At 35.4% G+C, this 72,089-nt stretch overlaps 5 protein-coding genes and 1 pseudogene across 5 annotated transcripts; all 6 read left to right on the top strand.

Annotated features, from left to right (window-relative positions):
* Window positions 1-8,100: 8,100 nt before the first annotated feature.
* Window positions 8,101-9,270, top strand: LOC141561944 (putative E3 ubiquitin-protein ligase TRIML1 pseudogene; annotated as a pseudogene).
* Window positions 9,271-15,855: 6,585 nt separating this feature from the next.
* On the top strand, window positions 15,856-17,016 carry LOC141561945 (putative E3 ubiquitin-protein ligase TRIML1). The gene has a single exon (XM_074301989.1). It carries the CDS (start codon window positions 15,856-15,858, stop codon window positions 17,014-17,016), a length of 1,161 nt encoding a protein of 386 aa, XP_074158090.1.
* A 2,012-nt stretch (window positions 17,017-19,028) lies between these two features.
* On the top strand, window positions 19,029-20,120 carry LOC141561946 (putative E3 ubiquitin-protein ligase TRIML1). Its single transcript, XM_074301990.1, has one exon. The coding sequence runs from the start codon at window positions 19,029-19,031 to the stop codon at window positions 20,118-20,120; it is 1,092 nt and encodes a 363-aa protein (XP_074158091.1).
* A 5,047-nt stretch (window positions 20,121-25,167) lies between these two features.
* LOC141561947 (putative E3 ubiquitin-protein ligase TRIML1) lies at window positions 25,168-26,328 on the top strand. The gene has a single exon (XM_074301991.1). The coding sequence runs from the start codon at window positions 25,168-25,170 to the stop codon at window positions 26,326-26,328; it is 1,161 nt and encodes a 386-aa protein (XP_074158092.1).
* Window positions 26,329-28,273: 1,945 nt separating this feature from the next.
* Window positions 28,274-29,434, top strand: LOC141561948 (putative E3 ubiquitin-protein ligase TRIML1). Its single transcript, XM_074301993.1, has one exon. It carries the CDS (start codon window positions 28,274-28,276, stop codon window positions 29,432-29,434), a length of 1,161 nt encoding a protein of 386 aa, XP_074158094.1.
* A 1,941-nt stretch (window positions 29,435-31,375) lies between these two features.
* On the top strand, window positions 31,376-32,536 carry LOC141561949 (putative E3 ubiquitin-protein ligase TRIML1). The gene has a single exon (XM_074301994.1). The coding sequence runs from the start codon at window positions 31,376-31,378 to the stop codon at window positions 32,534-32,536; it is 1,161 nt and encodes a 386-aa protein (XP_074158095.1).
* Window positions 32,537-72,089: the final 39,553 nt, after the last annotated feature.

The raw sequence follows: 72,089 nt of genomic DNA on the forward strand, positions 1-72,089 counted from the left end.
TTTCATATGAGTGGAAAATTGTCTGTTTATATCCTTTGTCCATTTATCAATTGGAGAATGGCTTGATTTCTTACAAATTAGCAACAGTTCTTATATATTTTGGAAAGAAGGCCTTTCTCAGAACCTTTAACTGTAAAAATATTTTTCCAGTGTGTTATTTCCCTTTTAATCTTGCTTGCATTAATTTTGTTTGTACAAAAGCTTTTTAATTTGATGTAATCAAAATTTTCTATTTTGTGATCAATAATGATTTCTAGTTCTCCCTTGGTATCAAATTCCTTCCTCATCCACAAGTCTGAGAGGTAAACTATCCTGTGTTCCTCCGATTTATTTATGATCTTGTTCTTTATGCCTAAATCATTTTGATCTTATCTTGGTATGGGTTGTTAAATGTGGGTCGATGCCTTTTTTCTGCTATACTAATTTCCAGTTTTCTCAGCAGTTTTTCTCAAATAATGAATTCTTATCCCAAAAGTTGGAATCTTTGGGTTTGTCAAACACTAGATTGCTACAGTTGTTCCTTATTTTGTCCTGTGAACCTAACTATTCCACTGATCAACTAGTTTATTTCATAGCCAATACCAAATGATTTTAGTGACTGCTGCTTTGTAATATAGTTTTAGAACAGATACAGCTAGGCCACCTTTTTTTGTTTTTTGTTTTTTGTTTTTTTCATTAATTCTTTTGAAATTATCAACCTTTTGTCCTTCCATATGAATTTTGTTGTTATTTTCTCTAGGTCATTAAAATAGTTTCTTGGAAGTCTGATAGCACTGAATAAATAGATTAGTTTAGGGAGTATTGCCATCTTTATTATATTTGGTGGGCCTAACCAAGAGCACTTAATGTCTTTCCAATTATTTAAATCTGACTTTATTTTTGTGGCAAATGTTCTGTAATTTTGCTCATGTACTTCCTGACTTTCCTTTGGTAGATAGATCCCCAAATATTTTATACTATCGACAGTTATTTTGAATGAAATTTCTCTTTTTTATCTCTTGCTGTTGGATTTTGTTGGTGATGTATAAAAATGGTGAGGATTTGTACATATTTATTTACTTATTTATTTGTCCCTGAGGCTGGGGTTAAGTGACTTGCCCAGGGTCACACAACTAGGAAGTGTTAAATGTCTGAGAAGACATTTGAACTCGGGTCCTCCTGAATTCTAGGCTGGTGCTCTATCCACTGTACCACCTAGCTGCCCTGAGTATTTATTTTGTATCCTGCAACTTTGTTAAATTTGTGGATTATTTCTAATAGCTTTTTATTAGAAAATCTGGAGTTCTCTAAGTATACCATCATATCATCTTCAAAGAGTAATAGTTTGCTTTCTTCCTTACCTACTCTAATTCCTTTAATCTCTTTTTTTTTTTTTTTTTTTTTTTTGTTTTTGTTTTTGCTTGACAGATTCTTGATGTCTCAGGGAATCACTCACTTCTATTTGTTCAGTTCTGATTGTTAATGGGTAATTTTCTTCATTACCTTTTTTTAACTTCTTTTTTGTATATTTCCAATTGAGTTTTTAAATGAGTTATTTTGCTCTGTGGAATTTTTGCCATTTCACTAATTTTTTTTTTAGTGAGTTATTTTCTTTTTTTGTAATTCACAAATCCTACTTTTCTGATTGAATGTAAACTGTTAGCACTACTGTCTCTTTACCCAGGTTACTTATACCTTGGGAATCCAATACTTAACATGCAACAAGAAAATTGGATTTACACACATATATTGTGTCTAGGTTATACTGTAACACAGGTAAAATGTACAGGATTGCCTGTCATCTAGGGGAGGGAGGGAGGGGAAATTTTGGAAAAATGAATACAAGGGATAATGTTATAAAAAATTACTTATGCATATATACTGTCAAAAATTTATAATTATAAAATTAATAAAAAAAAAGAAAAGAAAAGAAATTCTAGTTTCCTGGGAGTTCTTTATCTTTTCCAATTCACAAATTCTATTTCCCTGCACTTTCTGTAATTTTTTTACCTTTTCCAGTTCACCTTTCAGGAAGTTGTTATTCTCTTGCATAGCTTCTCTTTCCTTTCCCTGTTTTTCTTCTAGATCCCTTTTAAGATTTTTAATAGTCTCTTCTAGGAGAGCCTTTTGTGTTGGGTACCAACAATTGTCTGGTGACTGTTTTCTATTAGTCTCCTTTGGGTTGTAAACCTGCTCTCTTTCTATATAGAAGCTATCCTTTTAATTTTTTTACTCATTTTTTAAAGCCTGTATGGTCTGCTTTCAGGGCCTGGGAGGTGTATGGCCGGCCTGTCAACCAGTTACAAGGAGTGGCCAGGTATGGGAGTGCTCTGGGAAATAGTTCCCCAATGGAAATGTCTCAGGTCTGCACAGCCTGGTAGGTGGGGGATTGCCCTGCTAAGAATGCCACTGTGTGGGTTAAGACTGTCTTGAGGCAAGAGTGCAAGCAGTGAAAGTGTCACTATCCCAATCTGAAGCTGCTGTGGGGCTGTGGGTATTTACAGCTGACCAACTGAATAGCCCTGCTGGGACTTGAAGTTTCTCTGGTGCAGAAGCACAGTCTTACTGTGGAGGTTCTGTTGCCCAGGCTGAGCACCACACTGTGCAGATTAGAGGCTGTCCCAGGCTGCACCCCCCTGCAGTGTAGATTTGCTGCTACCCTGACAGTGGGTCAGCATGTGGCTGCACAGTTGCACTGGTCTATGGTGAGTCACTTCCAAACTGGGGGGGGGGGCCTACTGTTCTGTCGTTTTTTAAGAGTACCCTGTACCTCCGGCTCCAACCTACATCTGTGCTGGTCCCCTGCTTTACAATCAAGGTAAAGCAGTCAGCCTATGGCAGGGGCATTTCCACTGTTCTTCTAGTCACAGAGGCTACCCTAGTCCCTGGTCCTCTCAGGATGCCAAACTTTCCTATTTCCCTGTCTGCCCCTCAGACAAACCTGTTCTGGTGGTCTTCCAGATTATCTTCAGCTGGTAAGTATTTGCACCTTTAATTTTCATGAACTTCACCAGTCAAGCACTATTTTTGAGGCTATATTCAAAGATTGGTAGTAAGGGCAAAAGAGAGGAGCAGAAAGAGAGTGTGCCTTCTCCACTATATTCTTGGCTCTGCCTCCTCACTATATTCTTGTTACAAAACCATGGAAACATTTCATTTCCCCCCCCCCCTTTTGTTAGATTTCTGAAAAGGTCAAAGGAACATAAGTTTTATAGTTGAAATAGAGCCTAATCTAATCCCTTCTTTTCACAAAGAAAATGGAAACTAAGTAGCTTGCTCAGAGTTGCATAAGTGACTTTTCTCCAAATTTTCATTTATGTTGCTTTGATTACTGGTTGCAATGATGATTATGATGTCATAACATGCTAGTTTCCTTTTTTTGATATCATGTTAAGACATATTATTTAGGTGAAGATCATCTCAGAGGTACAATAGAGTGCTAGGTTTGTAGTAAGACATGTTTAAATCTAGGCTAAGACACTTAATAGGTAGGTGCTGCTGGGCAAAGCACTGAACCCTGTTGCCTGAGCTTCCTTAACCATAGACTGAACAGAAGAAGGAAATGGCAAACTACTTTAGGAATTTTGCTAAGAAAACTCCAAATGGGGTCACCTGAAGTCTAAAAGACTGGAAGTGATGTGGTTAAGATTCCTTTCTGATTCCCAACCCCCATGAATTCCAAGGGTCCATATGTGGGCTCTCCCAGCCCCCATTGGATCTGAGCCAACTTGGGCTGTCCCAGCCCCCATTCTAATTACCTGCTCAGGATTCCCAATTCTCACCCCAAGCACAAACAGTCCCTTATCTAAAAAACCCATTGAATTCTATTCAAATTCTAACCTTGGCTGAACCCCAAGTCAGAGGCCAATCTGGGACTCCACCCAGGAGCCCCTTCAATTTACCAAAAGTCCCCCATTATAAAAGGGGCAGAATTGGAGTTCACTCTTGGCAGAAGACCCAAACATGGCATCCTTATGCCGGCATGTCAAGGGTTTCTGCCCACCGGTGCCAGCCCTGGCCCTGGAGCCTTTCTACCTTTCAACCTTACTTCCAGACCCCACAATGAACCTCTTTTATCAATCTAGGTTTTCATGTCTATAAATTCCTTTACAGAGGATTCTTGGCCGCTACTAGACCTCATTTAACTCTATATCCTTGAGCTGAATCCAAAGGGGTTGCAGAGGAGCTCTATTTGATTCCCTGTACCCCAGAGCTACCACTAGACCTCTATGAAAACCTAATTTCATTTAGATACTCCTTACCTAATTCTCATCATAAGGACCAAACAGCTGAAGTTATTAATGTGATATGTGTGCATGTATGTCTGTGTGTGGGTGTGGGTGTGGGTATTGTGTGTGTGTGTGTGTGTGTGTGTTGTGTGTGTGTATGAAAGCAAGAGAGAAGAGCCAGGAGAGAGAAAAAAGAGAGAAAGGAGAGAAGAGGAGAGAGAGAAAAATTTTTTTTTCCATTATCAAGATGAGCAAAACCTTAAAAGTATTACAGAGTAAAAGTATGCTTTTTTCTCCCATTATTAGATATGACTCTAAAAAGAGTGTAAGTAATTTTTAAAATTTTGAATTCTACTTTCACTTCAATTAGCAGTAACAGTTTGGAGCTGCTTATTTAATTTGTGAGCTTTAATTGCCATTGAATCTTAACTACATCCCATAAATTTGCATATTCTTGGCCACCCTATGAACTAGGAAACAAACCCTTAAATGGATTAGGGGTGGAAGGAAAGGAAATTCTTTCTAAAAAGTCTCCAGGCAGGCCTTTTGGTGATTATGAATCCTTTGGTAATGCAAAAGAATTCTTTCAATTCCAAGATCCAAAGACACTTTCTCTACTTGCTCTTAGCCTCAACTTCACTAGGAGAGATGAGGTTGATCTGGTTCAGGGGAGGACTTCAGGGATAACTGAGTACAACCCTTTTGCTTTATAGACTAAGAAATGGAGTTTAAGGAAATTAAGGTCTAGAGGTAGTGTCAGAGATTAGAGTTGAAGCTAGTTTCTCAGACTCCATTACTGTAATGTTTTTTCCCCTCTTCCACACTGTCCTCCTCCCTTGCCATAAATCTTGAAGTTTCTTAAGTCCTCAGAAGCCATCTGTGAACCCCCTATCCAGTACTGGTAGAATACTGTAGTAGACCACTATGCTACAGCATACCAGTATACTACAGTATATATACTTTGGATAAACCAGTATATTGCAACATATCAGTATACTGTAGTATACAATTGATATAGTAAAAAACTGGTGTAGTATAGTAGTTTATTGTAGTGTGGCAGTAAACTATAATATATTACTATAGTACACCAATACACTATAATATACTATTAAATCATGCCAATGTACTCTAATATACTAGACAATACATGTAATAAATATGTACATACATATATGATATAGATAGTATATAATCTGCATATAGATTACATTATCGACTACATAATATCCTATATGTAAGATAGGACACCAATAGTGTGCTTTATTACTGGTGTACTATGGTATACTTCTAATGCTAGATTTGTCATCTGTAAAATGAGTTGGAGAAGGAAATGGAAAACCACTCCAGTACCTTTGTCAAGAAAATGCTAAATGGGATCATGAAGAGTCAGACATGACTTGAAATTGATGGGGGTTGAGGTCCCTTTAAGATTCCTCTCTGACTGCCCAACCCCCATGGCTGACCTTGATTCACAAATCCTGGTCAAAAGCACCCTTTTGAATATCCAGGCCTAACCCCACCATCTGCTCAGCTTCCCCTAGCTCCCACTGGATCTGAGCTAACTGAAAAGCCTGCCAAGGACTTGGGGGTACCACCCACAATCTTTTAGGTATCAAATAGCCAGGCAGAGGTTTCTCTTGACAGGAGCCCTCCCCTCCAACACATGGTATCATTCTGACCATGTAAGGGTTCCTGCCCGCCCAGTGGCCACCTCTGGCCCTGGCATCTTTCTAACTGAACTTTACTTCCAAATTCCTACAATAAACCTTTTTTATCAATCAGGTTTTCAGGCCTGTAAATTCATTTACAGGGGACACTGGGCCTCATGGGATTATCTGACTATCTATGCACCCACAAACGGGGTTCCCCCTTTCTTTTCCCTCATTAAAATGACTGAACAATAAAATAGTAAATAAAGCATATAAACATTGTAAGTACATACCCATTTGTGGCAAAGGGATTGGCGTTATTCTGAGCACCCAGAATCTGGGGCTTGCTTCTTGCTCTGTTCTTCAGCAGTATGAATTTAGAATTAAGAGTGCTAACTTTTCAGGAGGACTACAAATCTGAGAGCCTTTTATTTAAACCAAGAAAAATCTGGCTACATTGTTAATCCTTCTTACCATAAAAAGGAGAAGTCATGTTTTTTTTTTCCTTTGGTGGCTGATCTTCCAGCACCTAATTTGGAAGAGGAGACTGTTGGAAGAATGGGAGAAAAAAATCTAAGAAAAATTAAAGAGAAGGAAAAAACCTTCCAAGTACAAAAGGAGGAAGAACAAAATTTGGAATGCTAAATTGCAGTAGGAATATCTAAACAACCAAGCAGATAATGAAGCAAAGAAATGAATAAAGAAAAGGGAGAAAACTTCTCTTGGTTGAAGGTCTAGGCACATGGGTAGGGAAAGTCTATTGCTCTGAGTGAGAGAGATCTACTGGAGGATCATAGCAGACTCAAAGCTTTTGCAAGAAATAAGAAAATATAAGAGAGGTACAGGTAGAAAGGTGTTGTGAAGAATTGCAATAAATTAGTCCTCAATTGAGTAGGAAAATGAAGCAAGACATTTTGCCAAACATACTTTCATTTGGTCATGCTCTTTTTCTACCCTTCTCTTGTAGAACTTTTTGTGCCTCTTCTCAGAGCTATCCCATTATGGAACACAAGCTAGAACATGAGTATACTATCACCATATGTCTAGGTTAAAGTCCCATTTTTCAAGCCAATTAAACTCAAGTTGCAATGTTTTGAAAATCTGAAGAGCAAAATTACTGTGGTCTTAAGTGCATAGGTGTGAACAGCATTGTGTATCTGTAATTTCATTGGAGTATTTTTAAAAGGGGAGCCATGGTGACAACACAGCCCCAGTGAAGAGAGTTGCAGCACTTTGCAAAGTGGGAGTCCTCACCTTCTGAGCAGTAAATAAAAGAACCTTCATGGGGCAAAAAATAAAAAAAAAAAAATAATAATAGGAACTCCCTTTGTGGCAAGAAGCAAAAGGAGAAAGCAATCTTTTTTCTCAGTTGAATATCTAAAAAGAAAGGAATCAGAAACAAGGTCCTTCCAAAACATCTTTTATAAATATAAAGATATCTTAATCTGATGATTGAATCATAATTATGAAATGAGACAAAAAGGGGAAAATAAGGGGGAGAGATAGCAAAGGTTGATACTTGTTTTTTTCATGGGAGCCGTGGCTGGGAAGCAATTTTTGAAAAAAATATTTTGTTTGGGGTGAGGGCGGGTTGAGGGTGGGGGGTGTGGATAGGGGGTCTTTCCTTGCCATGTTTCTATATCAGCACATCAGAAAGATGATGTCTTGAGGTTTGGAAATGAGAACATTACTACTAAGTGAAGTGACCCAATAAGGAGATCTTTCTAAGTACTAAGAGGGAGGGAAGCAGTTTTCTTCTCAAGAGATGCTGACTCTGAAGGGTGGGATTAAAAGGAAGGTGAGAACTCAGCCCTAAATCAAAGAGTAGAAGTCCTCTCAAAAGGCAAGAGTTCTCACCTTTTTAAGGGTGGAGTTAAGAGAAGGGCTAAGCAGGGATAGACATATAAAAGGAATCACACAGCTCAGTGCCAAGATCTTTTGCTGTCAGAGCACAAGGGCTGGAGCTACCTCTCTCTCTACCTGAAAAGGAAGGAACCAGAAGCTTAGGAAACTACAAGCAAGAGTTTCATTGAAAGCCTCCAGCTAGGTCTCACTTGCTTTCATCTGCCTGAACTACTTCACTGACTGGGTGACTGAGAGTGCAGAGAGTGTCTTCTCCAGGGCAGTGAAGGAGTCACTGAAACCCCAATCTTTACAGAGTACAGGGGTGTCATTCATCAGACAGGTTGACTTGCTGCTGCGCAGGAATCTGCAGACTCAGTGTTGAGTGTTGATTGGCCAAGATGCTCCAACCTCACCTGCTGCAGAAAGAGCTTGGCCTCAGCACCTGTGATCAACATGGAGAACGAGTGATGTTCTTCTGTGAGGAAGACCAGAGAGCCCTCTGTGATTCCTGCTTATCAGCCCCAGAGCACAAGGACCACCAAGTCCTTCCCTTGGAGACAGCAGCTGACAAGTGCAAGAACACGCTTCTGGAGATGTGGAGGATCTTACACACCAAAGAAGAGAAATTTCAAACTGCACTGGACACAATAAGAAGAAGAGAAGTACAATTCACAGAGAATACCTACACTTTGAAAGAATCAGCTATTTCTGAATATGAAAAAATTCACCAGTTTTTATGGGATGAAGAATGTCAACGCCTGGAAAGACTGGAGGAGCGATCCAGAGGTAATGTGGTCTACCTGGAGGAGAAGGAGCACGGGCTGTCCCAACAAATCCAACATCTACAAGAAATGCTGTTCCAAGTAGAAGAGAATTTGGACAAGATGCCTTTGGCAATGATACAGGATATGCCAGGCACTTTCAAAAACAAGGAAGAGCTCCTACTTAACAAACCTGAGCTTTCTTACATTTCCTGGCCTACCTGCCCTGTCACAGGCATGAGAGAAATGCTCATGAGTTTCCACAGGGATATAACTTTTGATCCTCAATCAGCCCATCCTCATCTCATCCTGTCTCAAGATTTGAAGAGGGTCCAGTATGCAAGCACTTTTCAGGACCTGCCTGACAACAGAGGGAGATTTGACTCTTCTCATGTGGTTTTGGGAACCCAGAAATTCACCTCAGGAAAACACTATTGGGAAGTGGAGGTGGGAGATAAGACAGAGTGGGAATTGGGCATCTGTAAAGATTCAGTCAAGAGAACGGGGCTGATCTCCCCCTCATCTGAGGATATAAATACCCTCGTGGGCTTCATATCTGGAAATGAATTCTTCCTCTGGAATTCAGAAAAAGGCTGTCAATGCAGCTTACCTTTGCAAAAATTGGGCATTTTTCTGGATTGTGAAATGAGCTATATAGCATTTTATGATGTCATTGACAGATCCCTTATCTACAGTAACTCAGACATAGATTGTGAAGGACCTCTTTGCCCTTATTTCTCTCCTTGCCTTCACTATGACGAAAGTACCACTGGTTCACTCATCATTTGCCCCAAGAGTCCACAGTAGAGGGCTGTCCCAGATGCTAATTGCTATGGATGATCCTCTCTGACAAATGAGTAAATATGATACTGACAGTGACATTCTATTTCTTTGAATTCCTGTTTAAATGGTCAATAAAGTGATGTGTCATTTGTAAAACCAAATGAAATAAAATCTGCCTTCTTTTACTTCTACTGAAAAAAAAACACAGGTTATTTGTTTTTCCTCGTTGGCTAATCTTGTAGCACCTCAAGTAGAAGGAAAAGCAGAGAGAAAAAGAGGAGGAAAGGAATGGAAAAAAGGAAAATAGGAATCAAAAATTTCCAAATATTTTAGGAGGAAGATCAAAATCTCAAATGTTAAATTATCTTATGTAAGAAAAACAAATAAGCAACTCAGCTAAAAACAAAAAGCAGTCAAAAAAATGAATGAATGAATGAATAAGGAAAAGGGTGACATTTTCTCTTGTCCTAGGGAAGTGGGAATGGAAAGACTATTGTTCTGAGTGAGAAACAAGTTCAGCTTGAGGAACATAGGAACTCCAGGATCTTCAATTGAAGAAGGTGATATGACACTACAGACATAAAGGTCTTGTGAATGATTGCAATACATTAGTCTTCAGTATAATATATAGGTTGATCCTGCCAGTAGCATATGCTTGTCTCAAAGATTAAGCCATGCATGTCTAAGTACATAAAGTTGTACAGTGAAACTGCCAGTGGCTCATTAAATCAGTTATGGTTCCTTTGGTCTCTCGCTCCCTACTACTTGGATAACTGTGATAATTCTAGAGCCCAATGAGCACTACATTTCAATGAGCACTGATCCTGCCCCCTTTACTCCCGGGGGTGGGGGCCCCCGAGGATGCATGCATTTATCAGACCAAAACCAACCTGGCAGCAGTAAACTATAATATATTACTATAGTATACCAATGCACTTTAGTATACTATTAAACAATGCCAATGTACCCTGGATATCTTAGAATCAGCTGGAGTCAGGATAAGCAAAAGTTTTTATTCTTTGTGTTTTGGAATTGCTGTCAGGGGATTAGATATAGGAATCTCCACATCTCCTTTCTCTCTCTCTCCACCACCAAAGAATGATCCTGCTTGTCCTACTCCACCCTCTGATCTCTCTTCCCCTTCTTTGTCCACATCCAGAGATCCAGCCAGCAAAGAATTGAGTAAGGTCATCCTCCAAGCATATGTTAATAGAGAATTGTCCAAATGGTAATTAGCCTTAAGTGCTAGTTTACCTTTCCTTTAGTGCATCTGCTCAATTCTAGCCCTTTACAGTTTATGATCATAACAAACAACAAATTTGACTATTTTAATGTCCAAAGAAAATAAAAGGGGATTATATATATGAACCAGTGAACTTCTATTAGATATAGTTTTAAAGTATGTATTAAATTATACACTAAAACTTCTCCTCTAGTTTCCCTTCAAAGCTTCCCTCTGCCTATCTGTATATTTTCACTGATGTTCCTTTCTTGCTTTTTTTCCATCACTATCACTATCAGTTCTCCTAATAATTTTCTCTGGAGACAAATAAGCTTAACAAGACAAACAAACAAACAACAACAAAAAAATGCCTTGGGCAAATCTCCAAATAAATGTTTCATTCTGTACCTTTCTTTATCATTTGTGGGTTTCTTTCTTGTCTATTAAAAAGTGGCCCAGAAGGAGGATTGAGTGTACTTCTAATGTTCTATTGCCAAGTTCCAATCTTTTTTTGCCATTATTACTTAACAACTTCTCTTCCTTTGAACTTAATGACATACATTTCTATCATCTCAGTTTAGACTCTTGTTATGTATTATGTATTATATATTGACTTTTGGGTTAGCTTTTCCTTTCTCAAGTTCACCATCTGGTTGACGGTCTCCTTTTTCAACAATTCAACCTCTTTCCTACTAACATGGAAACTTCAAAAAATATATCACTGCCCCTCAAACATCCTGTCTTCTCAGTCTTTCAATCTATATAACTCTTATGATATTATAGCTTTAGTCATCTGCTGGAATGATCATCTGTGACGTTTGTCCTATTCTCTGTGATGATGCACCAGTCTGGTTGTGAACTCTTAAATTCCTTTCTCATCAATCGCTTGTCCTGCATTTTCTGCTTCTTACTACTCCTAAAGCTATGTATTTTGTCCTCATCACAACCTCCATTTCTTCTATCCCTCCCAATCATTGCTGCTCAGGTCTCAATATTTTCCCTTCAAAAATGATCCTCTAGTGATGCATTTCTGTTCTATACCATCATCCTTTACATTCCTGCTTTCTTGGATTAAAAGTAACTTGGACTAAGTAACAACATTCTGCCTCTACTTCAGAACCCTTCACATTATTCCTAGGGAAATCTATAGGTGTGTCTATCATTCACATGTTTCTCTCTCCTTTTCCCTTTCCCCTCCCCACCACTCTGCTCCTTTCTTTCCAGCAGCACATATCCAACATTAAACACATAGTAACACTTAGTGACACAGTTGTAGGGGCAAATGGAAACAAACCTTTCTGAAGGAATATACAAAGCAGGGGAAGTTTGATTGAATCAATGTTTTATTAGGTGATTCAGATATCACATTGGTATTCCAAAAAATCCGATTTTATAGTACTTTTGTCTTCCTTCCTCTAAGCAATTAATATCAATGCTTATATGTCACATCAAGGGATTGCTTGAAAATATTTTATTAGGTATTATCACGAACTGGGCATATTCTTGTTTATTAAATCTCATTTAATTCTTTATGGGAAAATGCCAAGAAATTTAGCTCCCAAGATTAGCTCATGTAACAAAACTATTTACATTTTAGATTCATAATGATGAGAAGTTATTCCTTTTTGATATAATACAAAGTATTTTCTATTATAGTGCAACAATTTAACCTTATTAAGTTTCTCATGATTTCCTTTTATTTCCCTTTTCATGCCACATTGGAGTCTTGTATTTGAAAGTTCAGTTCTCTATTAAGCTCTGGTCTGTTCATTAAGAATGCTTGAAAAGTCTTTATTTCATTGAATGCCCATTTCTTCCTGAATAGCCCAATTTTGCTGGGTAGATGATTCTTGGTTGCAACCCTAAATCTTTTGCCCTTTAATATTTTATATTCCAAGGCCTCTAATCCTTTAATGTCGAAACTTTTTGACCTAAGAATTCTGAAATTTGATTATAATATTCTCCCCTACTCCCAGGAGGGGGGAGGGGACAGTGGGAGAGGGCTGTAGGTGTGGGGAGAGAGTAGGGTCCATTTTGGGATCCCTTTCTGGAGGTGATTAGTGAATTCTGTCAATTTCTATTTACCCTCTAGCTCCAGAATATCAGGGCAGTTTTCCTTGAATTTCTTGAAAGATCATCTTGAGGCTCTTTTTTTCATCATAGCTTTCAGTAGTCCGATAACATTTACATGAAATCTTCTGGATCTATTTTGCAGCGCAGCTCTGCTTTAAAGGAGAAATTTCACATTATCTTCTTTTTTCCCAATGTTTTGTTTTTGTTTTGTTTTTCCTTGATTTCTCCTAAAGTCATTAATTTCCATTTACTCAATTCTAATTTGTAAGAAATTATTTTCTTCAGTGAGTTTTTATATTCCCTTTTCCATTTGTCAAATTCAACTTTTAAAGGAATTATTTGTTTTAAGCAATTTTTTCCCTTAATAGCCAATTTTGTTTTTTAAGGCATTCTCTTCTCCTCACTGGCTTTTTGTATTTTTTTTTCCTTTTCCTTTCTTTTTTTTTTTTTTTTTTTTTTTTTTTTTTTTTTAGTATTTGCTTTACTTTGTTTTTTAAGGTGTTATTTTTCTCAGTATTGCTTGTGTATGTGTGCATGTGTATGTGTGTTTAACAAGCTACTGACTTGTTTTTCATGATTTTCTTGGATCATTTGCCTTCCCAATTTTTATTCTACTTCTCTGACTTGATTTTGAAAATCTTTTTTGACTTTTTCCGTAAGCTGAAACCAATACCTATTTTTCTTGAAGGCTTTGGATGTAGGAGCTTTGACTTTGTTATTTTCTTCTGAGTTTCCATTTTGATTTTTCCTTGTCACTACTGTGCTTTTTATGGTGAAAATATTTTTTCTTGTTGTTTCCTTATTTTCACAAATTATTATTTAACTTTTCATTCTTTGTTAAAGTTGGGCTCTGTTTCCAGGGTAGAAAATGCACTGTCCTGAACTTTAGGCTTTTGTGCAGCTGTTTTCAGAGATCTTTCTGGGAATCAGCAACTTTTCTTACAAGGTAGTAGGATCTTAGCAGAGGTGTGTTTACTCCTCTTTTGACATGTGTTCTTGTCTGTGAATGACCACAGACACTCTTTTCTGTCCTGGAACTATGGCTGCAAACTCTAGTGTGCTAAATGCTCTTCCTCACTCTGGGACTGCTATCCAGGACTATGACCCAGAACCAAATATGGGCAAAACAGAGTCCTACCTCAGTGCTAGCAAAAAGACTCTGTGTGACCAAGTAACAGGTGTAGGTCATTATGCAGACAATTTAGCACAAATTAATTACTCTAGAGCAGCATATGAGCAAATTGCTGCTCCTGCTATCAAAGTATGGGGCATCCTCCCAGGAAGACAAGAGAGGGGAAGCCTTCATGAAAACAGCTCAAGGTCTGATTTTGTGGGATGTCTGCAGACAGCTGCCTACAAACTATTGGTGAAAATGCAGCAACAGAAATTATGATAAGACAACTTGTAAAGAAAATGCTAATGAAGTTTGTAGAAGAATCATACTAGGACTACACAAGGATCATATGAGATCATGAGATGCTGTGCCACAGTGGACACAAATACCTTTTATACTCAAGTTATGATGCAAAACATGGGAAGACTAGGTCCCTTTTAGCAAAGGACTTCCAAAGAGATTCGTCAATACTTTCAATGTGGTAAAGTAGGGCATCAGAACGTTCAGTGTTGGCATAGAGATAGAATGAGAAGACAAGGTGGGAGAACAAGATCCAAAACTCCAATGTCTAAAATACAACAGAAACTTCTATTGGGCATTAGAATGTAAATTGATTCATGGAAATGGGAAGTGGAGACCAACTGCTGAGCCCCAGGGAAAAAAAACACTTGGAGCATGATGGTAGCTAATGTAACAGCCAGAGAATCTTAAGAAGTTCAGTACTCAGATATGATGAATCAGTTAAGAAAAAACCTAATGGGAAAAAGGGATTACAATTGGGGAAAATAGAGTCATATGCAGCTGGGACCACTGAGATATACTCTGGAGAGGTGAAATCTGTCCCCAGCCATTTCACCTCCTGAGAGTGCTTTACAAAACTTTTTCCATACATACACTGATATAAGAAACTGGGAATATGTAGACACTATCCAGTCACTAATACAGGTAGACAATATGTGAGTTATCAACTAGGAGAAGTAGTAGCATCAGGTTTACTGATATGCTGATATTTGCCCAAACTTTGACTCCCAACAATAGAATCCAGGAATATTCTTGACTGACCATTCTATACTTACTATCAAATGTCATACCATTGGAAGGGTTGGTAGCTACAGGAACAGATTGTACAGTCATTAGAAGTTCAAATTGGCAAACCACAGTGGAAAGAGTGGAAGAACTTTGGGAAGTAGGAGTTCTCACCTTTTGAGGAGTAGATGAAAGGACCTTAAAGGGGCAAACAATAAAAAAAATGTAACAGCAACCTCCATTCTGAAATGTTTTGTGGCAGAACAAAAAAAAAAAAAAAAAGAAGACTAACTTCTTTCTGAGAAAATATCTAAGAAGAAAGGAATCAGAAATAAGGTCCTTCTAAAATAATATTTTTAAAATCTAAAAATCCAGTGATTGAATCAAAATTATGAAAAGAGACCAAAAGAAGAAACTAAGGGGGAGGGATAGCAAAGGTTGATACTTGTTTTCTTCATGAAAGCCATGGGTGGGAAGCAATTTCTGAAAAAAATATTTTGTTTGGGGTGGGGGAGGAAGGGTGGTATGGGGGGAGTATGTGGATCTTGTGTTTGTGGGCAGATTTTTCGTTGCCATGTTTCTATCTCAGCACATAAGAGAGGTGATGTCTTGAGGCTTGCAAATGAGAATGTTGTTACTAAGTGACCCAATAAGGAGATGTCTCCAAGTTCAAGGAGGGAGGGAAGGAGTTTTCTTCTCAAGAGTTGCTGTCTCCTAAGGGTGGGATTAGAAGGAAGGTGAGAACTCAGCTCTCAAGCAGAGAGTGGGAATCCTCTCAAAAGACAAGAGTTGTCACCTTTTTGGGGGTGGAGTTAAGAGAAGGGCTAAGCAGGGGAAAAGATATAAAAGGCTCACACAACTCAGTGCCAATACTTCTTGCTGCCAGAGCTCCAGGGCAGGAGCTAGCTCTCTCCCTACCTGAAAAGGAAGGAATCAGAAGCTTAGGAACATACAAGCAAGAGTTTCATTGAAAGCCTCCAACTAGGTCTCACTTGCTTGCATCTGCCTGAACTACTTCACTGACTGGGTGACTGAGAGTGCAGAGAGAGTCTTCTCCAGGGCAGTGAGGGAGTCACTGAAGCCTCAACCTGTACAGAGTGCAGGGGAGTCATTCATCAGACAGGCTGACTTGCCGCTGAGCAGGAACCTGTAGACTCAGTGCACCACCGGCAAGATGCTCCAACCTCACCTGCTGCAGAAAGAGCTGGGCCTCAGCACCCGTGATCAACGTGGAGAACGAGTGATGTTCTTCTGTGAGGAAGACCACAGAGCCCTCTGTGATTCCTGTTTATCAGACCCAGAGCACAAGGACCACCAAGTCCTTCCCTTGGAGACAGCAGCTGACAAGTGCAACAACAAACTCCGGGAGATATGGAGGATCTTTCACACAAAAGAAAAGAAGCTTCAAACTACATGGGACACATTGAGAAGAGGAGAGGCACAATTCACAGAGCATACCTGCACTTTGAAAGAGTCAGCTATTTCTGAATATGGGAAAATTCACGAGTTCTTGCGGGATGAAGAATGTCAACACCTTGAAGAGCTACAGCAGCAATACAGAGACAATGCAGTCCAACTGGAGGACAAGGAGCATGAGTTGTCCAAACATACCAAGAGTCTGCAACAAATGATGCTCCAAGTAGAAGAGAATTTGGACAAGATGCCCTTGGAAATGATCCAGAATATGCCAGGCACTTGGAAAAAGAAAGAAGAGCTCCTACTTAAAAAACCACAGCTTTCCTGCCTTTCCTGGCCTACCTGCCCTGTCACAGGCATGAGAGAAATGCTCATGAGTTTCTACAAGGATTTCACTTTTGATCCTGAATCAGCCCATCCTCATCTCCTCCTGTCTGAAGATCTGAAGAGGGTCCAGTATGGAAGTATCTGTCAAGACCTGCCTGACAACAAAGGGAGACTTGACTCTGCTCTTAGGGTTTTAGGAGCCCAGGAATTCACCTCAGGAAAACATTATTGGGAAGTGGAGGTGGGTGACAAGACCGAATGGGAATTGGGCATTTGTAAAGATCCAGCCAGGAAAAAGGGGCTGATCTTCTCTCCTAAGCACGGAAGAACCATCCTAGGCTCCACATCTGAAAATGAATCCATTGTCTGGAAATCAGAAAAGGGCTATCATTGCAGCACATCTGGACACATAGTGGGCATTTTTCTTGATTATGAAATGAGTTATATAGCATTTTATGATGCCATATATGGATACCTTAATGGCATAATAAACATAGATTTTGAAGGGCCTCTTCGCCCTTATTTTTGTGCTTTCCTTTCAAAAGATGAGAGCACCCCTGTTTCACTGATCATTTGCCCCAAGTGTCCATAGTAGAGGGCTTTCACAGATACTAATGACTAAGAATGACTATGAAAACTGAATGAAGATAACACTGCCAGTGGCACTCTATTTCTTTGTATTCCTGTTGAAATGGTCAATAAAGCATGATTATTTAAACCAAGAAAGCACTTTGTTTATCCTTCTTGTCATAAAAAAGGACAGGTCATATTTTTTTTTTTTTCCTTTCCCTTTAGTGGCTGATCTTCCAGCACCTAATGTGAAAGGGGAGGCTTTCAGAAGGATAGGAGAAAAAGCGGGAGGAAAGAAAATGGGAAGGGAAAAAGTTCCAGGTAGAAAAGGAGGAAGAGCAAAATTTGCAATGCTAAATAATTGGAGGAATAAAGAAACAACCAAAACAATAAGGAAGCAAACAAATAAATAAAGAAAAAAAAGACAAGCTCTCTTCTTGAAGGACTAGAGAGTGGAGTATGCAAAATCTGTTGCTCTGAGAAAGAGAGAGATCTACTTGAGGATAAGAGCAGACTCAAATATCTTTTATTAAATTAGAAAATATGAGATATGTACAGGCATCAAGGTGTTGTGGAGGACTGAAATAAATCAGTCCTCAACTGAGCAGGAAACTGAAGCAAGACATTTTGCCAAATTCACTTTCATTTCGTCCTTCTGTTTTTCTACCCTTCTCTTGTAGAACTTTTTGTGCCTCTTCTGAGAGTTATCCCATTATGGAATACAATCCAGAACATGAGTGATATTGTCACCATGTGTCCAGGTTAAAGAGCATTTTAATTTGAAGCCAATTAAACTCAATCTGCAATGTTCTGAGAAATTGAAGGGTAAAATGACTGTGGTCTAAAGTATATAGGTGTGAACAGCATTGTGTATCTGTCATTTCAATGGAGTATTTTTAAAGGGAGAGCACTAGCTCCAGTGAAGAGAGTGGAAGCTCTTTGCAAAGTGGGAGTTCTCACCTTCTGAGCAGTAAATAAAAGAACCTTCATGGGGCAAACAATGAAAAAAATAATAAAATTAGCAATTTAGTTCTCGGTTCTTCGTGGCAAGAACCAAAAGGAGAAACCAATGTTCTTTCCAAGTTGAATATCTAAAAAGAAAGGAATCAGAAATAAGGTCCTTTTAAAAAATCTTTTATACATATACAGATATCTTAATCTGATGATTGAATCATAATTAGGAAATGAGGCAAAAAGGGGAAAATAAGGGGGAGGGATAGCAAAGGTTGATCCTTGTTTTCTTCATGGGAGCCATGGGTGGGAAGCAATTTCTGAAAAAAAGATTTTGTCTGGGGTGGGGAAGGGTGGGGGGCATGCGGGGTGGGGGTGGGGGTGGAGGTGCTTGGGGGGGTGTCTTTCCTTGTCATGTTTCCATCTCAGAACATCAGAAAGGTGATATCTTGAGGTTTGCAAATGAGAATGTTACTGCTAAGTGACCCAATGGGAAGATCTTTCCAAATACTAAGAGGGAGGGAAGGAGTTTTCTTCTCAAGAGATGCTGACTCTGAAGGGTGGGATTAGAAGGAAGGTGAGAACTCAGCCCTGAAGCAGAGGGTGGAAGTCCTCTCAAAAGACAAGAGTTGTCACCTTTTTGGGGGTGGAGTTAAGAGAAGGGCTAAGCAGGGGAAAAGATATAAAAGGCTCACACAACTCAGTGCCAATACTTTTTGCTGCCAGAGCTCCAGGGCAGGAGCTAGCTCTCTCCCTACCTGAAAAGGAAGGAATCAGAAGCTTAGGAACATACAAGCAAGAGTTTCATTGAAAGCCTCCAGCTAGGTCTCACTTGCTTGCATCTGCCTGAACTACTTCACTGACTGGGTGACTGAGAGTGCAGAGAGAGTCTTCTCCAGGGCAGTGAGGGAGTCACTGAAGCCTCAACCTGTACAGAGTGCAGGGGAGTCATTCATCAGACAGGCTGACTTGCCGCTGAGCAGGAACCTGTAGACTCAGTGCACCACCGGCAAGATTCTCCAACCTCACCTGCTGCAGAAAGAGCTGGGCCTCAGCACCCGTGATCAACGTGGAGAACGAGTGATGTTCTTCTGTGAGGAAGACCACAGAGCCCTCTGTGATTCCTGTTTATCAGACCCAGAGCACAAGGACCACCAAGTCCTTCCCTTGGAGACAGCAGCTGACAAGTGCAACAACAAACTCCGGGAGATATGGAGGATCTTTCACACAAAAGAAAAGAAGCTTCAAACTACATGGGACACATTGAGAAGAGGAGAGGCACAATTCACAGAGCATACCTGCACTTTGAAAGAGTCAGCTATTTCTGAATATGGGAAAATTCACGAGTTCTTGCGGGATGAAGAATGTCAACACCTTGAAGAGCTACAGCAGCAATACAGAGACAATGCAGTCCAACTGGAGGACAAGGAGCATGAGTTGTCCAAACATACCAAGAGTCTGCAACAAATGATGCTCCAAGTAGAAGAGAATTTGGACAAGATGCCCTTGGAAATGATCCAGAATATGCCAGGCACTTGGAAAAAGAAAGAAGAGCTCCTACTTAAAAAACCACAGCTTTCCTGCCTTTCCTGGCCTACCTGCCCTGTCACAGGCATGAGAGAAATGCTCATGAGTTTCTACAAGGATTTCACTTTTGATCCTGAATCAGCCCATCCTCATCTCCTCCTGTCTGAAGATCTGAAGAGGGTCCAGTATGGAAGTATCTGTCAAGACCTGCCTGACAACAAAGGGAGACTTGACTCTGCTCTTAGGGTTTTAGGAGCCCAGGAATTCACCTCAGGAAAACATTATTGGGAAGTGGAGGTGGGTGACAAGACCGAATGGGAATTGGGCATCTGTAAAGATCCAGCCAGGAAAAAGGGGCTGATCTTCTCTCCTAAGCACGGAAGAACCATCCTAGGCTCCACATCTGAAAATGAATCCATTGTCTGGAAATCAGAAAAGGGCTATCATTGCAGCACATCTGGACACATAGTGGGCATGTTTCTTGATTATGAAATGAGTTATATAGCATTTTATGATGCCATATATGGATACCTTAATGGCATAATAAACATAGATTTTGAAGGGCCTCTTCGCCCTTATTTCTGTGCTTTCCTTTCAAAAGATGAGAGCACCCCTGTTTCACTGATCATTTGCCCCAAGTGTCCATAGTAGAGGGCTTTCACAGATACTAATGACTAAGAATGACTAGGAAAACTGAATGAAGATAACACTGCCAGTGGCACTCTATTTCTTTGTATTCCTGTTGAAATGGTCAATAAAGCATGATTATTAAAACCAAGAAAGCACTTTGTTTATCCTTCTCGTCATAAAAAAGGACAGGCCATTTTTTTTTTTTCCTTTCCCTTTAGTGGCTGATCTTCCAGCACCTAATGTGAAAGGGGAGGCTTTCAGAAGGATAGGAGAAAAAGCGGGAGGAAAGAAAATGGGAAGGGAAAAAGTTCCAGGTAGAAAAGGAGGAAGAGCAAAATTTGCAATGCTAAATAATTGGAGGAATAAAGAAACAACCAAAACAATAAGGAAGCAAACAAAGAAATAAAGAAAAAAAAGACAAGCTCTCTTCTTGAAGGACTAGAGAGTGGAGTATGCAAAATCTGTTGCTCTGAGAAAGAGAGAGATCTACTTGAGGATAAGAGCAGACTCAAATATCTTTTATTAAATTAGAAAATATGAGATATGTACAGGCATCAAGGTGTTGTGGAGGACTGAAATAAATCAGTCCTCAACTGAGCAGGAAACTGAAGCAAGACATTTTGCCAAATTCACTTTCATTTCGTCCTTCTGTTTTTCTACCCTTCTCTTGTAGAACTTTTTGTGCCTCTTCTGAGAGTTATCCCATTATGGAATACAATCCAGAACATGAGTGATATTGTCACCATGTGTCCAGGTTAAAGAGCATTTTAATTTGAAGCCAATTAAACTCAATCTGCAATGTTCTGAGAAATTGAAGGGTAAAATGACTGTGGTCTAAAGTATATAGGTGTGAACAGCATTGTGTATCTGTCATTTCAATGGAGTATTTTTAAAGGGAGAGCACTAGCCCCAGTGAAGAGAGTGGAAGCACTTTGCAAAGTGGGAGTTCTCACCTTCTGAGCAGTAAATAAAAGAACCTTCGTGGGGCAAACAATGAAAAAAATAATAAAATTAGCAATTTAGTTCTCGGCTCTTTGTGGCAAGAACCAAAAGGAGAAACCAATGTTCTTTCCAAGTTGAATATCTAAAAAGAAAGGAATCAGAAATAAGGTCCTTTTAAAAAATCTTTTATACATATACAGATATCTTAATCTGATGATTGAATCATAATTAGGAAATGAGGCAAAAAGGGGAAAATAAGGGGGAGGGATAGCAAAGGTTGATCCTTGTTTTCTTCATGGGAGCCATGGGTGGGAAGCAATTTCTGAAAAAAAGATTTTGTCTGGGGTGGGGAAGGGTGGGGGGCATGCGGGGTGGGGGTGGGGGTGGAGGTGCTTGGGGGGGTGTCTTTCCTTGTCATGTTTCCATCTCAGAACATCAGAAAGGTGATATCTTGAGGTTTGCAAATGAGAATGTTACTGCTAAGTGACCCAATGGGAAGATCTTTCCAAATACTAAGAGGGAGGGAAGGAGTTTTCTTCTCAAGAGATGCTGACTCTGAAGGGTGGGATTAGAAGGAAGGTGAGAACTCAGCCCTGAAGCAGAGGGTGGAAGTCCTCTCAAAAGACAAGAGTTGTCACCTTTTTGGGGGTGGAGTTAAGAGAAGGGCTAAGCAGGGGAAAAGATATAAAAGGCTCACACAACTCAGTGCCTATACTTTTTGCTGCCAGAGCTCCAGGGCAGGAGCTAGCTCTCTCCCTACCTGAAAAGGAAGGGATCAGAAGCTTAGGAACATACAAGCAAGAGTTTCATTGAAAGCCTCCAGCTAGGTCTCACTTGCTTGCATCTGCCTGAACTACTTCACTGACTGGGTGACTGAGAGTGCAGAGAGAGTCTTCTCCAGGGCAGTGAGGGAGTCACTGAAGCCTCAACCTGTACAGAGTGCAGGGGAGTCATTCATCAGACAGGCTGACTTGCCGCTGAGCAGGAACCTGTAGACTCAGTGCACCACCGGCAAGATGCTCCAACCTCACCTGCTGCAGAAAGAGATGGGCCTCAGCACCCGTGATCAACGTGGAGAACGAGTGATGTTCTTCTGTGAGGAAGACCACAGAGCCCTCTGTGATTCCTGTTTATCAGACCCAGAGCACAAGGACCACCAAGTCCTTCCCTTGGAGACAGCAGCTGACAAGTGCAACAACAAACTCCGGGAGATATGGAGGATCTTTCACACAAAAGAAAAGAAGCTTCAAACTGCATGGGACACATTGAGAAGAGGAGAGGCACAATTCACAGAGCATACCTGCACTTTGAAAGAGTCAGCTATTTCTGAATATGGGAAAATTCACGAGTTCTTGCGGGATGAAGAATGTCAACACCTTGAAGAGCTACAGCAGCAATACAGAGACAATGCAGTCCAACTGGAGGACAAGGAGCATGAGTTGTCCAAACATACCAAGAGTCTGCAACAAATGATGCTCCAAGTAGAAGAGGATTTGGACAAGATGCCCTTGGAAATGATCCAGAATATGCCAGGCACTTGGAAAAAGAAAGAAGAGCTCCTACTTAAAAAAACCACAGCTTTCCTGCCTTTCCTGGCCTACCTGCCCTGTCACAGGCATGAGAGAAATGCTCATGAGTTTCTACAAGGATTTCACTTTTGATCCTGAATCAGCCCATCCTCATCTCCTCCTGTCTGAAGATCTGAAGAGGGTCCAGTATGGAAGTATCTGTCAAGACCTGCCTGACAACAAAGGGAGACTTGACTCTGCTCTTAGGGTTTTAGGAGCCCAGGAATTCACCTCAGGAAAACATTATTGGGAAGTGGAGGTGGGTGACAAGACCGAATGGGAATTGGGCATCTGTAAAGATCCAGCCAGGAAAAAGGGGCTGATCTTCTCTCCTAAGCACGGAAGAACCATCCTAGGCTCCACATCTGAAAATGAATCCATTGTCTGGAAATCAGAAAAGGGCTATCATTGCAGCACATCTGGACACATAGTGGGCATTTTTCTTGATTATGAAATGAGTTATATAGCATTTTATGATGCCATATATGGATACCTTAATGGCATAATAAACATAGATTTTGAAGGGCCACTTCGCCCTTATTTCTGTGCTTTCCTTTCAAAAGATGAGAGCACTCCTGTTTCACTGATCATTTGCCCCAAGTGTCCATAGTAGAGGGCTTTCACAGATACTAATGACTAAGAATGACTTTATGAAAACTGAAAGAAGATAACACTGCCAGTGGCACTCTATTTCTTTGTATTCCTGTTGAAATGGTCAATAAAGCATGATTATTTAAACCAAGAAAGCACTTTGTTTATCCTTCTTGTCATAAAAAAGGACAGGTCATATTTTTTTTTTTTTCCTTTCCCTTTAGTGGCTGATCTTCCAGCACCTAATGTGAAAGGGGAGGCTTTCAGAAGGATAGGAGAAAAAGCGGGAGGAAAGAAAATGGGAAGGGAAAAAGTTCCAGGTAGAAAAGGAGGAAGAGCAAAATTTGCAATGCTAAATAATTGGAGGAATAAAGAAACAACCAAAACAATAAGGAAGCAAACAAATAAATAAAGAAAAAAAAGACAAGCTCTCTTCTTGAAGGACTAGAGAGTGGAGTATGCAAAATCTGTTGCTCTGAGAAAGAGAGAGATCTACTTGAGGATAAGAGCAGACTCAAATATCTTTTATTAAATTAGAAAATATGAGATATGTACAGGCATCAAGGTGTTGTGGAGGACTGAAATAAATCAGTCCTCAACTGAGCAGGAAACTGAAGCAAGACATTTTGCCAAATTCACTTTCATTTCGTCCTTCTGTTTTTCTACCCTTCTCTTGTAGAACTTTTTGTGCCTCTTCTGAGAGTTATCCCATTATGGAATACAATCCAGAACATGAGTGATATTGTCACCATGTGTCCAGGTTAAAGAGCATTTTAATTTAAAGCCAATTAAACTCAATCTGCAATGTTCTGAGAAATTGAAGGGTAAAATGACTGTGGTCTAAAGTATATAGGTGTGAACAGCATTGTGTATCTGTCATTTCAATGGAGTATTTTTAAAGGGAGAGCACTAGCCCCAGTGAAGAGAGTGGAAGCACTTTGCAAAGTGGGAGTTCTCACCTTCTGAGCAGTAAATAAAAGAACCTTCGTGGGGCAAACAATGAAAAAAATAATAAAATTAGCAATTTAGTTCTCGGTTCTTTGTGGCAAGAACCAAAAGGAGAAACCAATGTTCTTTCCAAGTTGAATATCTAAAAAGAAAGGAATCAGAAATAAGGTCCTTTTAAAAAATCTTTTATACATATACAGATATCTTAATCTGATGATTGAATCATAATTAGGAAATGAGGCAAAAAGGGGAAAATAAGGGGGAGGGATAGCAAAGGTTGATCCTTGTTTTCTTCATGGGAGCCATGGGTGGGAAGCAATTTCTGAAAAAAAGATTTTGTCTGGGGTGGGGAAGGGTGGGGGGCATGCGGGGTGGGGGTGGGGGTGGGGGTGGTTGGGGGGGTGTCTTTCCTTGTCATGTTTCCATCTCAGCACATCAGAAAGGTGATATCTTGAGGTTTGCAAATGAGAATGTTACTGCTAAGTGACCCAATGGGAAGATCTTTCCAAATACTAAGAGGGAGGGAAGGAGTTTTCTTCTCAAGAGATGCTGACTCTGAAGGGTGGGATTAGAAGGAAGGTGAGAGCTCAGCCCTGAAGCAGAGGGTGGAAGTCCTCTCAAAAGACAAGAGTTGTCACCTTTTGGGGGGTGGAGTTAAGAGAAGGGCTAAGCAGGGGAAAAGATATAAAAGGCTCACACAACTCAGTGCCAATACTTTTTGCTGCCAGAGCTCCAGGGCAGGAGCTAACTCTCTCCCTACCTGAAAAGGAAGGGATCAGAAGCTTAGGAACATACAAGCAAGAGTTTCATTGAAAGCCCTCAGCTAGGTCTCACTTGCTTGCATCTGCCTGAACTACTTCACTGACTGGGTGACTGAGAGTCTAGAGAGAGTCTTCTCCAGGGCAGTGAGGGAGTCACTGAAGCCTCAACCTGTACAGAGTGCAGGGGAGTCATTCATCAGACAGGCTGACTTGCCGCTGAGCAGGAACCTGTAGACTCAGTGCACCACCGGCAAGATGCTCCAACCTCACCTGCTGCAGAAAGAGATGGGCCTCAGCACCCGTGATCAACGTGGAGAACGAGTGATGTTCTTCTGTGAGGAAGACCACAGAGCCCTCTGTGATTCCTGTTTATCAGACCCAGAGCACAAGGACCACCAAGTCCTTCCCTTGGAGACAGCAGCTGACAAGTGCAACAACAAACTCCGGGAGATATGGAGGATCTTTCACACAAAAGAAAAGAAGCTTCAAACTGCATGGGACACATTGAGAAGAGGAGAGGCACAATTCACAGAGCATACCTGCACTTTGAAAGAGTCAGCTATTTCTGAATATGGGAAAATTCACGAGTTCTTACGGGATGAAGAATGTCAACACCTTGAAGAGCTACAGCAGCAATACAGAGACAATGCAGTCCAACTGGAGGACAAGGAGCATGAGTTGTCCAAACATACCAAGAGTCTGCAACAAATGATGCTCCAAGTAGAAGAGGATTTGGACAAGATGCCCTTGGAAATGATCCAGAATATGCCAGGCACTTGGAAAAAGAAAGAAGAGCTCCTACTTAAAAAACCACAGCTTTCCTGCCTTTCCTGGCCTACCTGCCCTGTCACAGGCATGAGAGAAATGCTCATGAGTTTCTACAAGGATTTCACTTTTGATCCTGAATCAGCCCATCCTCATCTCCTCCTGTCTGAAGATCTGAAGAGGGTCCAGTATGGAAGTATCTGTCAAGACCTGCCTGACAACAAAGGGAGACTTGACTCTGCTCTTAGGGTTTTAGGAGCCCAGGAATTCACCTCAGGAAAACATTATTGGGAAGTGGAGGTGGGTGACAAGACCGAATGGGAATTGGGCATCTGTAAAGATCCAGCCAGGAAAAAGGGGCTGATCTTCTCTCCTAAGCACGGAAGAACCATCCTAGGCTCCACATCTGAAAATGAATCCATTGTCTGGAAATCAGAAAAGGGCTATCATTGCAGCACATCTGGACACATAGTGGGCATTTTTCTTGATTATGAAATGAGTTATATAGCATTTTATGATGCCATATATGGATACCTTAATGGCATAATAAACATAGATTTTGAAGGGCCACTTCGCCCTTATTTCTGTGCTTTCCTTTCAAAAGATGAGAGCACTCCTGTTTCACTGATCATTTGCCCCAAGTGTCCATAGTAGAGGGCTTTCACAGATACTAATGACTAAGAATGACTTTATGAAAACTGAAAGAAGATAACACTGCCAGTGGCACTCTATTTCTTTGTATTCCTGTTGAAATGGTCAATAAAGCATGATTATTTAAACCAAGAAAGCACTTTGTTTATCCTTCTTGTCATAAAAAAGGACAGGTCATATTTTTTTTTTTTTCCTTTCCCTTTAGTGGCTGATCTTCCAGCACCTAATGTGAAAGGGGAGGCTTTCAGAAGGATAGGAGAAAAAGCGGGAGGAAAGAAAATGGGAAGGGAAAAAGTTCCAGGTAGAAAAGGAGGAAGAGCAAAATTTGCAATGCTAAATAATTGGAGGAATAAAGAAACAACCAAAACAATAAGGAAGCAAACAAATAAATAAAGAAAAAAAAGACAAGCTCTCTTCTTGAAGGACTAGAGAGTGGAGTATGCAAAATCTGTTGCTCTGAGAAAGAGAGAGATCTACTTGAGGATAAGAGCAGACTCAAATATCTTTTATTAAATTAGAAAATATGAGATATGTACAGGCATCAAGGTGTTGTGGAGGACTGAAATAAATCAGTCCTCAACTGAGCAGGAAACTGAAGCAAGACATTTTGCCAAATTCACTTTCATTTCGTCCTTCTGTTTTTCTACCCTTCTCTTGTAGAACTTTTTGTGCCTCTTCTGAGAGTTATCCCATTATGGAATACAATCCAGAACATGAGTGATATTGTCACCATGTGTCCAGGTTAAAGAGCATTTTAATTTAAAGCCAATTAAACTCAATCTGCAATGTTCTGAGAAATTGAAGGGTAAAATGACTGTGGTCTAAAGTATATAGGTGTGAACAGCATTGTGTATCTGTCATTTCAATGGAGTATTTTTAAAGGGAGAGCACTAGCCCCAGTGAAGAGAGTGGAAGCACTTTGCAAAGTGGGAGTTCTCACCTTCTGAGCAGTAAATAAAAGAACCTTCGTGGGGCAAACAATGAAAAAAATAATAAAATTAGCAATTTAGTTCTCGGTTCTTTGTGGCAAGAACCAAAAGGAGAAACCAATGTTCTTTCCAAGTTGAATATCTAAAAAGAAAGGAATCAGAAATAAGGTCCTTTTAAAAAATCTTTTATACATATACAGATATCTTAATCTGATGATTGAATCATAATTAGGAAATGAGGCAAAAAGGGGAAAATAAGGGGGAGGGATAGCAAAGGTTGATCCTTGTTTTCTTCATGGGAGCCATGGGTGGGAAGCAATTTCTGAAAAAAAGATTTTGTCTGGGGTGGGGAAGGGTGGGGGGCATGCGGGGTGGGGGTGGGGGTGGGGGTGGTTGGGGGGGTGTCTTTCCTTGTCATGTTTCCATCTCAGCACATCAGAAAGGTGATATCTTGAGGTTTGCAAATGAGAATGTTACTGCTAAGTGACCCAATGGGAAGATCTTTCCAAATACTAAGAGGGAGGGAAGGAGTTTTCTTCTCAAGAGATGCTGACTCTGAAGGGTGGGATTAGAAGGAAGGTGAGAACTCAGCCCTGAAGCAGAGGGTGGAAGTCCTCTCAAAAGACAAGAGTTGTCACCTTTTGGGGGGTGGAGTTAAGAGAAGGGCTAAGCAGGGGAAAAGATATAAAAGGCTCACACAACTCAGTGCCAATACTTTTTGCTGCCAGAGCTCCAGGGCAGGAGCTAGCTCTCTCCCTACCTGAAAAGGAAGGGATCAGAAGCTTAGGAACATACAAGCAAGAGTTTCATTGAAAGCCTCCAGCTAGGTCTCACTTGCTTGCATCTGCCTGAACTACTTCACTGACTGGGTGACTGAGAGTGCAGAGAGAGTCTTCTCCAGGGCAGTGAGGGAGTCACTGAAGCCTCAACCTGTACAGAGTGCAGGGGAGTCATTCATCAGACAGGCTGACTTGCCGCTGAGCAGGAACCTGTAGACTCAGTGCACCACCGGCAAGATGCTCCAACCTCACCTGCTGCAGAAAGAGATGGGCCTCAGCACCCGTGATCAACGTGGAGAACGAGTGATGTTCTTCTGTGAGGAAGACCACAGAGCCCTCTGTGATTCCTGTTTATCAGACCCAGAGCACAAGGACCACCAAGTCCTTCCCTTGGAGACAGCAGCTGACAAGTGCAACAACAAACTCCGGGAGATATGGAGGATCTTTCACACAAAAGAAAAGAAGCTTCAAACTGCATGGGACACATTGAGAAGAGGAGAGGCACAATTCACAGAGCATACCTGCACTTTGAAAGAGTCAGCTATTTCTGAATATGGGAAAATTCACGAGTTCTTACGGGATGAAGAATGTCAACACCTTGAAGAGCTACAGCAGCAATACAGAGACAATGCAGTCCAACTGGAGGACAAGGAGCATGAGTTGTCCAAACATACCAAGAGTCTGCAACAAATGATGCTCCAAGTAGAAGAGGATTTGGACAAGATGCCCTTGGAAATGATCCAGAATATGCCAGGCACTTGGAAAAAGAAAGAAGAGCTCCTACTTAAAAAACCACAGCTTTCCTGCCTTTCCTGGCCTACCTGCCCTGTCACAGGCATGAGAGAAATGCTCATGAGTTTCTACAAGGATTTCACTTTTGATCCTGAATCAGCCCATCCTCATCTCCTCCTGTCTGAAGATCTGAAGAGGGTCCAGTATGGAAGTATCTGTCAAGACCTGCCTGACAACAAAGGGAGACTTGACTCTGCTCTTAGGGTTTTAGGAGCCCAGGAATTCACCTCAGGAAAACATTATTGGGAAGTGGAGGTGGGTGACAAGACCGAATGGGAATTGGGCATCTGTAAAGATCCAGCCAGGAAAAAGGGGCTGATCTTCTCTCCTAAGCACGGAAGAACCATCCTAGGCTCCACATCTGAAAATGAATCCATTGTCTGGAAATCAGAAAAGGGCTATCATTGCAGCACATCTGGACACATAGTGGGCATTTTTCTTGATTATGAAATGAGTTATATAGCATTTTATGATGCCATATATGGATACCTTAATGGCATAATAAACATAGATTTTGAAGGGCCACTTCGCCCTTATTTCTGTGCTTTCCTTTCAAAAGATGAGAGCACTCCTGTTTCACTGATCATTTGCCCCAAGTGTCCATAGTAGAGGGCTTTCACAGATACTAATGACTAAGAATGACTTTATGAAAACTGAAAGAAGATAACACTGCCAGTGGCACTCTATTTCTTTGTATTCCTGTTGAAATGGTCAATAAAGCATGATTATTTAAACCAAGAAAGCACTTTGTTTATCCTTCTTGTCATAAAAAGGACAGGTCATATTTTTTTTTTTTTCCTTTCCCTTTAGTGGCTGATCTTCCAGCACCTAATGTGAAAGGGGAGGCTTTCAGAAGGATAGGAGAAAAAGCGGGAGGAAAGAAAATGGGAAGGGAAAAAGTTCCAGGTAGAAAAGGAGGAAGAGCAAAATTTGCAATGCTAAATAATTGGAGGAATAAAGAAACAACCAAAACAATAAGGAAGCAAACAAATAAATAAAGAAAAAAAAGACAAGCTCTCTTCTTGAAGGACTAGAGAGTGGAGTATGCAAAATCTGTTGCTCTGAGAAAGAGAGAGATCTACTTGAGGATAAGAGCAGACTCAAATATCTTTTATTAAATTAGAAAATATGAGATATGTACAGGCATCAAGGTGTTGTGGAGGACTGAAATAAATCAGTCCTCAACTGAGCAGGAAACTGAAGCAAGACATTTTGCCAAATTCACTTTCATTTCGTCCTTCTGTTTTTCTACCCTTCTCTTGTAGAACTTTTTGTGCCTCTTCTGAGAGTTATCCCATTATGGAATACAATCCAGAACATGAGTGATATTGTCACCATGTGTCCAGGTTAAAGAGCATTTTAATTTGAAGCCAATTAAACTCAATCTGCAATGTTCTGAGAAATTGAAGGGTAAAATGACTGTGGTCTAAAGTATATAGGTGTGAACAGCATTGTGTATCTGTCATTTCAATGGAGTATTTTTAAAGGGAGAGCACTAGCCCCAGTGAAGAGAGTGGAAGCACTTTGCAAAGTGGGAGTTCTCACCTTCTGAGCAGTAAATAAAAGAACCTTCGTGGGGCAAACAATGAAAAAAATAATAAAATTAGCAATTTAGTTCTCGGTTCTTTGTGGCAAGAACCAAAAGGAGAAACCAATGTTCTTTCCAAGTTGAATATCTAAAAAGAAAGGAATCAGAAATAAGGTCCTTTTAAAAAATCTTTTATACATATACAGATATCTTAATCTGATGATTGAATCATAATTAGGAAATGAGGCAAAAAGGGGAAAATAAGGGGGAGGGATAGCAAAGGTTGATCCTTGTTTTCTTCATGGGAGCCATGGGTGGGAAGCAATTTCTGAAAAAAGATTTTGTCTGGGGTGGGGAAGGGTGGGGGGCATGCGGGGTGGGGGTGGGGGTGGGGGTGGTTGGGGGGTGTCTTTCCTTGTCATGTTTCCATCTCAGCACATCAGAAAGGTGATATCTTGAGGTTTGCAAATGAGAATGTTACTGCTAAGTGACCCAATGGGAAGATCTTTCCAAATACTAAGAGGAGGGAAGGAGTTTTCTTCTCAAGAGATGCTGACTCTGAAGGGTGGGATTAGAAGGAAGGTGAGAACTCAGCCCTGAAGCAGAGGGTGGAAGTCCTCTCAAAAGACAAGAGTTGTCACCTTTTGGGGGGTGGAGTTAAGAGAAGGGCTAAGCAGGGGAAAAGATATAAAAGGCTCACACAACTCAGTGCCAATACTTTTTGCTGCCAGAGCTCCAGGGCAGGAGCTAGCTCTCTCCCTACCTGAAAAGGAAGGGATCAGAAGCTTAGGAACATACAAGCAAGAGTTTCATTGAAAGCCTCCAGCTAGGTCTCACTTGCTTGCATCTGCCTGAACTACTTCACTGACTGGGTGACTGAGAGTGCAGAGAGAGTCTTCTCCAGGGCAGTGAGGGAGTCACTGAAGCCTCAACCTGTACAGAGTGCAGGGGAGTCATTCATCAGACAGGCTGACTTGCCGCTGAGCAGGAACCTGTAGACTCAGTGCACCACCGGCAAGATGCTCCAACCTCACCTGCTGCAGAAAGAGATGGGCCTCAGCACCCGTGATCAACGTGGAGAACGAGTGATGTTCTTCTGTGAGGAAGACCACAGAGCCCTCTGTGATTCCTGTTTATCAGACCCAGAGCACAAGGACCACCAAGTCCTTCCCTTGGAGACAGCAGCTGACAAGTGCAACAACAAACTCCGGGAGATATGGAGGATCTTTCACACAAAAGAAAAGAAGCTTCAAACTGCATGGGACACATTGAGAAGAGGAGAGGCACAATTCACAGAGCATACCTGCACTTTGAAAGAGTCAGCTATTTCTGAATATGGGAAAATTCACGAGTTCTTACGGGATGAAGAATGTCAACACCTTGAAGAGCTACAGCAGCAATACAGAGACAATGCAGTCCAACTGGAGGACAAGGAGCATGAGTTGTCCAAACATACCAAGAGTCTGCAACAAATGATGCTCCAAGTAGAAGAGGATTTGGACAAGATGCCCTTGGAAATGATCCAGAATATGCCAGGCACTTGGAAAAAGAAAGAAGAGCTCCTACTTAAAAAACCACAGCTTTCCTGCCTTTCCTGGCCTACCTGCCCTGTCACAGGCATGAGAGAAATGCTCATGAGTTTCTACAAGGATTTCACTTTTGATCCTGAATCAGCCCATCCTCATCTCCTCCTGTCTGAAGATCTGAAGAGGGTCCAGTATGGAAGTATCTGTCAAGACCTGCCTGACAACAAAGGGAGACTTGACTCTGCTCTTAGGGTTTTAGGAGCCCAGGAATTCACCTCAGGAAAACATTATTGGGAAGTGGAGGTGGGTGACAAGACCGAATGGGAATTGGGCATCTGTAAAGATCCAGCCAGGAAAAAGGGGCTGATCTTCTCTCCTAAGCACGGAAGAACCATCCTAGGCTCCACATCTGAAAATGAATCCATTGTCTGGAAATCAGAAAAGGGCTATCATTGCAGCACATCTGGACACATAGTGGGCATTTTTCTTGATTATGAAATGAGTTATATAGCATTTTATGATGCCATATATGGATACCTTAATGGCATAATAAACATAGATTTTGAAGGGCCACTTCGCCCTTATTTCTGTGCTTTCCTTTCAAAAGATGAGAGCACTCCTGTTTCACTGATCATTTGCCCCAAGTGTCCATAGTAGAGGGCTTTCACAGATACTAATGACTAAGAATGACTTTATGAAAACTGAAAGAAGATAACACTGCCAGTGGCACTCTATTTCTTTGTATTCCTGTTGAAATGGTCAATAAAGCATGATTATTTAAACCAAGAAAGCACTTTGTTTATCCTTCTTGTCATAAAAAAGGACAGGTCATATTTTTTTTTTTTTCCTTTCCCTTTAGTGGCTGATCTTCCAGCACCTAATGTGAAAGGGGAGGCTTTCAGAAGGATAGGAGAAAAAGCGGGAGGAAAGAAAATGGGAAGGGAAAAAGTTCCAGGTAGAAAAGGAGGAAGAGCAAAATTTGCAATGCTAAATAATTGGAGGAATAAAGAAACAACCAAAACAATAAGGAAGCAAACAAATAAATAAAGAAAAAAAAGACAAGCTCTCTTCTTGAAGGACTAGAGAGTGGAGTATGCAAAATCTGTTGCTCTGAGAAAGAGAGAGATCTACTTGAGGATAAGAGCAGACTCAAATATCTTTTATTAAATTAGAAAATATGAGATATGTACAGGCATCAAGGTGTTGTGGAGGACTGAAATAAATCAGTCCTCAACTGAGCAGGAAACTGAAGCAAGACATTTTGCCAAATTCACTTTCATTTCGTCCTTCTGTTTTTCTACCCTTCTCTTGTAGAACTTTTTGTGCCTCTTCTGAGAGTTATCCCATTATGGAATACAATCCAGAACATGAGTGATATTGTCACCATGTGTCCAGGTTAAAGAGCATTTTAATTTGAAGCCAATTAAACTCAATCTGCAATGTTCTGAGAAATTGAAGGGTAAAATGACTGTGGTCTAAAGTATATAGGTGTGAACAGCATTGTGTATCTGTCATTTCAATGGAGTATTTTTAAAGGGAGAGCACTAGCCCCAGTGAAGAGAGTGGAAGCACTTTGCAAAGTGGGAGTTCTCACCTTCTGAGCAGTAAATAAAAGAACCTTCGTGGGGCAAACAATGAAAAAAATAATAAAATTAGCAATTTAGTTCTCGGCTCTTTGTGGCAAGAACCAAAAGGAGAAACCAATGTTCTTTCCAAGTTGAATATCTAAAAAGAAAGGAATCAGAAATAAGGTCCTTTTAAAAAATCTTTTATACATATACAGATATCTTAATCTGATGATTGAATCATAATTAGGAAATGAGGCAAAAAGGGGAAAATAAGGGGGAGGGATAGCAAAGGTTGATCCTTGTTTTCTTCGAAAAACCTCACAACCCAATGCCAAAAAAAATACACCTTTTTAGATCATAATTCAATAGAAATTACATCTAATAAACAAACATGGAAGCACAAATGCAAGATAATTTGAAACTTAATAATCTAAAGAGAATGAATAGGTCAAAGAAGAAATCATAGAAGCAATTAATAACTTAAAGACAATGGTGACAATGAGGCAGTCTAAAATTTATATACCACAGCAGTATTTAGGGGCCATTTTATATTTCTAAATGAATACATCTATAAAAGAAAGAATGAACAGTAAGTGAGTCAGGTATGCAGCAATATTAAAAAAAAAACCTAGAAAAAGAAAAAAATTAAAATCCTCAGCTAAATACCAAAATAGTAATACTAAAAATCAAAGGTGAGACTAATTAAACTGAATGTAAAAATAAATAAAACAGATGAACTAATAAACAAAACTAGAATCTGGTTTGATGAGGGGAAACAATCAAATTGATATATCATTGGTCATTTTGATTTTTTAAAAAAGAAAAGAACATTACTAGTCTTTAAAATGCAAAGATTAAATATACTACCAGTGAAGATAAAACTAAAGAAATCATTAGTAGTTATTTTGCCCAATTATATACCAATAAAACTGACAATCTAAGTGAAATGTAGAAATATTTCTTTAAAAAATGAAATCTCGGATTAACAGAATGTGAAATAAAATACTTCAAAAACTCTTAGAAAAAATGGATAAAAAGCTATTAATAAGAAAAGAAAAGAAAAAGAAAAAGTGAATAAGCCATCAATGTAAGCAATCAATCTTAGAAAAAATCCTCAGGAAATGCATCCACAAGTGAGTTCTACCAAATATTTAAATAACTCATTCCCAATACTATACTTTATACAGTATTTTTGAAATAAATGTAGTATATTTGAAAAAAAAAATGAATAAGGATTGGGTCTTACCACATTTCTTTTATGACACAAATAAAGTTTTGATACCTAAACCTGGGGGAACAAAATCAGAAAAAGAAAACTGTAGATGAATTTTCTTAATGAATATCAATGTAAAAAATGTCATCAAGGATATTACAATAATGTCACAAATATCCTACACCCTGAATAGGTTAATGTCAGACAACATAAATAGTCTATCAGCCAAGACAAACCCAGAGATAATGTGAACATAATTAATTTTCTGTGAGAGCCATATTTAAACTATAAAATAAATATTAATTTCTCATAGGTTACCTGAGCCAAAAAATATTTTATAGAACTAGAAAAATAGTAAAAAAAATCATGTGGATGAACTAAAAATCAAAAATATCAAGGAGATCAAAGAGCAAAAAAGTGATGGAAGGCAGGCTAACAGTTCCAGATTTTAAACTGTATTACAAAACAGTAATCAACAAAAGTCTGAAACTGAATAAGAAATAGAGTGATGCTATAACAGAAATGCTGTTACACAAAACCTTTTTAATGTAGATGCTGTTAGGCATGTATTGGATTTTTAAAAGGATGTTATAAAATATTTAAATAATAAAAAATAAAATGGTGGATCATAGAAAAATATAATAATATAATGCACAATACACAGTAGTAAATTTCGATAGTAATTGTTTCAAAACCCAAAAATTCAAGTCTTTGGGGCAAGAACATATTATTTGATGAAAATTGCTGAGAAAACAAGAAAGCAGTTTGGCTGAAACTAGGCACAGACCAGCATCTCACACTTATTAAAAGATAGGATCAAATTGACTACATTATTTAGACATAAAGATTGATGTCATTAATAAATTAAAGGACCAGAGGAAAAAACGTGCCTGTCAAATCTATGAATGAGGGAAGAATTTATGACCAAACAAGAAGTAAAATAGATAATTTTAATTATATGAAATTAAAAGCTTTTGGAAGGACAAAACTAATGCAGCCAAAATTAGAAAGAAAGAAAAGTTAGAATGTATTTTTGCAATAAATTTGTCTGATAAGACCCCATTTTTCAAATATATAGGGTACTGAGCCAAATTTATATAAAAATAAGTTATTGCCCACTAGATAAATGTTTATATATCAAAGGGCATATAAACAAGTAATTTTCAGAAGAAGAAATCTAAGTTAGCAATACTCATATAAAAATATAAATAACTAAAATGAAACACAAAGCAGTTGTGAGATATTACCTCATGTCTATCATACTGGATAATATGACACAAAAGAACATGATAGATGCTAGAGGGAATGTGAAAAAATTTGGTATGCTAATGCATTATTGGATTCTAGAGAACAGTTTGGAACTACTCACAAAGAGTAAACTAGGTGTAAAACTTTGATACAAAAATACTATTACCTGTTCCCTATACCAAAAAGAGCAAAGAAAAGGGGATTTTATAACAGTTCTTTTGTGGTAGAAAATTGTGCTGTAAGAAATGATGAATAGGATGACTTTAGCCATACTTGGGAAAATTAAATTTCATGCAAAGTGAAATGAGAGTTACCAGGAAAAATTGTAAACAATAAGAATAATATTGTATGGAAGATAAACTGTAAAAATACCTATCTTGGACAAGATAATGATCAAAGGCAATTTCAGAGGACCCATGATAAGAAATGAAGTCCACCACTAGAGAATTCACTGATGAACTCTGAATCCAGATTAAATCATGCTTTAAATCATGCTTTTAAACATCATTTCTTTTGTTTTATTTGTGATATGGCAATGGAATGTCCATCTGGGACCTTTCATGACTTGAAATTAAATGGTATTCAGAAATGCATCCCTGAAGACTATTACAGCTGAACACAAGCCATTGCATGTTTTTAATTGTTAATTAGAAAGAGCTTCCAACAGTATATTTTCAATTCCCGTAATGTATTCAATTACCATATACATATACATATACATATACATATATATATATATATATATATATTTAAAGCACCTCTGGATTAGTTATCCTGGGAATATAAAGATAACCCCCATCAAACAAAACAAAACAAAACAAAACAAAACTCTTCCAATCCCTATTCACAAGGAGCTCACTGGGAGGAGACAAACTGTACTTTTTTTTTTTTTTCCCAAGAGGATTCAGAAAAATCTTCTTTAAATACATATGGCAATTGAACTGAGTCTTGAAAGAATCTTGCGATTACAAGAGGTATAGATGAGAAGGAAAAGTATGACAATTATGGAAGACAAATTTTTTAACACATGGGAGCAGGAAAGAGATTACACACACACACACACACACACACAGGAGATGTATATTATTTATAAGAAACATTAAATAGTTCAATAATTAAAAATAAATATGGATTGGATTCATACAATAAAGGATTTTAAATGCCAAATAATAGAGTTAACATTGTATTCTATACATAGTAAAAAAGTTTTAGTTATTCCTTGAAGAGGGGAGTCATACATATAGTATTTGAATTGAGATGTTTCTGTCTCCAAGATTGGCACTCCACTCACAATTTCACTCTATTGTTCTCCTTTATACATAACAGTTATTTAATAAATGGTTGCTACATTGAACTGAACTGAGTCTGTATTCAATTTGGCTCAATGAATAATGAAAGTTCTTTCATCTAAGGATCAATCTAGGTGACTGTACTGAAGTTCAATTCTAGAGGAGAGTACTGTCTATGAGTTGATGGTTTTTTTCATCTATAATAATCTGTGAAATAGTCAAATCAGGCATGAAATATGTAATTTACATGAGTGATAATTATATGCATACTGAATGTAAACTTTTTAAAAAGATTATTCTTGAAGGTTTGGAAAGAAGAAAAAAAATCTATTGCTTCCTTATTGCAAAGCTCATTTCCTTCCTATTCCCTCATAATTCCCTCACATGCATATTTTTTTCTTCCTATCACTCAAGTGGGATCTTTTAATTTTCCAAAATGCATGTTGTTGGTTGGAGTACTTTCTAAGGCTGTAGCTACATTGTTGCCAGCAAAACAAAACCTGTTGAAAAATAAAAAAAATATATCAAACAGCTTTTTTTTTTTTTTGCAACTTGACACCAAATAACTGTTTTGACTGATTATTTTCAGGGAAGTGACAGGTTGTCTTTGCATAATATAGTCAATTTAGTACATGAATGATGCATGCAGAAAATTGAATGTTGCAAGTACCAAGCTTAGAATCACAGATTTATAGGGTTAGAAGAGACCTTATCAGTCATGTAGTTCAACCCATGTCTGAAATAAATTTTCCTCTATAATATACTTCACAAGTGATAAGGCAGCCATCCCTTAAAAATCTCCAACTAGGATGATCTACTACCTCCTCAAGCACTCCTCTACACCTTCAGATAGTTCTTATTGTTAATGAGATTTTATATTTTTCTTATCTGACATCAAACTTAAATTTATTTATTTACAAATTCTGGGACTATACAGAACAAATTGAATCCCTTTTTTACATAATGACCTTTAACTTACCTTATCCCAATGATAATTTCTACTCTGCATCTTCTCCTCTTTAAGCTACACATTCATAGTTCTTATATGATCCTAAATTCTCTCAACTTTATTGTTGTCCTCTGGATGCTTTTCATTTAATTAACTATGTCATCTGGAACTGAAGGCAATAATTCTAATGTGGTCTGATCATGTCAGAATATGGAAGTGGTATCTTATTATGGAAATTATATTTTTCTTATAGTTATTCTCTGAATTACCTGAATATTCAAATACTTATTTTAAAATACTGTTTGAAAAAAATCACAGGTGATTGACTAGATAAAGGAGACAGCATATCAGATTCTGAATCAGAAGAAAATTTGACTTCAAATCTTCCCACTGACATTTACCAGTTGCGTTTCCTTGGACAAATCCCTCAAAGTCTATAAGTCTTGGACAATTTATTTTCTCCTCATTCATACAGGAGTTGCATCTGAGTTGATCAAGGATTTTCCCATCCTTCACATTTTGATTTACATAGAATATTAACCTATTATTGTTTATTTTGTTTATATTTTACATTGAAAGAAATTGAATATTAATTATGAGTACAGAATCTGCTTAATTATTTGTATTGGAAACTGACTCACAAATAAAGCAAAATTTCCATAAAAAACTACTTATGTAATTTAATGCCTTGGGGAAAATGTAATTTGTTGGATTCTTTTGGATTAAAATGAGTTACTGCATTCCCCTACCCCAAAAATTAACTCTTTACTAATTGTTAAAGTCAAACTAATCCACTGGAGCTTTCTCATAATGTCACCCTCAGCAATCTGTGAAACTGTTTTCCTATAATTAAATCCTGCTGGATAGCATTCAAAAGGAATTTATGATATCCTGAATTTTGAGCTTAGCAAGTCACTATAATGAGGTTCCTGTGTGGATATATTGTCCATTTTGCATGCCATTATAAATATATAGCTTGAAAAAATCTTAGAGATGAGGTGCTTTAATACTCTATTTTACAGATGAGAAAACTGAAGCCTTATCTGAGACTTTAGTTGACTTGCCCCAAATTACACAGGTTATAAGTTTGGATTTGAACTGAGGTCATTCTATTAAAAATCCAGTACTTTTCCCCACAATACCAGTATTACCTGAAATTAAAGGGAGTATTTCAGAGTTGAATACACTCCTTTTCACATATGTGACATGAATTGAGGCTAAGTTCAATGCACAGGACATTAGCTTTTTCCTTCAATAGCTTATCAATTCATAAATATTTTAAGGCAAAGGACATTTCAAAAATAATAGATTACCCTCCCAAAATAACAGAGGCAATGAAAATATGATTTTTCATAACAATTTGAAGTATTTTCTAAGCAATGGACTTAAGAGCATGCCCTAAACAACCAAATGGAAAATTTTAATTATGTGGGAAATATATTATTATTTCCCCTGGCATATGGGATTTAGCAATGATTTTGAAAAAAGATTTGAAAGGAAATGAGCACCTTGAGAGATTAAGTATTATACCAGCTTGATTCCATCATGGTAATTTATCACCCCTTATATCATTAAAATGAAATGGATTTCTGATTTTTCCTTGTGATTATTATTAGAAAAGCTTATAATGGAAGTCATAATTTAATGGAAAATCTATTTAGATTTTTAGAATTATTTACCATTTATAAAAAAAAAGTTTCTATTTTAGCATGCCAGGGAGAACTTAATGAAGCAGTCCTTTTGAACATATATTTTCTCTACAGGAAAGCTGTTTGAATGTCAGAAGATGGGATAAGCCCTTCCTTATAAATCTAAGAGGCTCATTTCCCATAAAGCCTTATATTTTTAAACCTACACATAAAACTTAAAGGGAAAAAAAAGCAATTCTGAAAGTAGACTGGAACAAAAGAATTAAAATAGCATTACAGACAAGGGCCTTATTGATAGAGAGAAGTATATTTTCATCCTTTGTTATTACCAGCCTTTAGTTTAGTTTTAAAAGCATCTTGCTTTTTTGAGAGAAAAGTTTGAACCATGCCCATAATAAAAAAAATATGTAGCATGTCTGTCTAATCTGTCATACACTTAAAGTCTTTTGTTTCCTCTACACTTCACTACCTCTAAAATCACTTAGACAACAAGAGCTTGATTTTAGACACTTCTTTTGACAGGAAATCAGACTCTCCATTAAATGACCAATGAATCTCTTTGCTCTGCCTTCCCATTTATCATGCCTTTAGGGAGAACCATTCTAAGGAAATCTTTCTTAACCAGGAAATTTAAGACCACACAAATAGCATATGGATAATAAGTCATGCTTTCTGTGGGAAATGAACATGTTCTCTGTCCCCTCACTATTGATCTTGTATTCTATAATCCATGAAAATCTACTACTCTGGTATTAGAAATCTGACACCTTCCCGGCATAAGACATTTTACTTAAGAACAGCCAGGATTCATACTCTGGTCACTGCATCATCTATTATCTGACACTTCTAACTGCTTCTTTGGTAGCTCATCATACTCAATTTAAGGCAAAGGAACTAAACCCTACCCTGGCAGGTGCATTTGACCATAGCTTTTTCTTCTGCTTTCTTGCTCATTAGGCCAGTCCCTTTTATGTATTTTTTCCTTCCCCAGCAGAATGTCAAGTGGATATACTAATTGATCTCTTGCTGCTTTGTTAGCCTCAATTAGAAACTTAGGCCACTAGTCATTTATTACAGTTAATAGGTTTTCATTCCAGGCCCTGTGGCCCTTATACTTTCTTTTCTATCACAGAAAATATCTGGGGGGGCTTTACTATTCTTACATTAAGGGGAAAAAAGAAGGTCACTCAAATAGGCATCGATACAATATGTTCACAAGAATACAGTAAATAGGAAAGATAATTAAAATAAGTTTGGCAGTTTTCTGGATAGCAACAGATATGATTTTAATGTTGCTCAAAGTAATTTACAGCTTATCATTCAAATGGAATATTTTTATGCTACATCCATGTGCCTTCATACAAGAGAACCTCATGTTTTAAACCCAACTTTCAATAACATTCAAAACATCATTTCAACCCATTATTTTTTCAGACTTCATTTAGGAAAATGAGTATTGCCATAAATCTGTGTCACTGGTTTGCAATATCACTGGAGAATATTTTAAAATGAAATCCCTAAATTATAGACATAATTTTCATTAATGTTTTATTTTTTAAGATGAATTCTCTAAATATAAGAGATTTTCCAACCATTCTTGAGAGCAATCTGGAATTATGCCCCAAAAGTTATCAAACTGTGCATACCCTTTGATCCAGCAGTGCTACTATTGGGCTTATATCCCAAGGAAATACTTAAGAAGGGAAAGGGACCTGTATGTGCCAAAATGTTTGTGGCAGCCCTTTTTGTAGTATCTAGAAACTGGAAAATGAATGGATGCCCATCAATTGGAGAATGGTTGGGTAAATTATGGTATATGAATGTTATGGAATATTATTGTTCTGTAAGAAATGACCAACAGGATGAATACAGAAAGGCTTGGAAAGACTTACATGAACTGATGCTGAGTGAAATGAGCAGAACCAGGAGATCATGATACACTTCAACAACAATACTATATGAGGATGTATTCTGATGGAAGTGGATATCTTCAACATAGAGAAGAGCTAATCCAATTCCAATTGATTAGTGATGGACAGAATCAGCTACACCCAGAGAAGGAACACTGGGAAATGAGTGTAAACTGTTAGCATTCTTTGTTTTTCTCCCCAGGTAATTTTTACCTTCCTAATCCAATTCTTCCTTTGCAACAACAACAACAACAACAAAATTCGGTTCTGCACATATATATTGTACCTAGGATATACTATAACATATTTAATATGTATGGGAATGCCTGCCATCTAGGGGAGAGGGTGGAGGGAAGGAGGGGAAAAATTCTGAACAGAAGGGAGTACAAGGGATAATATTGTAAAAAAAATTACCTATCCATATGTACTGTCAAAAATATTATAATTATAAAATTAATAAAAAATTTTAAAAATATAAGAGATTTTTATGTAAGAAATGTAAGAAAATATTAAAGGGGTTTATTAACAAGTATATTTTTGAAATTCAGAAGCTTCAAGTTCAACTCAAATTAATATGGATTGAAGAAGAATATATTTTGATAATATCACAGCTATAAAGTATTATTTTGAAAATAATTTAGATTTATAAACAAATATCCATCTCAACATTATATCCTATCTATATTGATTTCATTTTACCTAAATTGCTTAAATTTATATCTTTATCCTATTCTTTCTAATAACTTTGGAAATCATTTATTATTGTTGTTATCAAGCTACTATCACATTGTTTAGCTCATTTTTAGTGCTCTTAACTAATATACATCACACACATATGTATCTCACATATTTATTTATTTTATTACAAATGTTCCATTTCTTTAACTAGATAACAAATGTGCATGATTATGACAAATACAATAATTAAAGAAGCTAGTAATAATCTCTGAAAATCTTAAATGAAACACATCTCATTCTTTCAGGAAGAGAAGTAGAACATTATTTAGATCAAAACATCACATGCATTGTCAAAAAAAAGCTCTGCAATCTTAATTTTGTTTAACTGCTTTTTTCCTCCCATAAAATAGAGGTTTCAATTTTGGGGAGGAGTTCAGATAGTAGGATAAGGATCAATCTAAAATGAAAGTGGTAAAAATTCAAACTAATGGATTTTATTTGTTTGTTTATATTTCTCTCAGCTTTATGTAAAATATCTCAAAATTTTTGAATCTATAATTAATGAAGACATTGTGAAAGGCACTAAATCAGTTACACATGTAAAATGGCAAGGTTAAATGGCATGTAAATTTGTATCAATCATATCAAAATACATTTTTGCTGGATATTCAGAAAACTGAGATTTGGAGACCAGAATAAACTATATAACTGCTTCTACATTCTGTTTTTTACACACAAATGAGCCATAGAGCTGTCTATAGGATGCAAGTATTTTCAAATAACTTATTCTTATTTTATATGGTTTCTGAAGATGTGGAGGAAGCAAGAGTTTTTATATTTATATTAAAATATTCATATTCATTTTAATGTGATAAATGGCTAATTGGATAGGAGCAAAAAGTGGTTAGTGGAGAGCAAAAATTAATTCAGCAAATATTTATTAAGTGCCTTTTGTGAACCAAGCACAGTGTTAGGTATTGGGTATATAAAAGTGAAATAAAAATATGTCATTTGTCTCTAGGAATATTGAAATAATCATCTTAACAAATTAGTTTAATCCTTCTGTTTCACCTTAAGGGGTTTTCTTCCATGTTCCATATAATTTTTATCAGAAGATTTTGTATTTTGCTTGCAAATAAGGGTTTTCTAAACACTGTATCTTTTTGGTTAATTAAATAGTTAACATATTGAACCATGATCTGTTTAGTAATTAAGAAAGCACTTTGTCTATTAATTCTTACTATAAACACAAAAGCAGACAGCTACTCATATTACAAGATATCTATTATTCAGATGGAATGTTCCTCTTCAGAGGATATTCTTTTCTTTTCTATTCCAGAAGGAAGGCAGTGAATAACTGGAACTCACAGCAGGAATTGCTCTTGAGAATTAGTTGGCTGATTAGAAGCCTGACTTCAGTGTTGTGCTGGATTGCCAAAAACTTAAGGAATAAAATTATTTGTTTTCTGTATTATACAACATTGTGATCAAATGTGTGTATGCATATAATTTAATATGCCTTCCCTCCTCCCTCCCTCCCTGCCTTCCTTCCTTCCTTCCTTCCCTCCTTCCTTCTTCTCCCTCCCTCCCTTCCTTCCTTCCTTTTTACCTCTCTCCCTTCTTCCAAGAAAAGACAAGAAAAACAGCAAAAACCCATATGATTGTCTTTTTGTTTAAAGGATTTTTTGTCTTGTTCTCTTTTACTCTCTCTAATATTATTTTATTATAAAGCCACTGAAAAAGAATAAAACTTTTAAAACTTTTAAAATACTGAAACTAAATAAATCTAGGTCAGATAGATTGTGACCCTCTTTTAACAAAGTGTTACCTCCTGAAACAAGTTTACATAGCACGGACACGTGCAAAGCTTTAAGCTGCCTGGGGGAAAGAAACTACAACTATGTACGTGTTATTTTATACATGTTTTATATATACACACATAAATATACATATATATGTATATATATATTTACCATCATAATTCAAAATACTTTATTTCACAGTTGCAATGTTGAACACTTATTTGTTGATTATCTATCTTATTAAAATATCAATTCTTTTTTTTATTTTTAAAGAAAAAATAAAGCCTATATATATGTATATGTATATATATATACACACACACATATATATGTGTATATATATATATATACATACATACATACATACATATAATGAGGTTTTCTAACACCAGCTTATAGAGGCTTAGGAGAGCTAATTATTATATTTTCAATGTAAGAGCACTTAGGAATTTGACAAATACCACACACCAGAGTGGAACATTGTGTTATTGATTTTTTAGCCTTAAAAAGGTGAAGAAAATCTAAATATAATTTAAACTTAAAAGCGTAGTGTCTCTGTGTGTTTGTGTTTGTTTGTGTGCGTGTGTGTGTGTGTGTGTGTGTGTGTCCTATGCGAATTGAAAGATATAGAATATTTCACATGGGACACATTCCAATAGTGGAAATAGCATTGGTTATGGCATCAGAGGACCGGGATCCAAATCTCGCCTCTGACATTTATTGTACAACTGTGAGCAAATATCTTAACTTTGTGGTCCTGATTTCTTCATCTACAAAAATATTACATTAATCTAGTTAATATCCGAAATCTCTTCCAATTCTAGATCTAGTATCATATGATGATATTTATCTATAGCATAAATTTGTATTTGTAAGAGATATATATTAGATAAATATAATGCTCCATCTATATAGAAATATAAAGATAATTAAAATATCATCAGAGTTTAAGGGAAAAAACTCTGTGAAATATAAAAGCAAATGAATAATTCACTTAAATATAATTTTAATTATTTAACAGCCAGAAGAATTTTGAGCTGTTAATGAATTAACCACTGGAGGGCCCCGGAATTTTCTCATTGAATACACATATGTCAAATATATTAACAACAAAAATAAAATAAAGTGCACATTTTACACCCAGAATAAAACAAACACATTCTATTGGAACTTAATGTATTCTAAAAAGTTGATGTACTAGTAATTTTCTGACTTTTGATCTTATCATTCCACTGCTGTCTCCAAAGTGTCAGTCATCTCATGGTTGTCAAATTTCAATTGTCTTTTCATAAACCTTTCTCCTTGACCTCTCTGAAGGCTTTGAGTTTGCTTATTACCCTCTACTTCATAATTCTCTCCAGGTTTTTAGGACACCACTTTCTCTTGATTACTCTCCTATCTATCTCACAAATTCTTCTCAGTTTATTTTGCTAGATACTCATCCATATTATGCCCTCTATCTATAGTTATCCATGTGGGTTCTTGTCACCACTTTACATGAACTTAATAACTATTTCTATACTAACAATTCACAAATGTGTCTATCATGCTTCAGTCTCTCTTCTGACCTCCAATTTTATATTTCCAACTGTTTTCCAGACATTTCATGCTGGAGGTCCAGGATATATTTTAAAATGAACATATTGACAATAGAATTAAGTATGCTTAATCACCTTCAATGCCAGCAACTAATGATTACCTTGTCTATTACTGTGGAAGACAGAATGATCCTTCCAATCATGAATTTTTCTAACCTAAATGTCATCCTAACCTCTTCATTATCTCTTATTGACCCCAGCCCCCAAACTAATCTGTTGCAAAGACCTGCCATTTTTACAAATTTACCTTCTTCAGGATGACTTTTCCAAACCTTTTCATTCTTTTGCCTTCTTTCTGTTAATTTTTTTCCTGTTTAATCTGGATATAATATATTATTGAAGTTTATAGTTTGTGTGTTGAAGCTTAAGATTTAAGAAGACTGCAAAGGTATTTAGGAGCATAAATTTTAAAGGATTTTGAGTTCCAAATTGAACATTTTGTATTTGCTCCTTTGTTTACTGAGCATATCAAAATAAGATTTTTCTTTTTAATACTAGTCTTTTAAAGAAACAAGTTATGTTAGTGCGATCTTGGATCAATTTTAGGTTTGGGATATCTTGAATCTTAATCATTCCTTAACATTATAAAGACAACCAGAGGGCTTAGATATTTGCTAATTTTCATTAAATGATATTGAAAACATATTATATTATATGTATCAAACAATAAAACATTTACTAAGTACATATACCAGGTACTGTGTGGACTATTGCTCAGAAATACCTCCAATTTATATTTTAATCTATTATTTTTCTTGTCTCCTCCCAATTTCCTTTTTTTCTTCATTTCTTCTTTCATTCATTTCTTCTAATATTCTGCCTTTTTTAGTTCATTACAAGGTTCAAATCACATTCACATCCATTATCTGATTTTTTTTTAGTCATGATAACATAGGACAGATAATATTTTTTTCACTTAAAAAAGAGGGAAATGAACCTTTGGGGGGATTCAAGGATTTCCCTAAGGTGAAATGATTAGTATGTGAAGGAACTCAGATGCTGTGAAATCTAATTTTGTATCCATGATATAAGTGGCCACATTTCTTTCTTTCTATTGATCTGTGTTTGTCTCTATAATTTATTTCTTCTTAAATATTATCTATTTTTGACAATGCAGATAATTTGCCTCTGAAGTTTTATGTTTTGTGATATATTTATTCTTTAGTCTTTCAGAATTCTGAAGAACCAAGTAATGGATTTCCAATATTTCCCCAAAATCAGTAAAATTAACTAAATATTAATGTTATTATAGTGAAAACTTACAACTCTTTTTGTTTCACACACTTCTTCACAATGGGATTTCTTATTAACTTTTTAAAAGAAAATTAAACATTATTGTAACCAGTGTTTTTATGCCAAGATTCAAAAACAAATCATATTTTCCAGATGCAATGAAGACTATACATTACATTTGTCACATTATGAACTTTGTACAGGTAGTTGAACAAATGCTAATTGAAATAAAGGCTCCAACTTTTATGACAAGACTCATGGGGGAAAAGTGAAGCTGCAGATAGGTGATTTTATTGACAGATTTCAATTAGTGCAGTTCTTTTTAAAATTAGCATCTTTGCTCTCCAAGCAGTGGCAAAGAAAAGAAAAATATGTTTATTTATAGAAGGTGGAGTAGTTTCTTTGCCAATTTTAAAATCATCGTATTAATTTTGAATTTCAGTTCTTAAATATATGATTATAAATATCAGAATACTTAATGTAAACACATATGTAGAGATGCAATAATATTTATGAGTTTACTAATACAAAGTTAAGGTTGATTCAAAAATCACTTTCCAAACTTCTTTAACATTATACAGAATTAGGTAATCCTGGTAATAGTATTGTAGAATGTTAAAAAAAAAAAAAAAACAAAACAAAACAAAAGAAAAAAACAATAAGAAACAATGTAGAAAGATCTGATGGTAAAGAGACTTGCTTTCTAGTCTGTGTTCACTACTAATTGGCTGTGTGACTGAATAAATCACTTCAGTTCTCTGGGACTTAGTTAATACCTTTTAAATTGGATGAGTGACTATGAATTCTAGTGTATAGAATTCAGATAGAAATGGTCTAGAAACAAGTCACTACAGCACAAAATTGTTCAGAAGTGTTTAATGATCAGTGGAAGATGTTTTGGAATGTAAAATTATTGTTATTGTTGAATAAATGCACTGTGATCTAGTCCTACTGAAAATGGACAACTTTACGGCAACTCTAGGGCTAGACTGGTTTTTGAGGATCAGATTTACTTCATCTTGTTACCATATTATTTTGGATTCTTCTGTGTTTTGCAAGCTTTTTTATTCCATGTAGATTAAAAGGAGATATGATTGTTATGGGATGTTAATTTACAGTGGTTTTCTTGAATTTTTTAGCCATCCATGTCTCTTATTCCCTGGTTAGTCTTTAGGGTACATGAGAGTTGAGACTCCCAACTTGTCACATCTAAATACTCTCTCTCAGTTTCTAATATAGCACTATGCCTATGATAGGTACTTAATAAACATTTAGAAAAAATCTTTAAAATAAGATTTATTTAAATATATTTTAGAAAGATTATCATGGCAGTGAAAGATAGAATAGTATAAGACACAGAGTTCAGAAAGAGAGCGGTTACAGTCTTAATTTATATAGAGCAATGATGGCTTTGTGACAGAAGTTCCAGTAATTGATAAAAATCAAAACTGTGCTTCTCATCCTCCCCACCTGCTAACTAAGGACAATTCATGAATTTATTTTTACTAAATCTTTATGGTGGATAAGATCCAATCTCAACATGCTTCCTTTAGTTTCTTCAATTATTTACATTGATCAAGCATAAATTTGCATATAGACTCCACACAGAAATTAATTGTGTTTTGGGTTCCAGAATTTAAGGTAGGCAACAGATTGTATGAGCTCAAAGAGCATGCACTTTACACAAATTGTCACATAAAACAGAAGGGAAATTGAATTTCATGTTCATGGGTGAAAAGCACAAACTGTCACCAAAACAAACAGCTGAATTACTGAATCCATTATCCAAAAGCAAGACACAATCACCAAAATATTTATCAAATAAGATATAAACTAGAATGAATTATGTATTCCCATTGACCCATTCATTGAAAGATTTAGACAATCACTTGCAATTGCTTGGTGCCAAATTTTTGAAATTTGGAAGATTAAAAAAAAATCCTTGTTTTACTAATACAAATGATAAATCTGCTCATTATTAACCAAAATGCAAACTTTAAGCAGTTCTTTTGCAAAGCTCCTAATTCATTTTCATTTTGTTTTGCAATTTTTATTTCCTTAAAATGTTTCTCACATATAAAATTTTAAACAACTATTTTAGAAAAAAATTAGTTTCAATTTCTTTTTCTTTCTTCTGTTCACTCTCTCTTCTTGAGAAGACAAGAAATTTGATATTGATTTTATATGTGAAATCGTGTAGTATGTTATTTCCTTATAACCCATGTGGAAAAAAAAACAATAAAAAATAAGAAAGAAAAAAGAAAAACATATGCATTCAGAGTGCATCAGCTCTCCCTCTGGAAGTGCATAGTATTTTTTATCATCAGTCTTTTGGGAACAATAGTGGATCATTATCTTGATCAGAATAGCTAAGATTTTAGCTAATCATCCTTAATGTATTGCTATTGCAGTACAGAGAACAATATTCTCCTGGTTCTGCTCATTTCATTTTACATGAGATCATATGAATAAAACCATCTTTTAAAAAATAATACAACGTTACCTCACAATGTGTTCAATCTTTTTTCCTCTTGGTGGGTATCACTTCAGTTTCCAATTTTTTTTACACCAAAAGAGAGATGCTATATATAAAAATGTATAAGTAAGTCTTTTTCCACTTTCTTTGATCTCTTTGGGATATAGACCTCGTAATGATACTTCTGAGTCAAAGGATATGCCTTTTTACAGTTTTTGTAGTGTAATTCCAAATTGTTCTCCAGAATAGTTGGATCAGTTCACAACTCTACCAACAGTGCATTAATGTCTCGATTTTTCCATATTCCCTCCAAAACTCCATTAGCCAAGGTGATAGGTAAGATATGTTATCTCAGAGTTTTTTTTAAATTTGCACTTCTCTAATCAGTAATGATGCATTTTTATATACTAACTTTTCTTTTTTCTGAAAACTATTGGCTTTCAGATTTTTGTTCACCGATTCCTTTGATATCTTGATTTTTTTATTTTTAGATACATTTTGTTACTAATATTTTTACTTCTATAAAATAATTTTTGGTAGTTTGATCTACTAAATAAGTGAATTAACTTGAGTAGAAGCATGATTTTATTATATTGATTTATACCATCCATGAACAATTAATATTTCTCCAATTTTATGGATCTATTTTTATTTGTGTGAAAAATGTTTTGTTGTATCCATATAGTTTCTCAGTTTGTTTTGACAATTGGACTCCCAAGTATTTTATATTGCCTGGCATTATTTTAAATGGTTTTTCTCTTTCTTTAACAATTTTTATAGTATATACAAATGTTAATGATTTATATGGGTTAATATTTTGCAACTTTGCTAAAATTGTTAATTGTTTCAACTCATTTTAGGTGTTGAATTATCTGTGTACCATAATATCATATGAATAGGTTTCTTTCTTGCTCCCTGGAATAATTGATAATATCCTTGGGAGTGTACATTTTGGGATCTCTTTTAAGAGATGACCAGTGAATTCTTCAAATTTTTATTTTACCTTTTTTGTTCAAGGATACTGAAACAGTATTCTTTGACAATTTCTTTATATATGATGTATAGGCTTTTTCTTTGATCATGAAATTCAGGTAATCTAATACTTTTTAAATGATCTCTCCTCAATCTATTTTCCAGATCAGTTGTTTTTCTTGATGTTTCACTAAACAGAAGTGGTATAGTGGGTAAATACAATTGAACTTCCAGGTAATTCCTGCTCCTCAGAGTTTTAACTCTCTCTTGACCAAAAGTTCAATGTAATTTTGCAGAAGTTTTTGATGTTTTTTTTTTTTTAATTAATTGACTTTTGTCATTCTTTCCTTCCTCTGTCTTTCACAACTTCTAGATAGTTTTTACAAATTAGTATTGTAGATTTAGTTAACTAATGAACTGGGTAGTATCTTTCACAACATATTTATTATGTCACGTTGGTTAAGATTATATCAAAAGCTTAATTTTGCAACATTCTGTAGCTTTTCCCTTTCTGATGTCCCACATAGCATGTAATACATTACCTTAGATATAGAAGTCATTCAGTTAAAAATTTTTTCTGAATGGCTGAGTTAGTGATTAACTTATTTCAGTTGTATTTGTAGTAAAGTTTGCAAATTGAAATATATATTTTAAAAAGTGGATTTACTCATATATGAAACTTCAAAACTGAAAATATCATAACTAATCAAATTTATGACTCTCATCTATGATATTCAGAGAAGTCTTTTATGGGAAGACAAAATTGAATACACAATTTATCCAACATATTTATCCACTGGTTATGTCTCATTCTCTCTAGATGACTGGGCCCTTGTCAACTGTGTTCCCTTATCATAGATCCTGAGAATTGAGGATAAAAGTCATTAATTACACTTAGGTGCAAATTGATAATTTGGAGTTTGTAGATTCAATAGGACAGGTAAGTTCTAATGTAAAGATGTTAAATCTGCTGGGAATTCTAGTGCTACTACCTGCCTCTCAACTCCTAATAGCATTTTAAGATGTTAAATCTGTATTGAATAGTAGTAAGGAGAGCAAAAATAAAGTGCCAGATATTTTGAAAGGTGAACTGTTGTGAAAATACCTTAACAATACCTTGGAGAGAAGAGGAACAGGATCTCCATATTTTATATGATCTGTTTTTCAAATATTCATTGCAAATAATAGGTCTACTCATTGACTAAATTCAAAAAAAATTTAGTAATGTTGATACTTGTCATAGTCTTTTAAGTTAATGAGTAGGTAAAAGAAATAAGGTTAAATTCTAAATAGCATTGGAATTCATTTTTGTTACTAGAAAGCAAACATCCCAAGCAAACCATACAAATAACCATATAGAGTTTCATTTTAACTCCAAAAGTATTTCTTCTTCTTCTTCTTCTTCTTCTTCTTCTTCTTCTTCTTCTTCTTCTTCTTCTTCTTCTTCTTCTTCTTCTTCTTCTTCTTCTTCTTCTTCTTCTTCTTCCTCCTCCTCCTCCTCCTCCTCCTCCTCCTCCTCCTCCTCCTCCTCCTCCTCCTCCTCCTCCTCCTCCTTCTTCTTCTTCTTTTTCTTCTTCTTCTTCTTCTTTTGTTTTTAACAATTTGATATTATAAATACCTCAGGTCAAATTGTGATGAGAATTCTCTCTGCCAAAACAAACAATAATGACAATAACAACAACAAAACAAAAAAAATGGGTTTCTTTGAAACAATCCTCTCATCTGTGAAATAGGAATAACATACACCATATTAATTATTTCACAGTATTATTGTGTAAGTCAAATTGTAGAAACCATATGAATAACTTTATAAGAATAAAGTTCCCTAAAAGCATAAATATCATCCATATTAGTGGGTAATATGTCTTAGTGAACAGTAGATTTGGATTCCAAAAGAAAATAAGTTTTTCTTCTGGCACATACATATGTCTATGATTATGAGGAAAACTATTAATCTCTTTGCAGCAGAGCAAATCATGATAAGTATATAATTAACAAACTAGTTGATATGCATCAATAGTAATTCCCTATACTGACAGAATCACATGTCCGTTACTACTAAGAGCAAAATAGTTACCATCATCATCATCATCATCATCATCATCATCATCATCATCATCATCATCATTTCCATCAAGCAATTCTTTGTATTTTTTCATATAATCTAGATAGAAATTGTTTTGGGACAAGCTTCAGTTCCTTTATTATTCTTTTAAATTTAATGTTATGTACTGATTATTGCTCAAGTGGCTGAATTTTTTTTATAGTTGAATAAACATTTTAGGATAGAGGCTTATCTTTTTCAAGCTCATTAAAGTTGTCCTTGGTACAATTTCAGTAGCAGATAGAATTGGAAATGATGTGCATTTCATCATCCTATTCTCACATTATTTTGATAGTCTCTGTTAGATGGCTTTCTGTTATCATCATCAATTATTATATTACTATTAAAACTATTATTATTCATACTGTTTTGGTATTAGAAGGTTGGAATCAAGGTTATTGCTTATAAAACTACAGTTTGGCTCTAAACTTTTAGAATTTATAGAGAAAAAGTTATGAGCTTTAATAGTAAAAGAGAATATTACAAAATATCCTTATTTTACCATGCCTGAAAATTAGATATCTTTGAGGAAATGATAGATATTTATTTTCAGAAATGGCATCACAGTTAAAAATCTCATTTCTATTAAGGTCTCTTTAATATAAGACTATCTCTAATGTATGTGATGGTAGAATCTATTACAGAATTGTTTCAAATGTAACTTAGATTAGAATGATAAAATTTGGTCCTTCTGCAAAGGGGCACAACGGGTTAATTGAATTCAATTCAAAAGATATTTGCAGTCATTATTCTGCCACAAATACTGCAAGGTAGATAAATCTCCAAAGATAATGATTTTTGTTTTTAGGGAGTATTTTTCTAAATACTCCAATTATAACATTGCCTTCTAAAAATAACACCCAGTTATAGACAAAATTGTTAATAGTAAACATTTGATTTTCTGTGATAATTACTCTTTTTAAAACTTCTAATACCATTGGCACTCTATATTAGGGCCCATTCTCCCCAGTCTTTCCCTTCTTTATGGCAGAACTTGCTACTATACTCAGAGAACATAGACTATTAGAGAATAGAAGTTCAAAGATAGCCTAAAAAATCATGTCCCTGTCTCTGTCAATATTTATGATGAAAATAAAATGACTAACCCAAATCATTATAATATAATTAACATTTAAAGCATGTATAAGCCTCCAGATAATCCCACAAATAGGAATTTAAATTCTACCAAACATTCAATATATACATACTTTGGAAATTTTACAAGTTAGATAGAATATTCTAATTCTCTGATAGAGAGATGATATAATATACTAGGGGGATTACTAGTTACAACTGATAGGCACATTTTGTGTACTTATTTGTAGTGTTTTTTTAAGTACAAATACAATATAATATCATGGGCTTTTTTGTAGAATAAAGCAGAGCTTTTTAAACTTAAGTATAATCATGAGCCTGGAGTAATGGTGGTGATGATGGAGGGGTTAGATTGAGTCCTTCTTGGAATGAAAGTGCACAAAGCAATGATCTAAATGGTGAATATTTTCAAGTATAACTACAAAATAAGTAAATTCACTGTTAATAATGAAGACACCATCCTAGTCAAAGCCAAATGACGTGTCCATGATTACATAACTTCAAAACATGAGGGAAAATTTCAACTTTCTGACTCCACAGCAATTATTCTGTTTATTGCATTGTTGTGTTTATTTGTTTAAGTCATGTCTGCTCTTTTGACCCCATTTGGGGTTATTTCAGCAAAGAAACCAGTGCTTTGTATTTCTTTCTCCAGATCATTTTACAGAAGAAGAAACTAAAATAAATAGGATTAATTTTCCTAGAGCCATACAACTAGAAAACATCTTCCATTTACAACAAGGATCAGATACAAAGAACAGCAAGGTGGCCCTGCAATAAATAGAGCACCTGACCTGGGATCAGAAAATTTCATCTCCATGAGTTCAAACCTAACCTCAAATATTTACTAGCTGTATGACCCTGTACAAGCCAGTTTGCTTCAGTTTTCTCATCTGTAAAATGTAAAATGATCAGTTTTCTCATCTGTTAAAAAAAAAAAAGGAAATGAAAAATTACATCAGTATCTTTGCCAAGAAAGCCCCAAATAGTGTCACAGAGTGGTACACAATTGAAACGACCAAGCAAAAACAACAAAATATATAAAGTCCTCTTCACAACTTGGCTAATTCCTATCTTTCAAGTATTTATATCTTCTACTTTCCCATGCCTACTCAATAATTCTGCCATACTGGCCTATTTGCCTCAATAATGGCACTCCATCTCTCATGTTTTGCCCTAGTTTTTTCCCATGCTTAGCATGCTTTTTCTCATCCTCTCTATCTACCAGTTCCCCTAGCTTCCTTTAAGACTCATTTCAAACCTACTTTTTAATAGAAGTCTTATTATTTATATAGATATTTTAATGTTATTTCCCTCACTAAGCTCTTTTACAGTAAACAATGTGTTTCCCCCTTTTTTCTTTCTACCTCTAGTTCTACCATATGCCTAGTGCCTAACACATGAAAAATGTTTAATAAAAGTTTACTGATTGAGAATATCTCATATAAGGACAAAGAACTTAAGTAAAATTGTCTCCATATTATTATAGAGTTAAGCATTTTAAAAAGGTTTGTTACTGAATTGAGTTTACTACCTCAGGTGATTGGACCTCAAGTGGCTGTTGAGACACTAGTCATGTTCCTCCAGATTTCATTTTATTCCACTAACTCTAAGGATATGCAAATTGTGTAAAAGAGAGACAGGAATATAACAAAATTTATATGGTGAGAAAAAGTGAGCCCAGGGGAATGTGGGAAGGAAGGAGACATGGTCTACCCTAAGTCACATAGGTAGTAAGCAATCTTTATTATGAAAAAAGAGCAGATGTGATGACTTCATTTCCCTTGATAGTGTTAAAGAGCCCTGTTTGTGAACTGTCTCTTTCCCATTCACTGTCACAGCTTTAAATGACAGCCAGCCAGCTGTGAACATAAAAGGCCTGAGAAGGAGAATGAAAAATGACAGTGAGCATTTCTGCACACGCCAAACTGCTGTTTACAACATGTATTTTTTTCTGTTTGTTTGTTTTGTTTTGTTTTTCTTTTTAGAGACCTATTTACTGTTTGTCATTCAAGCTGATTATGATTGTCTTCCCAGCAATCATATTGTCAGTTGGGATGACATAATGCATCAATAAGGTAATAGAGTATTGAGATATATTTCATATTTTATAAAAGACTATACACTCTTTGAGTCATCTACTTTGTCTTCTGACTTCTGACTTATATATCTCTTCCCAGATCTGATCTATCTTTTCTTTCATTAGCTCTACATGCTTTCTAAAATGATATATTAACTATTATAATAGATACAAAATAGATGGATGAAATGTGATAAAAGAAAATTATTTTATGTACATACTAGTGATTGGTATCATTATTTTGTCCTTTTTTCCTGAAGAGGACCATAACATCAGGGAGGTGATATATGTCAATTGGATTTATTTTCTTCTCCAGAGAAATTTGGGTCCATTGGCAAATTATAGATCTGGATGACTGAAGATGGCCCTAAACTTAATGGAAGATCTTGGCCTTTTAAAGCAAAGATCTTTAATAAGTCTCAGTTTGATTAAGGCAAGGTCCAATCAGTGATTAAGGTTAGATAAGGAATGAAGCAAAGAAAATCTGGGAAGAGAAGGTTCTCAGAGTTTCTGGCCAAAACAAAAAGAATTGTTATTTACATTCATTCACTCTGAACCAAGCTGGACTCAAATAACGACCAAGTGGGACTTGAACCGGGGCCTGTTTTTGATCAATGCATGAAAGTCAGAATGATTTGCTTTCAAATCCTAGCTCATTAACCCCAAAATATTTGTGAGGTTTTAGGATCAAAATGTACATTCCTTTGGGTAGAACATCATCAGATAAGGGTATAATATCCTATGTGGACAGAGGGAAGAAAATGAAAGGAAAGAGAAAAAAGAAAAGAAGAGAACAGAAAAAAAAAAAAAAAAAACGAAAAGGGAAAAAAAGCTGTGTTGTCCAATTGGCCAGTTACATATGATACCCTAGTGGATAGCTCCTACTCCTACTCACAGATGCTGTTATTTGTCCTTCATTTTAAGCAAAAATCATGACTTCAGGGAAGTGGTACTATGACATACAAGCAAATTACATTTAAGTGAGGGAGGAATATATAAAGTTACCAGCCTTGCTTTTTCCTCTGGAGCCATATTGGTCCAGTGGCAGATATAAACCAGAATAGCCACAGGCTAGGGTATAATAACTTATGTAGATAAAGGGAAAAGAAAAGAAATAAAAAAAAGAAAAGAAAAGAAATGCCTCTGTGAGTAGGAGTAGGAGCTGCCTCACTGGGCATAAACATAAGAGAGAGGAGAAAATAAGTTGACAATTCTATTTTCTAGAAGGAGCAGCAGAGCTAAATGTTAAAAATATACTTCTACTTCTACTGTTTACTCAGGTACTTTGTAATTTTGCTCTTTGTCTTAATAGAGGCAATAGTAATCATTTAAAATAAAATTTCAGCCATGAGAGAACAAAACAACTTTATGTAAACAATATTGAAGGATAGACACTAATTCTATTTTTGGGACAGAACCACTGTATTATTCAGAGGAACAAAATAAAATTATAACCTATAACCAGATGACAAAGAGAACTAGTTGGCTGACAAGAATAGGGCTTGTTTATTTGGTAATGCAGATTCTTTTAGGGTTAAAGAGTTCATGTGGAAACTTAAATTTTAAAATCAGTGTCCCTAAATATCAGAATTTTCAGTAAAAAAACATAATGCTTCCAATTACAAAGAAGTTCTACAATCAATGGATGAAACATGATATTATAGTTAACTTCCTTGATACCTCATTTTGTATTTTATTTCACTCCATTTCTACCTTGTTTGTAAATCCTTTGGTTTTATTTACATTATTTTAGAACACAATCTGATATATTCTATATTTCTTAAATTCATATTTAGTTTTCTTGGAGACTGATATTATAGGCATTGTAGATAGATTATTGTGCCTGTAGCTATGAAAACTTGGGTTCAAGGTCACCTTGACAGTTTCCGTGTATTTAATCATTTAATTACAGTGAGCTTCAATTTCCTCAACTCTAAAACAGGGAAAAGGATATTTAACAAGTTTGTTTTTAAGCTAAAATGAGATAATGTATATAAAACATTTTACAAATCTCAAAATGTAAATGTCAGTTATGTACTCATATGCATGTATAATTATATGTCTATATTTATATACTTAGATGTTTATTTATATGTTTAGAAAATATAAATTTATATACTTACATGTATAAAGATATACTTATGTTCTTGAATTCTCTCTTTTTTTAAAAAAAGTTAAACAATTTAGTGAAAGAGACTTACTTATAAGATTTTTATGTTTTATTTTTAATGGAAAATGAATGTTATTTATATTCCATGTTTAACTCATTCTGCAATATTACTTGAGTTCCAACTAGTTGGTTTTTCGTACTGTGATAGAGTATGAAAGAAATTAACTGACAGAAATGATCCCCAAGCAAATATAATTCTAGAAAGTTATTTATCCTCAGTTTTCATCTATATGTTCACTTTTAAATTTACAGTCAAAGATGTGAGAATTGCAGATTAAAAAATAATAATAAAAACAATAATACTTTCAAAATCACATTATTAAGTTCTAAAATATTTTACATATATTCTCATTTGATTTTCACAATAATCCTGTGAATTATAAGCTTTGTTATTATCCCCATTTCACAGCTGAGGAAACAGGGACTCAGATTAATAACTACATAGCTAGTAAGTAAAAGACACAAAATTTCATCCCATGTCTTCCTTTATTCTACTTTCTACTCATTATGCTATTCTTTTATTTTGGGAAAGATTTGGGAAACTGAATTCCCACTTTTTAACTCTTTTTTTTTTCTCCTAATAAATTGAAAGAGGAAGCAAACTTAGTATAACAATGTTTTTATGTGAATTTTTACTGTGAAACTCAAGTTTCACTAAATTTCTCATTAGTTTGGGATTTATCTAGTGATTTCTTCTTAGATATTTTCCAATATTTTGTCAATTGTAGATAAGTTACTAAAGCCATATGCTATATATTAATGAAATTAATGCTTAGATGGAACTACGTATAGAAAAATAAGATGATACAATGGAAAAAAGTACCAGCACTGGGGAGTCGAGAAAATCTGACTTCAAATTCAATTTCTTAGTAGTTATGTTATCCTGAGCAAATCACTTAACCACTAGTTTATTCAGTTTTCTCTCCTGTAAGATGGTTATAGAAATACCATTTACATCACAAAATTGTTATGGAATTAAAGAATATCATAATTATTAGGCACATAGATATTGTTCTATTCAGTTTCTGATTTACTTGTATTTAATGAAATTAAATTCAGACATCCTCTATTTCAGTGGTGTCAAATAAATGGGCCATGAAATAATAAGAGTCTGTGTTTTTGACATATTGATAGATGATGCTATATCATTATCTATACTTTATTGCATTTTTTAGTTTTATTGTGAAGTACTTTTAGATTATATTGTAATACGATTTGGCAGCATTGCCCTGTACCTCTACTTTAATTCAACCTCATTATTTTACAGAAAAAGCAACTGTAGCCCACAAAATTTAAATAAATTGTTCTGAATCACATGGGTAACTTCTAAAAGGGACTTTATTCCCCTGTTTCTGTGGCATTTCCATACTACCATATTTTTTTTCTCAAGTTTTCTAGGATTGTTTGAACTCCAAATTGATGATAATCTAGTGGAATGTCCCAGGACTCTGTTTTATAATTATATGTTATGTAACATCTGTTTTACAACCTATGATATACAACATTGGTGTCCATCTTAAATGTAAACAGAACTATGAGGCCAAATATTGACTTTAGAACAACACAAATTACTATCATCTATGTGGTATTACATTTGTATTAAATGTGTTAAACATTACATCTCTTCAAAATTACTTTTTCATAGAAAACAGTTGTCTGTGGCCTGAATTTGATATGTTTACTGTATGTTTTAATTAGAAACTTTGAAGAAATCATGATGTTTATCAAATTCATAGTTAACCCAAAGCTGTAAGGTTAGCTAATACAAAGGATGAGAGAAATCATGACCCAGAAAGATATCAGTAGACTAGAAAGGATAAGCCAAAACATCAGTTATTAAATATTAACATTAAATTTTGCACTTGGGTTCCAAAAATCAACTACACAAATACAGGTTTTCATTTGCTTATTATAATCAGTCAGTCAGTCAGTAAAGTTTTATTCAGGGCTTATTATGTGCCAGATAGGTGCTAAGCACAGTGTCAAGTTTACAAAGAAATATAATAATTCTCAAGAAGCTCACAATTTGTCTATGGAAGATATTTTGCTCATGAAATACTTTCATCTTCATTGAGCTCACATTTATGGTTAAAATGAGTAATTCTGTATTACTTGCCATCTTGTTAACCCCTGCTTAGGCTTTTCTCCTTTCCTTCACCTTTACCCCCCTCCCCAGTATTAAACTTGTGAGCATCACTTGCTACTCACAGCCCTCCCTTTTTTGTATCTCTCCCCCACCTTGGAATTCCTCCCCCTATTTTACCCCTTTTCCTCACAATTTCTGTATTCTCTTCTGTTTAGCTTACACCTTCCCTTTTCACTTTTCCCCTCCCACTTTTCAATTAAGTGGAAGAAGTTTCACCATAAATTGAATATGTCTATATTTTTCTCTTTAAGCCAATTCTAATGAGAACTCACCACTAATGAAGAGGAAATTAGAGCCATAATTGGGAGTTACTTTGCCAAACTTTATGCCAATAAATTCGATAACTTAAATGAAATGGAATACCTTCAAAAATATAGCTTGCCCAGATTAACAGAGTAAATTGGTTAAATAGTCCCATCTTAGAAAAAGAAATAGAACAAGCAATTAACCAACTCCTTAAGAATAAAATCCCCAGGACCAGATGGATTTACATGTGAATTCTACCAAACATTTAAAGAACAATTAACTCCAATATTATATAAACTATTTGAAAAAAATAGGGATTGAAGGAGTCCTACCAAATTCCTTTTATGATACAGACGTGGTACTGATACCTAAACCAGGTAGTTTGAAAACAGAGAAAGAAAATTATAGATCAATCCCCCTAATGAATATTGATGCTAAAATCTTAAATAAAATATTAGCAAAACGATTACAGAAAATCATCCCCAGGATAATACACTATGACCAAGTAGGATTTATACCAGGAATGCAGGGCTGGTTCAATATTGGGAAAACTATTAGCATAATCAACTATATCAATAACCAAATTAACAAAAAAAAACATATGATAATCTCAATAGATGCAGAAAAAATATTTGACAAAATCTAAGATCCATTCCTAATAAAAAACACTTGAGAATATAGGAATAAATGGATTATTCCTTAAAATAATAAGGAGCATATATTTAAAACTGTCAGTAAACATCATATGTAATAAGGATAAATTTGAACCTTCCCAGTAAGATCGAAAGTGAATCAAGGTTGCCTACCATCACTATTACTATTCAATATTGTATTAGAAACATTAGCCTCAGCAATAAGAGTCGAGAAAGAGATTAAAGAAATTAGAGTAGGTAATGAGGAAACCAAACAATCACTCTTTGCAGATGATATGATGGTATAGTTAGAGAACCCCAAAGATTCTACTAAAAAGCTATTAGAAATAATTCACAACTTTAGCAAAGTTGCAGGATACAAAATAAATCCACATAAATCCTTAGCATTTTTATACATCACCAACAAAATCCAATAGCAAGAGATACAAAGAAACATTCCATTCAAAATAACTGTCGAAAGTATAAAATATTTGGGAGTCTATCTACCAAAGGAAAGTTATATGAGGAATTATATGAGGAAAATTACAAACACTTGCCACAAAAATAAAGTCTGATTTTAATAATTGGAAAAACATTAAGTGCTCTTGAATAGGCCAAGCAAATATAATAAATATAACAATACTCCCTAAACTAATCTATTTATTTAGTGCTATATCAATCAGACTCCCAAGAAACTATTGTAATGACCTAGAAAAAATAACAACAAAATTCATATGGAAGAACAAAAGGTCGAGAATTTCAAGGGAATTAATGAAAAAAAAAATCAAATGAAGGTGGCCTAGCTGTACCTGATCTAAAACTATATTATAAAGCAGCAGTCACCAAAACCATTTGGTATTAGCTAAGAAATAGATTAATCAGCTTCACAAAACAAAATAGTCAATTACTATAGCAATCTAGTGTTTGACAAACCCAAAGATCCCAACTTTTGGGATAAGAATTCATTATTTGACAAAAACTGTTGGGAAAACTGGAAATTAGTATGGCAGAAATTAAGCATGGACCCACACTTAACACCACATAAGATCAAAAAGGGTCCATGATTTAAGCATAAAGAATGAAATTGTAAATAAATTAGAGGAACATAGAATAGTTTACCTTTCAGACTTGTGGAGGAAGAAGGAATTTGTGACCAAAGAAGAATTAGAGGTCATTATTGATCACAAAATAGAAAATTTTGATTACATCAAATTAAAAAGCTTTTGTACAAACAAAACTAATGCAAACAAGATTAGAAAGGAAGTAACAAACTGGGAAAACATTTTTACAATTAAAGGTTCTAATAAAGGCCTCATTTTCAAAAATATAGCGAACTGACTCTAATTTATAAGAAATCAAGCCATTCTCCAATTGATAAATGGTCAAAGGATATGAACAGACAGTTTTCAGATGATGAAATTGAAACTATTGCCACTCATATAAAAGAGTGTTTCAGATCACTATTGATCAGAGAACTACAAATTAAGACAACTCTAGATACCACTGCACACCTGTCAGATTGGCTAAGATGACAGGAACAAATAATGATGAATGTTGGAGGGGATGTGGGAAAACTGGGACACTGATGTATTGTTGGTGGAGTTGTGAAAGAATCCAATCATTCTGGAGAGCAATCTGGAATTATGCCCAAAAAGTTATCAAACTGTGCATACCCTTTGATCCAGCAGTGCTACTATTAGGCTTATGTCCCAAAGAGATATTAAGGAAAGGAAAAGGGCCTGTATGTGCCAAAATGTTTGCGGCAACGCTTTTTGTAGTGGCTAAAACTGGAAGATGAATGGATGCCTATCAATTGGAGAATGGTTGTGAAATTATGGTATATGAATGTTATGGAATATAATTGTTCTGTAAGAAATGAACAGCAGGATGAATACAGGCTTGGATGCTGAGTGAAATGAACAGAATTAGAAGATCATTATACACTTTAAAAACAATACTGTATGAGGATGAATTCTAATGGAAGTGGATATCTTCAACATAGAGAAGAGCTAATCCAATTCCAATTGATCAATGATGGACAGAATCAGCTACACCCAGAGAAGGAACACTAGGAAATGATTGTAAACTGTTTGCATTTTTGTCTTTATTCCAAGGTTATATTTTACCTTCTGAATCCAATTCTTCCTGTGCAACAGGAAATTTGGTTCTGCACACATATATTGTATCTAGGATATACTATAACACATTTAACATGTATGGGACTGCCTGCCATCTAGGGAAAGGAGCAGAGGGAAGGAGGGAAAAATTTGGAACAGAAGTGAGTACAAGGGATATTGTAAAAAATTACAATGCGTATGTACTGTCAAAAAAGATTATAATTATAAAAGATATATATGTATATATATATACATATATATATATGTATATATATATATATACATATATATATATATATATATATATGAGGAAATGACTAAGGGAAGTCTTAACTTCCCAAATTTTGCTTAACAGTAATTATGAAATAAACATTTATACAGTGTTTTCTTCACAATTCTATGAAGTAGTATGAGTATCATTATTATCAATTTAAAGATGAAAAAAATGAGGTTCAGAGTGGTAAGATTTACTCATGTTACTTAGCTTTTAAATTCCAGATGTAAACTGCATCTTCTGGCTCCATATCCTGAGTTTTTTCTACCATATCATGATGGTATTAGTATAGAAATAAAAATTTAAAAGTCCTGGAGGGCAAAATATTCTCCTGTATTTCTTTGAATCTAATTAGTATCATACTCTTAATAATATTCAGTAAACATTTTTTGAATGAATGAGATCTGGAAAGAAAAAAAATAATTTATTGGGGGGGGGAAACAAAAAATTGCTTATGTTGATAAATGCATGCAATGGGTTGTTTGGACTCATTAGAGAGTGCTATATAATGAACAAGCAAAACATAGGTTAAATTTAGAATTTGGGTACATATGAAGATGAATGGAAATGATTTAAACATAACAATAAAAAACTAAATTAATTTTATTCTTAGTACACTCAATGTTTCTGTTAAGTAGGCAAATTTTTAGAGACTAGTCTGATGAGAAGTAAAAGGAGGAGGAAGGAGAAGAGAGAAGAAAGAGGCAGAAGGGAAGGGGAAGAATATGAAAGAAGAAGGGAAGAAGAGCAGAAAGAAGAGGGGAAGAGAAAGAAGGAGAAAGAGGTTTGTTTGTTACTTTTTCTCTATTTCTTTCTTTTTCTCTCATTCTTTGTTTTTTTTTCTTTTCTCTTTTGTTTGTTAGTTCATCAAGAGGCCAGGAATATAGACAAACAGAAGCCTAATAAGGATCATGAGAGCAAATATACATACACATATGTGTGTGCATGTGTGTGCACATGCATAGCTAAGTGATAAAGTTGATAAAGAGTCCAGGAGTATTTTGGAATTTTTCCTAAAGTGGTAAGTATATATCAAATCTGGTGGAATGAAGGAATATATAAGAGAAAAAGAAATATTATAATTCCAATATTCCAAATTCAATTATTCAATAAAAAGAAGCATTTATAAGCAGCAAGTGTTGCCTTAATTATGATAAAGAGTAGAAAAATAAATTAATCTGACAAATTTTATTCACACTAAGATAACTGGTCATAATTGGTGTCTTAAAGCTATTAACAATCAAATTAGAGCAATATCATAGAATCCCAATATTTGAAGGAGATTCAGAGATCATTTTCTTCATTATTTCTTTAAATTAACAATATTATCTAGAGTATCCACAGTAAGCTTGAGTAATGGAAGATTTCTGATGAAATTGAATTCACTGCTTCCCAAAAGAGCACAATTCTTTGTAGGAGCAATTTCTAATTTTGTGGAAGGTTTGTTTTATGTTGCATGAAATCTGTTACTCTATCACATCGAGTCTTTGGCCCTATTTGCTTCTTCTGAGAATCAAGCATAAATAAATTTGCTCTCAAATCCACATTATCACCCTTCAAATATTTGGAACTGGCTTGGATGGGTTCTTTTTGTCTGTTCTTTGCCAATCCCCACATTTCCAAATTCTTCAATTTTCCTTCCCATTTGGACTATCCTCTCTTAATTGCATTCTAGCTGATTTTTTTTGGTAGGAAATAAACTCCCTTAATTAAAAGGGATCATCAGGTGTTCTAAAAAGTACTAGAAAATGGCCTGGAGATACTGAGAGATTAATTGATTTGCCCAACATCATTATCATGAGAAAATATCCTCAAAAATGCAAAATGTGTCTTCCTAAATTTATAGTCTTCCAGAATTTCTTGCTTGGGTTCTCATAGATTGCATTCTTTCATTATAATCACTTGGTTACATGTCCAGGCTCATGTTAGCTTTCAATTCAGTCCCTAAGAGGGTCTAATTATTTTATTATTCATCCAGCTTTTGCCCCCATATTTACATAGGTTTGTATTTTTCAAATTATTTTTATATCCATTATCTCATTTTATTCCCACAATAACTGAGGGAAAGTAATTAGAAAGATGTCAGGATTCATTCCTTACAGTTGGAAAAATTGAGGCTTAAGGTATTTAAATAAGTCTTCTAGAAGAATACCAAAAATAAATTGTGGACTCAAAACTAGAACCTAACACATCAACAATGTTTTCTTTATAGCACCACTATTTTCTGTTTTTAGTCACTGATGCAGAGGTGATGAAATATTTTATTTGTGAAATTTAAACAACTATTTCCCAGTATTTCAGGATCTATGCAAATATCCAGCTATCCTTTCAAAAGTTCAATTACTCATGGAATCAGACTATGTTTGATACAAATTTTTATCAGTTGTTTGGATTACACATCAAAACAAATTGATGGGTCTGAAAGTCTGACTGATTGAATGATATTTAGATTTATAGTAATTTGATTAATTTCTTATAGAATATAATCTATTGCTCCTAATGAATTTTCAGTGTACTCAATGGGAATACTTCCTCCACTGATAGATGCAGATCATCATCCATCTTATGTAACTCTTTGTCCTAGCCCTGCAGAAATCCAACATCTAGGGATCCTATTCAATTCACTAAGAGAAAACTCCAATTTACTGATAGAAAACCAATTTGCACAAAGATTATTATTAATGGTACTCTATATAATCAACATATTTTTTCCTCCCCCCCAAAAAGCACTTAAAATCTTTGTACCAAAGCATTAGATTTTGGCACACATTCATTGTAATAGCAAACTATAATATCATGACTAAATTCACATGATGCTATGCGTATGGCTAGTGTAAAAGTGTATTAATTACCCTTGCAAATGAGGGATATATTTAAGCTTGCTCATATTATTTTTAGATAATAAACAGTTGTATTACCCACATCTTCAAGCCCCTAGCCCTCCCCAAATCTTTTTTACACAGAGCAGAAGAATTAACTGACTAAGTTTTATAAATGGTATGTTTCCCAATACTATACAATTTATGATTGATTTCTTTAAGTGAGAACTAACCTAATCAGGAATGATTTTAGGAGAGTGGGAAGCATGTATAAAGAAAAGGAAGGCTTATATTCTGCTGTTACTATCCACCAAATATAGAGGTGCGGGGTGTGTGTGTGTGTGTGTGTGTGTGTGTGTGTGTGTGTGTGTGTGTGTGTGTAGAAAAAGAAGCACAGCTATGAATGTACTAAAGATAATTGGGAGGTGAAAATATTTCAATTTTAATGAATTGAAAAACACAAACTTATGCTAGACAGACTCAACGAAATCATCATGGCTGCTACAAGTATGTCTTATTTTTATAAATAAATTTCTCTTAAGCTGTTAGGGTTATTATTAAGAATTATATCAAAATGGCAAAATTAGCTTCACTCTTAATTGATCCTCAACTAATCCTTAATACTTGAACTTTAGATTGTTTTACCCACAACCTTTCTTTTAATGATCTATAACGTATAAAATATTTAAATACACTGAGGAAATATTGTGTGGAGCAAAGCTGATCCATGAACTTCTAGGGAGTGAAGGCCTGGTGGTTTTTTGTTTTTGTTTTGTTGTTTGTTTAATTTGGGCATTGCTAGAGGATGGGCAGTTAGATGACATAGTAGATGATGTCATGCTTTAAGTCAGGAAGACACATCTTTCTGAATTCAAATGTGGCCTCAGACACTTAATAGCTGTGTGACTCTGGGCAAGTCACTTAAGTCTGCAACCATTTTCTCATTTGTAAAATGAGCTGGTATCTTTGCCAAGAAAACCCAAATAGGATTACAATGAGATAAAGTGGTAGTTGTGAAAACTGAAAGGATAGGATGGTTAAAAATGATATTTTGAAGGAAGATTCAATGTTACTTAGTGGTAGGGAGATTAAGCATTTAAAAATACTAGGTTACTGTCTAAATAGCTATTGTAAAAAGATAGCAAATTAAAATGTGTATAATAAGGGCATTTCTAGTTATGAAAAGCTTAGAGTTTCTTTTGACATTTTTTTGTCTAGTGCACTAGAATTTAAACTTGTGTTTTCAAATTGCAAAATAGAGGACTAGGAACTTGGAGGACTTTAAAGGGAATAATTAGGGCTTTCATAGGGAGAAAAAAAAGCTTTAAATGAAAATTTCCCTACTTATTATGATACTAAGATTTGTAACTTAAACATGAGTAAAATATATAATTGTAATTTTAGAATGGTTAAGAGATTTATTTAAATTTGAATTATTTGTAGATTGTATACCTCCATTGTGAATTTATTACATATATATATACACACACACACACACACACACACACACACACACACACACACACACCACATATTAAAATGGTACAATACAAATGTCCATTGCTGCAAAAAGACAAATGCTGAGTTTATAATTTCACCAGTTTAAGTGGTGAGGAAATTCTCTACCATAGCGAGTTGACAATCTCCTCTGTTACTTATCATTTTTTTATCCTGGATTGCATAAGCCTATAGTTTTCTTTGTTTTGTTTGATAACTATTTCAGTATACTTGTTTTCTTTGTAATCCTGTGTATTTTATGGTGGGCATTTTAAAATGTTATAAATAAATTTATATGTATTATGAATATTGTATTCTTGCCTTATCAATGGGTAGGAGAGAGCTGAGAAGGAGGGAGAGAATTCAAGATTGAAAATAAACAATTAAAAAAATCCTAATGGAAGGAAGGAAGGAAGGAAGGAAGGAAGGAAGGAAGGAAGGAAGGAAGGAAGGAAGGAAGGAAGGAAGGAAGGAAGAAAGAGAAAGAAAGAAAGAAAGAAAGAAAGAAAGAAAGAAAGAAAGGAAGGAAGGAAGGAAGGAAGGAAGGAAGGAAGGAAGGAAGGAAGGAAGGAAGGAAGGAAGGAAGGAAGGAAGGAAGGAAGGAAGGAAGGAAGGAAGGAAGGAAGGGAGGGAGGAAGGGAGGGAGGAAGGAAGAAAAACAAAGAAAGAGGAAGGAAGGAAGGAAGAGTGAAAAAAGAGAGAGAGAAAGAGAGAGAGAAAGAAAGAGAGAAAGAAAGAAAAGAGAGAAGGAAAGAAAGAGAGAGAAAGAGAGGAGAGAAAAAGAAAAGAAAGCGAGAGAAAGAAAGAAGGAAATAAAGAAACCCTATTTTAGATAAGTGCTTACAGCAAAGCTTCTTAAACTGGGCAGCTGAATATGAGGGTCACAAAAAATTTGACAACAATAAAAGGTATCAAGTATTCCTCCAAGATTTAATTATTTATGTAAAAATAATCAAGTACATCTATCTTACAGAGCTATTTACATGTAACTGTCAGAAGCAGATCAAATGCTTTAATTGTATTTTGTGAAATACCAAACTCAGGAGAAGCAGTCAATTTAGCCAAAAAACCTTATGAGTGCTTAATCTGCTACCAATCAGTTATTTTGACATCATGAAAACATCAAGATAATTTTTTAAAGGGCAGGTGAAAATTATTTCCAATATAATGATACTAGATGATGCTATAGATCATAGTGGTAATTCTTTAGTGCTATCTTTTATTTATTTATTTATTTTTTTTTAGTGAAACTATTGGAGTTAAGTGATTTGACTAGGTGTCACACAGCTAAGAAGTGTTAAATGTCTAAGACTGGATTTGAACTCAGGTCTTCCTGACTCCATGACCAGCACTATATCCACTCTGCTATCTAGTACCACTCTAGTGCCATTTTAGTAGGATATACATGACATTTAGGTATAAAACCTAAGAAATAGTCTACTTGTGAAAATTACGCAACTTCAAACTTATTACTTTCTATTTTCTACTCTTAAGACCAAGATCTTTATTGGTAATTTGGTAAATTAGTAAACTGACAAATTGATAAGATTTTTGTTTGTTGTCTCAAACTTCAGTTTCAGTGGGGAAATATAACTTTTGTCCCTTATTTCACTCATCCCCTGAAACTTTAAAAACTTTGGAAATTCACCAGTAGTTTCATAAGACTATAGAAGGATATGGTGATTCAGAGCAGGTGTATGGAACTCAGAGTAAGTGTCATAAAATGACAATGAATATACATATAAGTAGCTGCATATGTTGGCTTTGTATAGAACATTTCCCCTAAACTCTATCTAGTTGCACTTTATGCTAGAAAGGGAACTTTTTAATAATATCACAGTATTTTAGTGTTGGAAGGAACCTCAGAAATATATTTAATCCAATTTCCTTATTTGTAGACATAGAAGCTTCCAATAGTTAGTTGGAAGCTAACTTTTCTTACAAAGGAAATAAAAACTAAATCACTTTCCTGGCTCTGTTCTTATCCTGAACCACATCACATATGAACTCATGATAAAAGTACCATCAAGGAAATAAATGTATCTACCCAGTGATCTTTGCGGAGCAAAATCTGTGCTTAGACTAAGGACATTTAGATGGAAATCTCTATAAATATATCAATACCATAATTTGTGGTAGGGGTGTGTGTGTGTGTGTGTGTGTGTGTGTGTGTGTGTGTGTGTGTGTGTTTAAATCAAATAAATATGTTTTTCTTTATATCTATATTTCTAAGATGGATCTTATTAAAAGTGTTTATCGGAAAATATTTACTTTCTCAGGAATAAACAAAGTTTCTTTCACAATTTCAAGAGTTAGATCTGGGCTTGAAATTATAATTTTAGACATAGATATGAGAGTTTGTCCTTCACCCTGTGGTACAGGCATTATCAAGACTCACCCCATGCTGACTTATTATAATATTATTACCTTTATATACTTATAGCTAGCCAAGCTCATATTTCCCTTAGGCACCCTTCTCATACATTATTACAAGTAAATTGTTTTATTTTCTTCTTTACTTTTTATTTATTCTCAAGCTTCTACTCTTTTTTTCCCTTTTTTATTAATTTTTATAATTATAACTTTTTTTGACATTACATATGCATAGGTAATTTTTTTTTTTACAACATTATCCCTTGTACTCCCTTCTGTTCCGAGTTTTTCCCCTCCTTCCCTCCACCCCCTCCCCTAGAAGGCAGGCATTCCCATATATATTAAATATCTTATAGTATATCCTAGGTACAATATATATGTGCAAAACCAAATTTTGTTGTTGTTGTTGTTGTTGCAAAGGAAGAATTGTATTTGGAAAGCTTCTACTCTTAATGATAAATTAAGGCATAACAGAGAGTCAGAATAAGTAAAATTAAAAGTATAAGAAATCAAAACAAATTGTGTCAAAACAAAACAAGGCAGCCTTACTTTCCCCTGATTATTAAACTGATTGGTAAGTTTAAAACAGCACAAGGAAATTTAACTTTTTTCCCTTGATAGTACTAAATTGATTGATAAAGTTTTGATTTGCCATCATCACAAATTCCTGTATGGGAGAGTGGGAGGGTTAAAGGCCATAATACCTGCTTGTAGCATTATATCTTTTTTTTTTAATTTTTTAAACTCAGATCCTTTAAATGCCTCTTTCTTAGAACATTTGCTAAACTTTTAACCAGGAATATTATATTTCTTCAATTCCTTCCTCTTCCTTCATTCCCCTACCATTTCCTTTCCTGCTATTAGCTATCTCTCCAGATTCATTTACCTGGACCACATCTTTTATGAAAAGGTCTTCTCTATTTTCTCACCTTTCCATATGAGTAGAATGAAACAATGTTAAAACTCTGAAAAAAAAATTCATGCTCTTATCACTCCCAAAAACATACACATATACACACATCCATTTCTTCAATGATTTGCTACTTTAAAAATATGTCCACTATATTGACATCTTTTTCTAGAAAAGCATAAGGATAACTCACCACTTTCAGTTATGCTAGAAGATGAAAAAAGGATACAGTTATTGTAACTACCTTTTTATCAACAATTATGGCATTTCCTTAGCTTTTTAGTTAAAAAGAAAACAAAAAAAAATCCAAAACCAAAACTTATCTGATGCCTAAGATTGCAGTTTCAAGAGTATTACAGCAAAATAATAGTAAACAACATATATTTTTACCTTTTTATGTTTCTCTTGAGTCCTATATTTGGAGGTCAACTTTTTTTTTTTTTTTTTTATTAAGTTCCAGTTTTTTTCCATCAGAAATAGATGGAATTCACCTATTTCATTGAATGCCCATATTTTTCCCTGGAAAAAATGTTCATTTTGGCTGGGTAAGTTATTCATGACTGCATACCAAGTTCTTTAGCCTTTAGGAATATCAGATTATAGCCCTTTGATTCTTTAATGTGGATGGTGCTGGACCCCAAGTAATCCTTATTGTGGCTACTCTGTATTTGAATTAATTTTCTAGCTGCTTGTAGCATTTTTTCCTTGGTCTGATAGTTCTGGAATTTAGCCACAATATTTCTTGGAGTTTTGATTTTGAGATCTCTTTTAGTAGGTGATCGATGAATTCTTTCAATGTCTATTTTACCCTCTGTTTCTATAACATGTGGGCAGTTCTCTTTGATGATTTCCTGAAAAATAGTGGCTAATTTCTTTTTTTCATTGTGATTTTCAGGAAGTCCAATAATCTTCAGATTATCTCTCCTAGATCTATTTTCCAGGTCTGTTGTTTTCCCAAGTAGGTATTTAACATTTTTTTCTATTTTTTTTATTTTTATTAATTAATCAATCAATTAATTAATTAATTAATTTTTTTATTTTGGCTTTGCTTGACTGATTCTTGGTGTCTCCTTGAGTCATTCATTTCCATTTGTTAGATTTTGGTTTTTAATCAATTATTTTCTTCATTTTATTTTTTATTTCTTTTTGTAATTGTCCA

This window comes from Sminthopsis crassicaudata, chromosome 3 (genome assembly GCF_048593235.1).
Source record: "Sminthopsis crassicaudata isolate SCR6 chromosome 3, ASM4859323v1, whole genome shotgun sequence".
NCBI classification, from domain to species: Eukaryota; Metazoa; Chordata; class Mammalia; order Dasyuromorphia; family Dasyuridae; genus Sminthopsis; species Sminthopsis crassicaudata.

What these genes read in the sequence shown, in the direction of transcription:
- LOC141561945 (XM_074301989.1), top strand. Translation starts at nt 15,856, where the DNA reads ATGCTCCAACCTCACCTGCTGCAGAAAGAGCTGGGCCTCAGCACCCGT.
- LOC141561946 (XM_074301990.1), top strand. Translation starts at nt 19,029, where the DNA reads ATGTTCTTCTGTGAGGAAGACCACAGAGCCCTCTGTGATTCCTGTTTA.
- LOC141561947 (XM_074301991.1), top strand. Translation starts at nt 25,168, where the DNA reads ATGCTCCAACCTCACCTGCTGCAGAAAGAGATGGGCCTCAGCACCCGT.
- LOC141561948 (XM_074301993.1), top strand. Translation starts at nt 28,274, where the DNA reads ATGCTCCAACCTCACCTGCTGCAGAAAGAGATGGGCCTCAGCACCCGT.
- LOC141561949 (XM_074301994.1), top strand. Translation starts at nt 31,376, where the DNA reads ATGCTCCAACCTCACCTGCTGCAGAAAGAGATGGGCCTCAGCACCCGT.